Raw genomic sequence first — 72,089 nt, 5'->3', positions numbered from 1 at the left:
TGAGACCACACGGACTCTCCCCCACTATATCAGGTACTCTTGTAAATAATTGGAGAAACAAAATACAAAAAACCCACAAGAAATACAAAAATGCAAATAATAAAATAGAACAGGGATAATCTCCCTTTTTCTTGCAGGGGGGGCCTGCAGAGGGGGAACCCCCATGTGCATCAAAACAACAAGACAATTCCTCTCCTGCAAGAAAACAGACTTTAAGCAAAATAAAAAGAAACACAACCTACCTAAGGTGTGGATAAGGCAATAAAGCAAGGAACTTGTAACTTATCTGGAATGGTACAGGCACAGGATAAATGGAAGGAAAAACTCCAAACCAATTCAGAGACTGAGGATAAATGTGTCGCCCAGGGATAGGGGGTACTCAGAGCTGGGCAAATGGAGTCACTTCTAGAGGTATCACGGTGGCGTGACCGGGTCTGTGATCCCAGGTTCCACAACAAAAGGGGAATATGTAAAGGAGGATTGTCTGTGACGCCACCCGTGGGTTGCGGTGATGAGATGGTGGCACCACTGCTGCCTCTGGGGACCGTGCCTGGGACTGATGGTGTGGGGCAGCAAGGTGGGATCCCCTCCACGGGTAGGGAAGTTGTAGTCCCAAGGCCCAATTGGGAGTTGTGGTGGTGGCAGGAATTGCAGGGAGCAGGAAACAGTTTGGTTGTCTTGGTGTTGGATGAAGCTAGGCTGATGTGTGTGGTCAGAAAACACAGAGTCCTTTTTAAACCAACTTGCCAAATGGCCGATCACCGTTGGTGGGTGTCTTCGGGTCCCACACCCAGATGTACAGCTAGGGGCCCTTCCTTCCACACTCTCTGTCTGTCTCACTCTTGTCTGGGATAGTCCACTTGAACGGCCTCCGGATTGGGTCCCTCTCCCGGCACCGGTGGGCTTCACCCCTCTCCCAGTCGCCTCAGGTTCCCTGCTGCCGGATTTCCGTCACCTGTGGCCCTCACAGCCACCTAGTCCGGTAGTCCAGTGCTCCAACCCTGGCTACCACTTTCTCTGGGGAGCTGCAAGCCTCCCCTGTCAGCTTTCCACTGGCTACAGCACAACTGAACTAAATTCTGCTCTGTCACTTCCTTAATTCCTCTCGCCCCCTCCATTTTCCTGGGGAGAGGGTGAGTAGGGCCTGATTGGCTGCTGTACATCTGTGTGGGGATTGTGTAGCTGCCAAGGAGGATTAACTCTTTCTGTGACTACCTGGATTTTCCAGGGCGTCACATAAACATCTATCACCGGCCCCAGCCAGCAGACACTGCTCTACTATATAGCCCAGGCTGATCTGCCTAGGCCTCCCAAACTCCCAATTAACGCCCTCACCTGTTGAGTCACAGCCAGCTTCACCCCCAGTCCTGACCACCAGGGGGAGCTTCAAACCATCACCCCCTTGGATGACATTCACAACACACATACTTGCGGACTACAAGAACCAGGAGGCCGCCAAGGGAATGGAGGGTAAGGTGAGCATAATATGTATGTTTGTATGTGTTTGTGTGTGTGTTGGCACAATAGGGGACCAGGTTGGTACATTGCACAAGTTGTGGAACAAATTGTTTGAGTTTCCATTATTTCATATTGGAAATTTTGCTGTGCTAGACAAGTAACTTGGTTTACAAGCACACTCCCAGGACGGATTGTTCTCATAAACCAAGGTTCCACTGTATTGTGAATTTTGTATTAATTGTTTAAAGGGAAGGGATCCAGAAAGGCTTTTCCTCTTTCAGCAGAGAGTTTTTTCAACATTCTTTTAAATTACTTGACATTTTTAAGAAGGATTTAATTTGATAGGAAAATTAAAAAAGACAACTATGTAACATGTATTTTTATTAGTAATAAGTCCTCCTATATAAAGATAATGCTGTGACATTATTGCGCTGGAAATTTCAAGATGTCATATTCACCTGCAACCCCCTGTCAGAATAATGACAAAAAAGTCTGAGACAAGTTCAGCAGCTTTCACAAAGGCAATAACAAAGAAAAAGGAAAGGGAAATTAGTAGTTGGAAGATACAGACCTAAGTAGGGGCAAAGTTATTAAAATTGGTTTTCTCACCCAATTTCACAATAGTGAATATAGTACTGAAACAAAACTTACAAACCTGATGAGGCAGTTGTACTTGCACTGACAATCAATGTTAAAATTCCTGTATAATAAGTAGAGATGAGCGAACCGGTCGCAGTTCGGCTCGAGGTCGGTTCGCCGAACGGCAGCTGCAGAACTACAAGGCTCAGCATACTCCATCCAGGACTGTAGGCAGAAGTTTTTTGCCCCCTGAAAAAATTATGTGGGCTTCGCCATATTTTTGTATGCTAGCCAGGTACAGCAGGCAGGTACGGCTGCCCCCAACCCCCAGTTGCCTATTTGTACTCGGCTGGGAACCAAAAATAAAGGGAAGCCCTTTTTTTATTATTTCATGAATTTCATGAAATAATTAGAAAACAAATGACGTAGGCTTCGCCCCATTTTTGTGTCCAGCCAGGTACAACTAGGCAGCTGGGGATTGAAATCCGCAGCACAGGTTGGCCTGAGCTTTCTGGGCCCCACTGCTGTGAATTGCAGACGGCAGCCGCCTCAGAAAATGGCATTTTCATAGAAGCACCATCTTCTGGCGCTGTATCCAACTCTTCCAGCACCTGCCTGCTATACCTGGCTAGCATACAAAAATATGGCGAAGCTCACGTCCTTTTTTTGTAGTTTTTTGGCAAAAAAAATAAAATGCTTCCCTGGATTTTCCATTGCCAGTGAAGGTAACACCAAGCAGTGGGGGTTAGCAGCCAGTAGCTGCTTGGATTACCCTTAGCTAGCAATACAAAAAATGCAGCGGGAGCCCATACATATTTTTTTTAATTATTTATTTAAATAACTACAAACAAAATGGGCTTCCCTGTATTTTGATTGCTGGACATCACAGTGCTGTAAAAATAAATCTTTAAAAAAAATGACGTAGCGCTCCGCGGTATTTTTGATTCTCAGCGCAGATAAAGCAGACAGCTATGGGTTGCCACTAGAGATGAGCGAACCGGTCCCGGTTCGGCTCGAGGTCGGTTCGCCGAACGGAGGTCCCGTTCGAGTTCGGCTCGTCGAACGTTCGACGAACCGAACTCGAACTGCATAGGAAACAATGGCAGGCAATCACAAACACAGTAAAACACCTAGAAAACACCCTCAAAGGTGTCCAAAAGGTGACAAACAACTCAAACACATGGGAAAGTGACAAGGACATATACTCATGCGAAAACAAAACAGCTGGACAAGGAAAAAGAGGAGGACACACAGATATAGGCATGGCACGCCATTCTAAAATCATGTAAAACACCGCAAGGTGACTCCAAGCGTAGTCTCCCTTTTTTTCCAAAAATTGGGCCCCACACACACCCACCCATTCAGTGGCAGCAGTTGGGCCCCAGTTGTACACTTCACAGCTAGATTTGCATCAAGCACATTCAAAAATACGCCATTCTTATCCGTCCCCAGGATGACACCGGGGTAGGTAGATAAAGTCTTTGCTGACCCATGACTTGTTCATCTTGGCTTCTTTTAAAAACAATGTAAGCAAGGGTTACTCCAAGCGGAGTCTCCCTTTTTTCCAAAAATTGGGCCACACAGACACCCACCCCATCAGTGGCAGCACTTGGGCCCTAGTTGCAAACAGGATGTTTTGATTTGCATCAAGCACATTCAAAAACACGCCATAATTAACCGTCCCCAGGATGACACCGGGGTAGGTAGCAAAGTCTTTCCTGATCCCAGCTCTGTTCATCTTGGCTTCTTTTAAAAACAATGTAAGCAAGGGTTACTCCACGCGGAGTCTCCCTTTTTTCCAAAAATTGGGCCACACAGACACCCACCCCATCAGTGGCAGCACTTGGGCCCTAGTTGCAAACAGGATGTTTTGATTTGCATCAAGCACATTCAAAAATACGCCATTCTTATCCGTCCCCAGGATGACACCGGGGTAGGTAGCAAAGTCTTTCCTGATCCCAGCTCTGTTCATCTTGGCTTCTTTTAAAAACAATGTAAGCAAGGGTTACTCCAAGCGGAGTCTCCCTTTTTTCCAAAAATTGGGCCACACAGACACCCACCCCATCAGTGGCAGCACTTGGGCCCTAGTTGCAAACAGGATGTTTTGATTTGCATCAAGCACATTCAAAAATATGCCATTCTTATCCGTCCCCAGGATGACACCGGGGTAGGTAGCAAAGTCTTTCCTGATCCCAGCTCTGTTCATCTTGGCTTCTTTTAAAAACAATGTAAGCAAGGGTTACTCCAAGCGGAGTCTCCCTTTTTTTCCAAAAATTGTGCCCCACACACACCCACCCATTCAGTGGCAGCACTTGTGCCCTAGTTGTACACTTCACAGCTAGATTTGCATCAAGCACATTCAAAAATACGCCATTCTTATCCGTCCCCAGGATGACACCGGGGTAGGTAGCAAAGTCTTTCCTGATCCCAGCTCTGTTCATCTTGGCTTCTTTTAAAAACACAGCAAGCAAGGGTTACTCCAAGCGGAGTCTCCCTTTTTTCCAAAAATTGGGCCACACAGACACCCACCCCATCAGTGGCAGCACTTGGGCCCTAGTTGCAAACAGGATGTTTTGATTTGCATCAAGCACATTCAAAAATACGCCATTCTTATCCGTCCCCAGGATGACACCGGGGTAGGTAGCAAAGTCTTTCCTGATCCCAGCTCTGTTCATCTTGGCTTCTTTTAAAAACAATGTAAGCAAGGGTTACTCCAAGCGGAGTCTCCCTTTTTTTCCAAAAATTGTGCCCCACACACACCCACCCATTCAGTGGCAGCACTTGTGCCCTAGTTGTACACTTCACAGCTAGATTTGCATCAAGCACATTCAAAAATACGCCATTCTTATCCGTCCCCAGGATGACACCGGGGTAGGTAGCAAAGTCTTTCCTGATCCCAGCTCTGTTCATCTTGGCTTCTTTTAAAAACAATGTAAGCAAGGGTTACTCCAAGCGGAGTCTCCCTTTTTTTCCAAAAATTGTGCCCCACACACACCCACCCATTCAGTGGCAGCACTTGTGCCCTAGTTGTACACTTCACAGCTAGATTTGCATCAAGCACATTCAAAATCAACAAGCATTTACTCTCCCCAGGATGACACAGGGGTAGTAAATTCCTTCTGGATCCATGACTTGTTCATTTTGATGAACGTCAGTCTGTCCACATTGTCACTGGACAGACGCGTGCGCTTATCTGTCAGCACACACCCAGCAGCACTGAATACACGTTCAGAGACAACGCTGGCAGCTGGACACGACAAAATCTCCAAGGCGTAAGTTGCGAGCTCTGGCCATTTTTCTAGGTTTGAAGCCCAAAAGGAGCAAGTCTCCAGTTGCAAAGTCATGGCATCGATGTTCATTTGGAGATACTCCTGTATCATCCTCTCCAGCCGTTGAGTATGTGTCAGACTTGTTGTCTCTGGTGGCCTTGCAAAAGAGGGTCTAAAAAAATTATGAAAAGATTCCATAAAATTGCTGTTACCAGCACCAGATACGGTCCTACTGGTACGGGTAGACTGTTGAAGATGACGAGACCGTCCCATGTTTGTCAAGTTACAACTGGGAGATTCCCTCCCTGCACCTGCACGGTTGTTTGGTGGAAAAGCCGAGCTAAGATCGAGTAACAGCTTCTGCTGATACTCCTGCATACGTGCGTCCCTTTCTATGGCTGGAATTATGTCACAAAATTTGGACTTGTACCGGGGATCTAATAGTGTGGCAATCCAGTAGTCATCATCACTTCTAATTTTGACAATACGACTGTCATGTTGGAGGTAGTGCAACAAAAAGGCACTCATGTGTCTTGCGCAGCCATGCGGACCAAGTCCACGCTGTGTTTGTGGCATAGAGGTGCTACCCATTCTTTCTTCCTCTGACATCTCCCCCCAACCTCTTTCAACTGAAATTTGACCAAGGTCTCCCTCATCCGCTGAGTCTTCCATGTCCATGGACAGTTCGTCCTCCATTTCTTCATGTACTCCTGCACCTTGCTCAACATTTCGCCTGCTACTATGCGCCCTTGTCGATCCCTGTTCCCCATGGTCCCATGCCTGCTGCGTTGGTGATGATGAACGTCTGGACCTTGGTGATGTTGTTGTCCCTTGCGCATATGAATCCTCCTGTAGTTCCTCCCCTTCATGTTGTCCCACCCCCTGACTCCGAATAGTGTTTAGCGTGTGCTCCAGCATGTAAATGACTGGAATCGTCATGCTGATAATGGCATTGTCAGCGCTAAACATATTCGTCGCCATGTCGAAACTGTGCAGAAGGGTGCATAGGTCCTTGATCTGAGACCACTCCATCAGGGTGATCTGCCCCACCTCTGCATCTCGTTGGCCGAGGCTATACGTCATGACGTATTGCACCAGGGCTCTGCGGTGCTGCCACAGTCGCTGTAACATGTGGAGAGTTGAATTCCAGCGTGTCGCCACATCGCATTTCAGGCGATGAACCGGCAGGCCGAAAGACTTCTGGAGCGATGCAAGTCGCTCTGCTGCGGCGCTTGAACGGCGGAAGTGAGCAGACAGTTTTCGTGCCCTGTTCAGAAGGCCATCTAGGCCGGGATAGTGTGTTCAAAATTGCTGGACAACAAGGTTCAACACGTGAGCCATACAAGGTACGTGTGTCACCTTGCCCAGGCGAAGGGCCGCACCCAGGTTTGCAGCATTGTCGCACACGGCCTTACCAGGCTGCAGGTTGAGTGGAGACAACCATTTATTAAACTCGGACCGCAGAGCTGACCACAACTCCTCAGCTGTGTGACTCTTATTCCCAAGACATGTCAAGCTAAAGACCGCCTGATGCCGTTGCGCTCTGCTGCCAGAATAGTAATGAGGCGTGCGTGATTCCTTCTGCGCAGTGAGAACGCTGGTGGCCTGACCAGGCAGGCTTGGGGCGGAGGTGGAGGACCCAGATGAGGTGGAGGATGCAGAAGCTGTGGCGGAACTTGGACAGACAGAGGATTGACACACAAGTCATGGGGACGGCAAGACTTGTGCAGCAGACCCTTCACCATCTATCACCATAGTTACCCAGTGCCCAGTCAGCGACATGTAACGTCCCTGTCCATGCTTACTGGTCCAAGTATCGGTGGTGAAATGCACCCGTTCACACACAGAGTTTCTCAAGGAAGCGGTGATGTTGTGTGCGACATGCTGGTGTAGCGCGGGCACACCTTTCTTAGAGAAGTAGTGGCGACTAGGCATCTGGTACTGGGGCACAGCGACAGACATAAGGTCTCTAAAATCCTGTGTGTCCACTAGGCGGAAAGGCAGCATTTCTGTAGCCAACAGCTTACAGAGGGATAGAGTCAACCTCTTAGCTTTGTCATGGGTCGGAGGAAGTGGCCTTTTATTTGACCACATCTGAGGGACAGAGATCTGGCTGCTGTGTGTAGACGGTGTTGAGTAGGGTGTCCCTGGAAAAATGCAGGTTTGTGAGGAAAGTGCAGGCGGAGACATGATGTTGCCTTCATCCAACGTTGGTGCTATCGATGTCTGAGAGAGCTGTACACACTCACTTGTTTCCCCTTCCAAACCAACTGACGACCTACCAAGCAAACTGCCTGTAGCGGCTACAGTGGTGGAAGTTGTGGGTGGAAAAACAGGTGTGACAGCTGTCCCCACAGTCCTAGAAGATGAAGATCACGCGGATGCACTGGAAGGGGTGGGCGGTGGATGGTTCGCTCCGCTAGGCCGCATTGCAGCACAGTGAGCTTCCCACCGGGACCTATGATATTTATTCATGTGACGATTCATGGAAGAAGTTGTCAAACAGCTGAGGTTTTGACCTCTACTAAGAGAATCATGACAAATTTTACATATCACATGATTTGGGCGATCTTTTTCTATGTCAAAAAAGGACCAGGCTAGGCAAGGCTTAGAGGCCATGCGACCTGTTGATCCACCCCGAATAATGCTCATAGGCAGAGTGGTGGCTGAGGATGCAGTTGTAGACGTGCTACCAGTGCTCCGACTCTGTCCAGGAAGGCGCAAGGTAACTTCGTCGTCGGTTGCATCCTCCTCCACCGCCTCTGTTGACCTCCTCGAGTGCCTGACTGGGGGTTGACAGTAGGTGGGATCTAGAACTTCATCATCAATTGTTGTGTTTGCACTCCCCTCCCCCTCAGAACGAGCCTCTTCTTGCCCTGACCAAATATTTAAGTTGTCATCCCAATCGGGTATCTGCGTCTCATCTTCATCAGTATGTTCCTCATTGTCTATAACCACAGGTGTTACAGTTTGTGACAAAGGGTCAACATTATGCTCAGAAACTTGGTCCTCACGGCCTGAATCAGAGTCACAAAGGTTCTGGGCATCACTGCAGACCATTTCCTGTTCTGTACTCACTGTAGCTAGGGAGCAGACCTCTGATTCCCAGGCTATAGTGTGACTGAACAGCTCTGCAGACTCAGCCATCTCAGTTCCACCATACTGTGCAGGGCTGATGGAGACTTCAGAGCTGGGAGAAATCAAGTGTGATTGGGATGACAACTCAGAGGACTGGTGTTTTTTGGATGCGGTAGTTGAAGTGGCTGAGAGGGCACTTGTTGGACCACTTGAGATCCATTCAAGCATTTTCCTTTTTTGCCCATCATCTACCTTTCTTCCTGTTGTTCGTGTCCGTAAAAAAGGGAGCACATCGGATTGTCCACGGTAAGTAGTAGACATCTTACTTTTGCTGGTAGATGGTCTATCTTCAGCAGATGATAATGGAGCTTTGCCACCTTCCCCACAGACAAAACCTTTTTTGCCTTTTCCACCACGCCTCTTCCCCTTTCCACCAGCATCTGTCATTTTGCCACTCATGTTGATTGCGACAAGATTGTGCACTGAAAATGTGGTAGTAAAAATTGAGAGGTGGTGAAGATTGCAGTGGTGGTCTAGCTTTATTAACAGCAGAATAACAAAGAATAAATATCCCTGACAATGCAACTACGGCCCTTAAACTGGCAGCAAAAAATGCTACTATAATGGCTTAGTTATGAGTTGGAGTGTGCAACGCAGGCAGATGCGCTCTGCAAATGTCTTGGCACTAGTGGGACTATAGCAAAGTCCAATAGCCACGTATAGGATGCCACTAGGTACACTGAGTGTTTGCTAGTATAATGGCTTAGTTATGAGTTGGAGTGTGCAACGCAGGCAGATGCGCTCTTCAAATGTCTTTGCACTAGTGGGACTATAGCAAAGTCCAATAGCCACGTATAGGATGCCACTAGGTACACTGAGTGTTTGCTAGTATAATGGCTTAGTTATGAGTTGGAGTGTGCAACGCAGGCAGATGCGCTCTGCAAATGTCTTTGCACTAGTGGGACTATAGCAAAGTCCAATAGCCACGTATAGGATGCCACTAGGTACACTGAGTGTTTGCTAGTATAATGGCTTAGTTATGAGTTGGAGTGTGCAACGCAGGCAGATGCGCTCTGCAAATGTCTTTGCACTAGTGGGACTATAGCAAAGTCCAATAGCCACGTATAGGATGCCACTACGTACACTGAGTGTTTGCTAGTATAATGGCTTAGTTATGAGTTGGAGTGTGCAACGCAGGCAGAGGCGCTCTGAAAATGTCTTTGCACTAGTGGGACTATAGCAAAGTCCAATAGCCACGTATAGGATGCCACTAGGTACACTGAGTGTTTGCTAGTGTAATGGCTTAAATATAATGAGTTGGAGTGTGCAACGCAGGCAGATGCGCTCTGCAAATGTCTTTGCACTAGTGGGACTATAGCAAAGTCCAATAGCCACGTATAGGATGCCACTAGGTACACTGAGTGTTTGCTAGTATAATGGCTTAGTTATGAGTTGGAGTGTGCAACGCAGGCAGATGCGCTCTGCAAATGTCTTGGCACTAGTGGGACTATAGCAAAGTCCAATAGCCACGTATAGGATGCCACTAGTTACACTGAGTGTTTGCTAGTATAATGGCTTAGTTATGAGTTGGAGTGTGCAACGCAGGCAGATGCGCTCTGCAAATGTCTTTGCACTAGTGGGACTATAGCAAAGTCCAATAGCCACGTATAGGATGCCACTAGGTACACTGAGTGTTTGCTAGTGTAATGGCTTAGTTATAATGAGTTGGAGTGTGCAACGCAGGCAGATGCGCTCTGCAAATGTCTTTGCACTAGTGGGACTATAGCAAAGTCCAATAGCCACGTATAGGATGCCACTAGGTACACTGAGTGTTTGCTAGTATAATGGCTTAGTTATGAGTTGGAGTGTGCAACGCAGGCAGATGCGCTCTGCAAATGTCTTGGCACTAGTGGGACTATAGCAAAGTCCAATAGCCACGTATAGGATGCCACTAGGTACACTGAGTGTTTGCTAGTATAATGGCTTAGTTATGAGTTGGAGTGTGCAACGCAGGCAGATGCGCTCTGCAAATGTCTTGGCACTAGTGGGACCATAGCAAAGTCCAATAGCCACGTATAGGATGCCACTAGGTACACTGAGTGTTTGCTAGTATAATGGCTTAGTTATGAGTTGGAGTGTGCAACGCAGGCAGATGCGCTCTGCAAATGTCTTTGCACTAGTGGGACTATAGCAAAGTCCAATAGCCACGTATATGATGCCACTAGGTACACTGAGTGTTTGCTAGTATAATGGCTTAGTTATGAGTTGGAGTGTGCAACGCAGGCAGATGCGCTCTGCAAATGTCTTGGCACTAGTGGGACTATAGCAAAGTCCAATAGCCACGTATAGTATGCCACTAGGTACACTGAGTGTTTGCTAGTATAATGGCTTAGTTATGAGTTGGAGTGTGCAACGCAGGCAGATGCGCTCTGCAAATGTCTTGGCACTAGTGGGACTATAGCAAAGTCCAATAGCCACGTATAGGATGCCACTAGGTACACTGAGTGTTTGCTAGTAAAATTGCTTAGTTTAAAAAAGTTGGAGTGTGCAATGCAGGCAGACGTGCTCTGCAAATGTCTTTGCACTAGTGGGACTATAGCAAAGTCCAATAGCCACGTTTAGGATGCCACTAGGTACACTGAGTGTTTGCTAGTATAATGGCTTAGTTATAATGAGTTGGAGTGTGCAGAGGACAAGAGGGTACAGTGGCAGGATTGTGGTGCTCTGGGTAGAGGAATGGAAGCCTGCCTTTCTATTCCCTCCTAATGGTGAAATGCAGGGAGGAAATCCCTGACCTTGGCTACACAGATGCTGTTGCTGTTTGCAGGACCTGTCACCTATGGCTCTCTGACCCTGCCGGTTTGAGCCCTTAAAAGGACTGCTATAAAGTGCTCTCCCTAAGCTGTCTAACGCTGTGTATGCAGCGCATACAGCTGTATCGGCTATAGGACTCAGGAGGACGGAGCTGCGACAGTGATGTCTGACACCAAAGACGCAGAAGGCAGATAATGGCGTCCTGGAAGAAAATGTCCGGTTTTATAATGCAGGGACATGTGACATGGACATCCTATCACACATGCCGTTGCTTCTCTGGCTCAAAGTCCACTTAGCTGTGTGTGTGTCTGGGATTGGCTGACATGCTGGCCCGCCCCACAAGACGCGCGCGCTTAGGGAAGGAAGACAAGAAAAAAAAAAAAAAAAAAAAATGGCGATCGCCATTATACAAACAGCAGTGATCTGAAGGCGCTGTTCCCGCACACTATACACTGAAATGTCATAATAGTGTGATTCACAGAGTGACTTACACTATTACAGCAGAAACCAAGCTAGGATTTAGCTGTTTTTTTGCTGCTAGAACCGTTCTCGAACGTTTCTAGAACTATCGAGCTTTTGCAAAAAGCTCGAGTTCTAGTTCGATCTAGAACATGCCCCAAAATCACTCGAGCCTAGAACTGGAGAACCACGAACCACGAACCGCGCTCAACTCTAGTTGCCACCCCCATCTGCCTGCCGTTGCCTTGGTTGGCAATCAAAATACAGGGAAGCCCATTAATTTTTTCTATTTAAAAAATAGTTAAAAAAAAATGACGTTGGGTCCCCCCATTTTTGATAGCCACCTAGGGTAAAGCAGACGGCTGTAGCCTGAAAACCACAGCTGGCAGCTTTACCGTGGTTGGGGATCCAATGTTGAGGTCCCCTCAGGCTCTTTTTTATAATTATTTTATAAATATTAATAATTACACAATTAAAAGTAGGGTCCCCCCCCAAATTGGATCACCAGCCAAGGTAAAGCGGACAGCTGTGGTCTGGTATTCTCAGGGTGGGAAGGTCCATAGTTATTGGGCTTTCACAGCCTAAAAATAGCAGGCCGCAGGCACCCCAGACGTGGCGCATCCACTAGATGTGCCAATCCTGGCGCTTCACCCCAGCTCATCCCGTGCCCTGGTGCAGTGGCAAACGAGGTAATAAATCGGGTTGATACTAGCTGTAAAGTCACCTGAGATCAAGCCCAGAAGTTTGTGATGTCATGGCGTCTATTAGATACCCAACATAATAAACTGTCAGTACTAACAAAAAAAAAATCGACAAAAGAAATTTATTTGAAAAAACAGTCCCCAAAACATTTCCTCTTTCACCAATTTATTGTAAGAAAAAAAATAAAGGGGTCCCACGACGACTCTGGACCGTCTAGAATATGGGGGGGAGACACTCAGGGAACGTATCCCCCATTTTCTAGGAGTGCGGACCCTTCATGTGAGGAGTGTGGATGCAATGAATCTGCACTCACTCTCCCCGGGTCCACAGCAGCAGAGTCCATGTCGTAATGGTTGCTACCAAAGCTGCAATGCCCTGCTCATGAGGTAAGGGCATGCCTAATCAGGAGAACTACTGTAGAGGAAGCTCTGCTCACTGGTATATAGGTGCTCAGAGGTAATAATAGATAAAATTAGTGAGTAACCTCGGCACTCTAAATCTCCCAGACTAAGTCAGTAAGTCACAATGGATAGTAATGCAAAATCACTCTTTATTGGTCCGTATTAAGAAAAAAAAAATTTTCATAAGCATATATGTTTTTGTCCAAAACAAGTTACAAATGACGTTTCAGCCTGAGCCTTCATCAGATTAGACTTATCTGCATGTAATCATGAAAAATGACAATAATCAGTATCACATAAGAGTGAGAGAACAATAACATAAACTCGAACAATGTAGAGGTACAATTGGGATGCAGCAAAAAAATTGCAACACAGCAAGAAATGAAACACATGATACAAATGTCATAATACAGTACAAGGACAATATAGTAATGACAAATATGGGGTCAGAGTAGGCTTAGACAGCTCTGGTACGAAAAAATGTAGAAAAAATGTAGAAAAAGTGGAGAAAAAGTGGAGAAAAAGTGGAGAAAAAGTGGAGAAAAAATGGAGAAAAAGTGGAGAAAAAATGGAGAACAAGTGGAGAAAAGGTGGAGAAAAAGTGGAGAAAAAGTGGAGAAAAAGTGGAGAAAAAATGTAGAAAAAGTGGAGAAAAAGTGGAGAAAAAATGTAGAAAAAGTGGAGAAAAAATGGAGAAAAAGTGGAGAAAAAGTGGAGAAAAGGTGGAGAAAAAGTGGAGAAAAAGTGGAGAAAAAGTGGAGAAAAAGTGGAGAAAAAATGGAGAAAAAGTGGAGAAAAAGTGGAGAAAAAGTGGAGAAAAAGTGGAGAAAAAGTGGAGAAAAAATGTAGAAAAAGTGGAGAAAAAAATGGAGAAAAAGTGGAGAAAAAGTGGAGAAAAAGTGGAGAAAAAGTGGAGAAGAAGTGGAGAAGAAGTGTTTGTTCATGCCAGATGGGAGATAAATAATTTTTTACCGGCGCTGTCATTTACTGTAACGTGATCATCGGTGTACGGTGTATACCTGTGATCACGTGAGCGGGGACAGGAAAAACTGTCCTAAATCATGATCTCCAGGGTCTCAGCTAGCCTTGAAACCCCGGAGATTTTCTGACGCCGGGGGGTGCTGTTCACTTATTTCTGCCTGCTGTTTATAAACGGCAGATGAGAATAAGGCTACATTAACACGACCGATCCATTTTTGCGGTCTGCAAAAAACAGTCAGTTTTTTTTCACGGGTGCATCCGTGTGGCATCCGTTTACGTTCCGTAGACGGTCCGTATGTCATCTGTTTGTCATCCGTGTGCCTTCCTTCTGAGGGCACCCCATGCTGTTATTTTAAATTAAATAAATAATTAAAAAAAAAAACACGTAGGGGTCCCCCCAAAATTGGATCACCAGCCAAGGTAAAGCAGACAGCTGGGGTCTGATATTCTCAGACTAGGGAGGTCCATGGTTATTGGACTCTCCCCAGCCTAAAAATAGCAGGCCGCAGCCGCCCCAGAAGTGGCGCATCCATTAGATGCGCCAATCCTGGTGCTTCGCCCCACCTCATCCCGCGCCCTGGTGCGGTGGCAAACGGGGTAATATATGGGGTTAATATCAGATGTGTAATGTCACCTGGCATCAAGCCCTGGGGTTGGTGAGGTCAGGCGTCTTTCAGATACCCGACATCACCAACCCAGTCAGTAATAAAAAAAAATAAACGACAAACACATTTTTATTTGAAAAAACACTCCCCAAAACATTCCCTCTTTAACCAATTTATTAGAAAGAAAAACAAATCCAGGTCTGGTGTAATCCAAGTGGTTGCCATGATGATCCACACTGTCCCAGTCAATGAAGAGCAGGATGTTCCCCATTGGCTGGGAGAGCAATGCAGTGACCTGAGCTAACATCAATGGGTCAGCCCAGGTCACTGCAGGGGATGACAAGTGCTGCTGTCAGCGAGGTACATTACCTGCGCTGATCTCCAGCACACTGACAGCACCTGTCACTGAGTTCAATGACCGCCGCCTTCACAGCCAAGTATCGCGAGAGGCCCGTGACGTCACCGCTAGTCAGTCTCGGGTCGGAAGCGAGAGAAGGTGATGTGACAAACGGCGGCCATGGAGGACAGTGACAGCGCTGAGGTCGGGATGGCGGGACTTCATCACCGCAGGTAAGCCGAGCGGGACCATGTGTGCAGAGTGTGTGTGCAGAGTGTGTGTGTGTGTACATGTGTACATGCCGCGGGCAGGAGGGGCCGGAGCGAGCTGAGCGGGGAAGTGTGGGCTTCCTGCACGTAACTAGGATAAACATCGGGTTACTAACCAAAGCGCTTTGCTTGGATACCCGATGTTTATCTTGGTTACCAGCTTCTGGCAGGCTGCCAGCGATGGCTCCTGCACACTGTATCTGTAAAAAGCTTTGCTTTTTGCTGCTAGAACCGTTCTCGAACGTATCTAGCACTATCGAGCTTTTAGCAAAAAGCTCGAGTTCTAGTTCGATCTAGAACAGCGCCCAAAATCACTCGAACTGCGAACTGGAGAACCGCGAACCGCGCTCAACTCTAATAATAAGTTCAATTAAAGAATGAGACAGCTCATGGCTCCTAGTGAATTGAAAGTCCAACCATGCAGCATGATTAACATTGGATCCTTAAAGACCCTAGTCTGTGTGATGCTAGTCACTACTTATGGGCTAACCTTGATGCTGGGTCATCAAGAGGCATGGGTCAAAGACCAAGAGGATATCTCATCAAAAAAGGGGTGAGACAAAGCCATAGTCAAGTTGCTGTCTAAGGTCAAAATTCCATAAAGGTAGTGTAATACTACAAAGGGTCTATCAGGCCAAGCACAGGAATAACAAGAGGAGCCAGAGTATTAGTGCAAAAAGGGGTACAATTTTATTGAAAAAAAACCTCACAAACAGTGATAAAAAACATTAAAAGCAACTACTTGGAGACATGAGGGATGTCATAAGATTATAAGGAGAATGGCAGGGTCCCCTGTTAGATATGCATAGGAAGTATCCAACCTCTACCAAACACAGCAGTATACCCAGGTTTCTAGATAAGGGGGAGGAGAGAACCTCTATACCATCTATACCATCTATCTATACCATCATACAAAAGGATTGTAGGTGGAGAAGTAGTACCTAAAGTCCTAGTGCAAGGGAACCTCAGTAGAATCCTATTCAGATGGCATGATAGAACACCCAGAAATGGATCTTAGAGCCACCGACGCGCGTTTCGCGAGGATACTCTTTCTTCTTTAAGGAGGGAAGATCCTAGTTAGGAGGTTACAACTGGCAGTGAATCAATCACTGTCAGTAAACTAAATAGCTAGGTATTTACCCAAAAAGGGTGACACCTGGAGCAAACCCTTCAAGCCTGGCCAGATATGGTAACTGGGTTGTTTATAACAAAACTGACACCTACGCCCCTAACTCAGATTGTGGATAACTCACCATACAGACAGTTCAGCAAATCCCAAATCCTATAGTGGCTGAGCTTTCACTCACAGGATCCATAGAACACTGTAGAAAATATTTGGCTCAGGTAAAAATTGCTATTTCAGCATCTAAATAGTGCAAATTCTGTGACCCACCCTAAAAATTGGCATTTAATCATCTAAATAGTGATAATTGTGTGGTTTAGCTAAAAAATGATATTTCATCATGTAAGTAGTGCAAATTCTGTGATCCAGCTAAAAATTGTTAATTCGTCATCTGAATAGTACAAAATGTGTGGCAAAGTTCAAAATTGCTATTGGACCATCTAAATAGTGCAAAATCTGTGATCCAGCCAAAAATTGCCATTTAATCATCCAAGTAGTGGTATTTTTGTGGTCACTGAATTTACTGAAGTCAGATTACCTGTGATCACAGTTGGAGGACAATGGGACCCTCCAGCTGTGACCGCAAGTAACCTGAGTGATGTCACCACTGACTGCGCAGCTCATTCAATTTCTGCATGAAGCTCACAGCAGGTGGTCATGTTCTATAGCCGCCCACTACTCATAGATGCCTCCCATTATTAAATCTAAGGCTTAGTGACAGCTCTGAGCTACCTTTAACCCCCTTATTACTCTGATTACCATTGCAGCAGGGCAATAAGGAAGAATCGGGTAAAGTTCTGGGATTGTCACATCTAACGGATGCGATAATCCTGGGTGGCTGCAGGCTGCTTTTTTTAGGCTGGGGATACCCCAGATGCATGGGCCTCCCCACACTGGGCCTCCCCACACTGAGCTCCCAGCTGTCAGCTTTATCATAACTGGGCATCATAATTGAAGGGCGCAGAACGCCATTATTTAAAATTATTTATTTAAATCATTTTTTAAAAAAAGCCACATGTGCTTCCTCTTACTTATACACAGCCAAGATAAGGCAATGGCTGGGGGCTGCAGTCTGTAGCCATATGCTTTATCTGTGTTGGGTATCTTATTATGGGTTGACCCTATGCCAATTTATTTATTTTTATACATAGTGACATGCAGCCAGGGTCTGTGATCGCAAGCAGTCAGACGCTGTCACACGTGCTAAGGGCACATTGACTACAACCAATCACAGACACCAGGAGTGCCAGTAGCCGGGAAAACAGTGCATATCCATGAAGGTAAATGAGCAGCCATGGAAGAAGAGTGAGCGGCCCAGAAGCAGTAAAAGCTGCGCTGGATACTTGGTAAGTATAGCTTGCTTGTTGAGAACTCTGGACCCAGATTCGGTCCCCGGATACTTTTGAAACCGCGTGGATCCGGACTTTTACAGTCCAGGTCCGCTTATCATTACTTAGAAGGGATAAATACTGCCCCTTTATGACAGGACCAAATATTACCATTATGTGCTGCCCCCTTTGCCAGCAGCCGGCGCTGCTCAGGTCCGAGCCTTCAAGGCCGTATTGAGGTTGTGACGTCACCCACGGTGCATGGTGAGGTAGGACACCACCGCTGCTGTGATGGGGCACCCGGGGGGGATGTTGTGCAGCAAGTTGTTAACCCCTCTGTGGGCAGGGATGGTGGCCCCAGGACCTGGTTTGGTGCATTCAGGGGATGGCGACCGCAGGGGGTGCTGGTGTACTCACAGTTAGAAACACTCACAAGTCTCTGGTAAACCAAGATGGTGGTGGCCGATTGCGTTCTGGTCCCCCACCCGGCTGGTGGTCTCTATCCTGTTCCTGCACCTTGTGAAACATAGGAGTCCGCTCCCGGCTGGATGTGGCCTAAGGAGCCGTGCCCGCAGACGCTTGCCGGTGGGATCTATGGGCCTTGGCGGTGACCTCTTATCCCTAATCGGTGGGCTGTTGTCTTCTATGAGGGACTTTGGGTGGGACAGAACCTCTAGTCCTGGCCTCAATCGGGTAATTAACCAGCTCCAGTCGATTCTGGTTTCTGGCTTCAGGGTCCGAGTACTTCACTTTGATCTATGGTTTCCGGGTCGGTTCCCCGTGTCGGTACCGGCGGGCTACAACCCTGTCCAGGTCCACCTCGGTTCCACCAAGCCGTCTTCCCATCTCCTGCTGATGGAGACCACCGTCTGCCTCCTAGCCAAGGCACCAGGGCTCCTACCCTGGTACCTGTCAGTTTACTTCAGGCCTGACACACAGGCCTGACCTCCACTCTCCTTGAATTCTGAAACTGAACTGAAATACTGTTTCTCCCACCCTGGGCTGTCTAAACCCCTGGGTGGGCATACACCAACCGCCTGGCCACGCCCACTGGTGTGTCTATCTGTCCCTAAGGGGGTGACTAGGGTTTAATGGTTGGCTGTGTGTTTCCTAATGAGGGAACGGTGTTATGCAGGGGCCTATTTGTGACTACCTGATTTTGTCAGGGCATCACAATTACATAGAAACAAAATACTACCGCCATACTAATCATTATAAAAAAACAAAGTATATACATTAATATTACTAGTGACAGTTACACCTAGGAGCACTGTAGATCATTTAAGTGCATATAATAGCAATAAATTCAGTGACTTACCACCAGTAACCCAAAGTAATTAATTTTTGCTTTTCCTCTTCATCCGATGTAGACAGCTATGACTTCTTCCAGTCATCTCTGCAGAAAGTAACACACAGAGATCTACCATTGATTAATAAATATGAGCAAACTTTTTTGGTTGGCATTAACCATTTTAAAATTTAGTTTGAGCATTTCTCTATCCATTTCTAGGTCGTGTGTACCTGAGCATTTTCTGTGACGTTGCAGCGACGTCCCGTCGCTGTCGCTGTGTGTGACATCCAGCAACGACCTGGCCCCTGCTGTGAGGTCGCCGGTCGTTGCTGAATGTCCAGCTTCATTTTTTGGTCGTCACTCTCCCGCTGTGACACACACATCGCTGTGTGTGACAGCGAGAGAGCGACTAAATGAAGCGATCAGGAGCCGGCACTGGCAGCTGCGGTAAGCTGTAACCAGCGTAAACATCGGGTAACCAAGGGAAGACCTTTCCCTAGTTACCCGATGTTTACGCTGGTTACCAGCCTCCGCTCTTGCTGCCAGCGCCGGCTCCTGCACTGTGATATGTGGCTGCAGTATGCATCGGGTAATTAACCCGATGTATACTGTAGCAAGGAGAGCAAGGAGCCAGCGCTAAGCAGTGTGCGCGGCTCCCTGCTCTCTGAACTGTGACATGTAGCTGCAGCACACATCGGGTTAATTAACCCGATGTGTACTGTAGGAGAGCAAGGAGCCAGCGCTAAGCGCGGCTCCCTGCTCTCTGCACATGTAGCACAGCGACGTTATGATCGCTGCTTCTGCTGTGTTTGACAGCTAAGCAGCGATCATAACAGCGACTTACAAGGTCGCTGTTACATCACCGAAAATGGTGACGTAACAGCGACGTCGTTGTCGCTTTCGCTTAGTGTGACACCAGCTTTACTCACATGTCCCTCTGCATATCAAATACAGAAATGCGACATCTGTGCCATTTTGTGATTGTTAAAGCTTAGGGAATGTTCAGTGGATCATTCGTCAGATTGTTCTGAACATCGGGAGCTTGTCAAAGATTGGCAGACCAAGTTTTGAAAGGTTTGCTCATCTCTACTGATCATTAAAATTCTAACCCATCCTCCCAACTTTTTCCCTCCACTCATACAGTGTGTTAGATGAAAAAGATAAGTGCCCTAATGCTGATTTGGTACCCTACACAGTAACAGAACCTCCTGTTTGTTTCTTATTCATTAGCAATATCCCCCAAAACAAAATATATTATAGTAGTGGACAATCTCCCTTTGTGACCCCCTTAAGTTAGAAATGTCCCACTCTGTGGCCCCCAAACAATTTTAAAGCATATTTCTCTTTTTATTATTTTTGTGCAATAGTAAAATTCTTCTTTGTGCCCCCCATTCAATAGCAATTTTGATCTTCGCACACTCGCAAGTGTGACTCCGGCCTTATGGTCAGTAATGTCTTTTCCCACACCTGTAGAGAGTAAATGTTTATGATCAGCAAGATCCTCTCTATCTATAGTCTTTCTTTCCTGTAGAGTATATGTAAAAGGGGGGGGAAACGGGTTTAAACCGCGCTAAAATCCACAATGCAGGATTAATGAAGAAGTTTCTTTTTTATTTCAGCATTCCAACGCGTTTCGGAGACAAGGACCGTCTCCTTCCTCAGGGAAAAAAAAAAATGCATGTAGTAAGTAAGCTCTTATGGTCAGTGGTGTCCTCTCTCTCTCTCTCAACTCCCCAGATGTATAGTTTGAGCAATAGCAAGCTTTCAGTAATGAAATTTGCATAAATTTATTCACTATGCATCTAATTTTTTAGCAACATTTTTCAAATTCAAATTTTAAAAGATTTGTTTGTCTCTAGTATATTGAATCTGATTTAAAGGGAACCTGTCACCAAATTTGTATCTTATAACCTGCGGCCATGACCAGTAACCCCTTATGTACAGCAATCTAGAATGTGCTATATAAATGCCCAGGCGAAGCTGTATAAAATAAAAAACAACTTACATTATACTCGCGGGGCATCGATGGTCTTGGTCCGGTGCCTCCTATTGTTTTGTGATCACTGTCCTCCTTCTTGCTTTGTGTGGATGACGCTTCCTACCTCATCCACACAGAGTCTGCCATTGCACACCTGTGCACGCGCACTTCTCTCTGCCCTGTTTTGGGCAGATCAAAGAATTGTAGCGTGCATGCATGGGTGTTTCTGACAATTCTCTGTGCCTGCACATTAAAGTACTTTTCTCTGTGATTGCAAGAAGATAGAAGGCGCCGGATCGAGACTAGCGATGCTCATTAGACCTGATCACCCCTCAGGTGAGCATAATTAAAGCTGTTTTTTATTTTATACGCAGCAGCCAGGACACTTATATACAGCATTCTAGAGTGCTGTATCTAAGGGCTTTCTGGTGGTCGCAGCAGCTTATAGGGGTTATATCTGGTGACAGGTTCCCTTTATCTCTTTGGAACATTTTGCTAAAATGTCACTAACACATACAGTATATGTTATTTTTACTACCATTAATTATAGGTCGAGATTTATTTTAATTAATACATTATATTGTAATTTATTTCTCAGTTGATACTAAAAGGAAATATAGAAAATAGGCTAAATTCTGTAAATCTGATAAATCTTATACATAAAATCTCTGAAAACATAAGTTCCAATAGTAAAAATGATTTATTACAATAATAAATTATGCTTAAAAATATTCATTGATATGTATGTACCTGTTTAAAGCCTAGAATATGTAAATTCTAATATCCTTTATAATCTAGTAATTAAATATATGGATTATTTTCATTTGTTCCAGCGAAAAAGTATAAAACATGTTTAGATGTGGTGAGAAAAGACATATCTGATTATTTTGTACAATTTCTAGAAGGACATTAAAGGGCACACAGTTTTGAATTGGTTCAATTACAATAGTTTCAGGATTCTCAGGAATACACGAATTGCCCAGAAGCTGCACTTAACATTAAAACTCATTTAAATAATGACGCTCATAAAACTAAACTGAATGGCCATATTTGCATAATTAAAAATGATGCTAGCATGTATATCACTTTACATAAAAATAAAAAAATGCTTGTCTCCTGATGTTGAGGAACATGCCCATTGAGGATACCAGTAATTACAGAGTAAAGCAATTTACTTTCAGGATATTCCTTTGAAAACAGTGAAGTATCTTCAAGTATATGCACGCTTATCTACCATACAAAAGTGTTGTCAAGCTTCATTGTGGAATTCGAGGACCACTATTTATAGAACGTTTTAGAACTTTAAACTTGTGTGATGGTAAAAATGTTATTAAAGGAATAAATACATGAGAAGGGTTATCCCATTATGCATTTTAAGGTTTATGGTTTTCTTATCTAGTTGTGATTGGCATCTTATTTCAGTGAAGACAAAGAACCAATGCAAAATGTAGCTCCAGCTTTGGAGATGTCCAAAAGTAATTTGGCCCACCATTCATTTTATTGGGCACCATTTAATATTACATTTTTACTGAAGAGTATTTAGATGCTCATTGGTTGGGTTCATTTATAAAAAGAGAGATTATCAAAAAGGTACATCACCTTTAAATGGTTCCTTTGGTTTTGTTGCACATAGTCACATGATAGAATAACCTTGCTGATGCCAATTCCAAGGGCAGTATGTTTCAAAATTTACCATTATTAAAGGGAACCTGTCTCTAGATTTGTCGCCTATAAACTTACAGCCACCAACAGTGAGCCCTTATATAGAGAATTCTAGAAAGCTGTATATAAGTGCCTAAGCCGACCTGTATAACATAAAAAAGACCTTTTATTATACTCACTTGTGCTGCGGTTGGGTCCAATGGGCATTGCTGATTTCAGTCCGGTGCCTTATATCTTCCTGTGAACGCCATTTTCCTTCCCGGCTTCTAGTGGATTACGCATCCTACATCATCCGCACAGTGTCCTCCATTGTTCTCCTATGCTTGCACACTTCTCTCTGGCCTGCTGATTAAAGATCAAAGTATTATAGTGCGCATACGTGGGCGTCCTTTGACCTTTCCCAGCACCTATGCATTACAGTACTTTGCCCTCCCTACAGTAGGGCAGAGAGAAGTGCGCTTACACAGAAGTGCAATGGAGGACTCTGTATGTCTGACATAGGCCGCGTCATCCACACGGAGCAGGGAAGGAGGATGGTGAACACCAGAAGAGAGGAGGCGCCAGATCAAGACCAGAGACTCCCATCCAACCTGACCGCCCAGCAGGTGAGTATAATAAAAGGTTTTTTTTATGTTATACAGATCGGATTTTGCCCTTATATACAGCATTCTAGAATGCTGTATATAAGAGCTTACTGGTGAGTGCTACAGATTATATGGGAAGAACCTGGTGACAGGTTCCCTTTAAGCTTACTGGCTCAATGGGTAACACTCTCGTTGATTGTAAAGAAGTAGAAAGTATTGCAGCATAATGCCTGGTTGTGGACGTGGTTTGTGGAGTTGGGAGGGGACACATGACAGGTTCCCTTTAATTGGCTTCCTAATAATCACTTTTTAAAGATAAAGAATATTGGTTTTAAGCTCCATTTGGGATACCGACTGAGGCTAATCATGTCAATCTGTATAAGGTGCTAATTAAAATGTTGGTTCCATGCAAGAAATGGGAAATAAAAAAGAAATAAGAAAGATGCACTTTGTCCATGTAAATAAAAAGATCAAAATGAGCCCCACATTATTGTAAAAAAAAAACAAGTTACAGCTCACTAATCCTCTGCATAGAATTCCATTTGGGTCGGTGTACGGTATCCGCGGTTGGCATCCACAGCTGACAAATCATTAGAAGTAAAAACAGGGAGGGAAACAAATCCAGCACCGTTGTCTTTAAAAATCTTGGAGTTTATTAGGTCACATTAAAAAAAGTTAGTAGATCAACAAAATCTCTCCATATGCCTTTCCACACCTTACGCGTTTCCACGCCTTATGCCTTGCGCGTTGGTATTTGCCTATGATTAAGGAGTTTTTTTCTCTTAAACGCATAAGGCGTGGAAAGGCATATGGAGAGATTTTGTTGATCCACTAACTTTGTTTAATGTGACCTAATAAACTTCAAGGTTTTTAAAAGACAACGGTGCTGGATTTGTTTCCCTCCCCATTTGTCCTTCTAATGATTATACCCACATTATTGTACCAGGTTTTGCTATTGAAGACAACTAAGCCTGTCTTCCTCTATTGCCCCCTTTTCCCCTAACAATACAATATCTTGAAATGGGGTCCTGCGCTGATTCTTGAAACCCAATAGTGAAAGAAAAGAGGCCATCCAGTAATGGCCATTGTGACGCCCCTGACATTATCAGGGTGTCACAGGGAACTGCACTCTTTTATCTTATGGTGCAGAACTCACCCTCCATGGTTCTGGGATCCTAACTATTGGTATTGCTTTCATCAGCATTCAAATCCTAGCCACACCTCACACCACACCCTGTCAAGGCACACCAGTGGGTGGTCTAGCTGGAAAAGGAACACCCGCCTAGGGGTCAAGCAGACTGGTGGGAGGGACATAGTTAAGCAGTAGCTCCCAAAGAGAGAGGAGCTGGGAGTAGCAGATCCCTAGAGTTGAGTGGTAGCCCTCAGAGAGTGAGGAGCTGGGAGAGTTGTAGCTCCCTGGGAGACCTTGGCTAGGTCGCAGACGGTGGTCTGGGACCGGAGGAGTCAGAGACCCGGTCACAGGGTATTGGAGAAGGGTGACCAGACTTAGTTTTGGAGAACTGTCGGCATCGGAAAGTCTAGTAACCGGACCGAGCACGGCAGGGTACTGGACCCTAGATCAGGGAGTAACTTCATGCAACCTGATCATCTAAATACTAGTGCATGGAGGTAGGCTCCAGACCGCCAGCAATACCAATGGTGACGGATTCCCGGATGAGTTCCCCAGAGTGGTAGCGGCACCCAGAGACTTGGTTTACTCCTGTGTCAGAGTCTGCTTAATGGTCGCACCAACATCCACACGGTCTGAGTGAGTACGCTGCTCTCCCCTGAGTTATTCCGCCTGGCCTGCACCACGCTTCCCTACACCTCCACCATCCAGAGTCCCGGGGCCTCCCCTACCCATGGAGGGAACTTCATCTGGCTGCCTCACTCCATCTCTTCCGGGTACTCCCATCGGCAGCAGTGGTACTCTCATTACCACGAACCACGGGTGGCGTCCCGAACACTAATCCCCTGTAAATAGTTCCCTTTTGTGTTAGAGTGGCCGCAAACCCCCTGGTCCAGAGACCCTCGAGTCACAGCAACCCCGGATCCGAGCAGTCAGACTGCTGCAAGGCCATACACCATAATTTCTCCAAAGGTTACATAACAACTTTATGGTCTGTATCAATGGCATGTATAGCATGGAAACCTTTTTAGGTATATTGCCTAAAGTAAAACTATAACCCATGAAACTACATGGAAAAGTATGGATTCTTTGTAATTCGCTCTCAGTAAACTCAGCAAAATAATGGCCAGCTATGGCTGTTATCTTGCTGAATAGCAGAAGGGCAACAAAAAACATAAAAATAACCATACCATATCGAACACTTCAGCCACTCCCACTGCTCTCTGTCTTCTGTCTGGTCTTTTGCATCTCTATTACATTCTATATTCTACCCAGTTGTCACTATATGCTTGGGTATCCAGCCCTAAGCATGCTCTCAAACTCACTGTGCAAGCACAAGAATATACTCACCGCCAGAAATCTTGGCTTAGAGTAAACACTGGGCTGCTACCTCCAGCCACATGTGTACCTAACTCCTGGGCTTGCATGCATCAAAATCTTAGTGAGAGCACCGAGTCAGAGATGTGACACAACAGAGGAAAGGTAAGCATCACGAGTGGCCACAGAGGTAAGCGTGTCCTCTGTGCTTCCTACCTACTATCTGTCATGTTTGGTCTCCAGGCTGGTTTTCATTCTAGTCTGGGGATTTCGGACACAAGCTGATCCTGCAAAGCACTATGCCTGCTCTAGGGCCTACTCACTGGAGATATCTGCTCTTTCTCAGACTCTGGGAATTTTCTGCAGTGTGAATTAATGGTGGCCATTTTTGTTGATTTATGTGACTCAAATTGCAAAATGTTCTATTGGCTCCAGCAATTTGGCCTGAATTCTAAGCGCACATCTGTAGTAGCTTCATGTACATGCTCTTAGGCCACTATCATTACTATATTCCTGTTGGAATAATTGTTCACAGTGTTACTTTGCAATTACTTATGATAATGTGAATACAGTGCTGATGGCTGACCAGTGTGATGTTTAATGGATTGTATATGAAATCAGCTGTGTTCATTAGAATAATCTTAATGCACCATTATGGGATTCATAATGTGTTTATGTGAAGAAAAGCATATTAACCTCAGGTAAGTAGCTTATATTTGGAAAATTATTCAGTAGCTGTGATAAGTGATTGGCTTCCCGCTGATAATATTTTCTTTTTGACCTTGACTTTGATGTTTTTATCTTCGGTCATACAAGACATTTTTCTTCAGTCTTGTGTTCTTTTATAAACTTTGAGCAAACTTTTAATCATGAAAGTGCAATTGTCAATTTTTTTTTAAAGAAGTTTTTACAGCATTTCAGGTATAAGCTATTACTGAAGCGCAGTTGTAGATGAATTTCATGTTAAGTATATTGCTATGAGAAGAATCCGCATCAATTCTATGCTGTATTTCAATTATCTAGTCTTTGGAAAATGTGCACTTTATATTTTTTATTGTCTAATCATAATAAGTCAGATACTTTAATCTTCTTCTCTGCAGGTGTATTACTGGATATGTGGCAAATACATATTTTAAAGAGGTTCTGATGTTCTATCCTTACAAATGTATAATATACAGATTAGAACTTTTTTTTATTCCTCATGTTTAATGCAATATATTAGAACTAAGGAGGCAGAGGCGCAATGAACCAAAATGACACTAGAGAGATTTCCTTTTCAGGATTACTATACGAGTCATCCATTGTACCGTAGCTGAAAATATAAATAAGGTGCTGAAAAAAATAGGATGATTTTTTTGTTTAATGATTATACTTTATTAAGTTTTCTGCTTTCTGTAAGTTATTGAACTAGATATATACTGTATATTACAGAATTCAGCTTTGAGATGCGTTTTCTAAGATGACATTTTTCTACAATGTGGTAAATTCATACCGCTCGTCTTATACATTCATGACAAATATCACATACCCTTTGTCATGCAACAAGCCTGGTGAGTGCATTCAGACCAACAGATGTCTGAAGTACAACAAAAAACACCCAACAACTACCCTACAAACAAGGGGAAACACCAGTAACACAATAACAATGGTGGGCCTTGGAGCTAGTGAGAGGGTAGATGGACACTTCCTGCCTTAACCCCTGCACTCCTAGCCAGTCCCTATACAGGCTCTGCACCTGTCACGGAGCAGGAATACCTGAAGCCCTAAAAATTCCCTACTATAGTCTTAGCTAAGGAGTGGGGTGATATGGCTCACTAGGCCCACCGCTGCACTACTACAACAAGAGGGGAGGTGAGACAAACAGTGGAATGCAACCAAAAATAGAGAAGATCCAACTTCAGGACGAATCCTCAGCAGCTTCTTGTCCAAAGGGGGCCAGCATACAAATGGCTTTGTATAATCAGCATGGCTTGCTGGGAAACCTAGATATTTAAAAAAAAGAGAGCAGCTACAGCTTAAGGGCAGGAGAGCTGCTGGCAGAAAAGCTGACATTAACTACATCAGGACCAAAGGAAATAAAACAATATTTAAATGCAGAATCCCATATGGAGATGAGGGGTTCCAGTCAGAAAGCTGTCATAGTCTTCATAAACAGGGAGACGATCAGGACTCCCATGTAACTCTGTTGTGCCTTTGTCAATCCTACTAGAAATGTATGAATAAATTGACAGCTGGGTGTTGCCAAATGTAACTTTGTTGTCCATACTCAGGACTCTGCACTCAGTACTGGCAGTCAGCCAGTGAAGAGAAACACCACTCTAGAGGTGTATTTACTAAAACTGACATATTAGAAGTGGTGACAGTTATTTTTAAAGGGGTTGTCCATTATCTGTGCTAAAGAAAGTTGTAATTTGTGATTAATGTTCCTTTAAAAAGTAACCATTGTTTTAATTTCTTCTTCATAAATTGGATGTACACTTGAAAATAAGAAACTTTGCCGTATATATCTTAATAGAGAAACCTGCTCCACCTAGAATAATCCTTTATTCTTAATATTTCTCAATTAATAGGTACAAGCTGTCTTCAGTGAATAAAGACTTTCCTATTCTTAGAATAGCAGATAACAGTTGATGCTCTTAAAGTTTTATGGAGACGTGTAACTTTAATTTCAGGGGAACTTGCAGCAGAATGTCTGCAAACCTCTAACTCTCCCCCGTCTTTTTCATGGAATTTTAAACACTACCTGTCCTCTATCTCAGTAATTGGAATACCTATCTACAATGAATACAGATTTTACAGATTTTACTCCTGAATTGCGAGAGGAAGAGGAGTCCAGAAAGAAAAATAAGCAAAAACACATACAGTACAGTATAACAAAGTTGTTATATTTTCATGTGCACTATTTATTTTTAAAAGCAAAATTAAAATGTTACCAACATTTAACTCTTTAACCCCTTACCGTCATATGACGTACAGGTAGTTATCGGAAAATGCAGGCTCCAAGTCCCATAAAAAATATAATAAAACCCCCACAAAGTTCAAATCACCCCCTTTTGTCTCATTGAACATAAAGAATTAACAAAATATACATTTTTGGAATTGCTGCATTTGAAAAAGTCCAAAATATAAAAATATAAAATAAATTATTCTAATCGGTCAAGGGGCATAATGACAAAAAAATTCAAAATACCAGAACTGAGGTTTTTCACACGCTACAACAACACAAAAAAATGTAACCACAGGCGATCACCACATTGTACTCATCCATAATGGTATCATTAAAAACATATGGCTTTTGGAACAAAAATCAAGCCCTGAAACATCCCCTTATACCGAAAATTGATACCATTAAAACTCTCGGAAACAAACATTTTTTTATAAACTTCAGATTTTTGTTTGGAGCACTTAAATAAAGCAAAACAAAAACGATTTATGCTAGGTATCTGTGTAATAGTACAGACCTGGAGAATCATATTGCAAGGTCACTTTTATTATAAAATAAATGCTGTAAAAACATTTGTGGTATTGCGATTTGTTTGGTAGTTTGCCGCACTTTCAATTTTTTTCACGCTTTCCAGTAAATCACATGATAACATGGATGGTGCTTTTCAAAAACTCGGCTCCCAAAAAAGAAGCCCTCACATGAATGTCAAATGAAAAATGAAAAAGTTATGGCTCTTTCAATAAGGGAAAAAACCAAAAGCACAAAAATGGAAAATCGCCTAGTAGAAAAAGATGTTGCACTTTCCTGAACTTGGCTACAAAATGGGCATTTATTTTTTTAAACATGTCCCTAATAATAATAGTAATAATAATAATGCCTATAGCATTGTTTTTGGACTACATTTTTTAAAGGAAATTCCATTTTACAAAAAAAGATCTAGTAGTTAGAGGAAATCTGTCACCACATTGAACCTATCTAAACAATTAATATGTACATACAGGTTATAGAAAATTGAAAAATGTCATACATGTCTGTGTCATATCAGATGCCTTGTTGTGGATAAATCATCTTTTATAACTTTATATATATGTGCTCTTCCAGGCTATGGGGCCGATGTTGCCTGGAAGATAGTTCTCCTCCACAGGTTATTTTAAATAATGAGGACATTACCAGTGTGATGTGTAATGGCTGCTCTACGCTCTCCCTACAGAGCTGTGTGTGACTATAACTAACACATCTTCAGGTTCCTCTCAGCTTCAGATCCTATATCACAGGCAGACATTGTTGCAATGAGGAAGAGTGCAGAGAGCTGCAAAAAATGTGTTTACAAGAAGACAAATTTAATTTCTCCTATTCTATATCAGTTACTTGTCTCACACTGGTAATGCTTCCTTCTATTTAAAATAAGATATGAAGGCGGAGTCATCTTCCAGGCAGCATCTGTCCCATAACCTGGAAAAGGTAATTTATATAAAGTGATAACATATGATTTATCCACAACAAAGTATCTGATATAAAAAATACAGGTATGACTTTTTTCAGCATTTAACAACCTGTATGCCCATATTAATAGGTTAGATAGGTCCAATGTGGTGGCAGATTCCCTTTAAACAATATAAAGGTTTTGTCTTCATTTTTCATATTGATGGTAGTATTTGGAGGGATTATCTCATTTGGACCACATTGAAAGGAGTGGTTCATAAGTTAAAGAAATGGTCAGAAAAATAAACCTTCTTAAGACGTCTATATAGACATGAAGGTCATAGATAGTTCATAAAATTATACCGTGATTTCAGCAATCCAATGTCTTATTCTAGAGCAATCCACAATTGTCTTAATATGATAATTATCAATTAGGAACTATGGGCCTGGCACATATCTTTTAACATTCAATCTCCAGATCCTTTTTTAAAAGAAATGGTGAATTACCAGTTTGAGACATGTAATGCCAGACAGTTATAATTATACTTATCAGAACTAATATATAGGGATAAACAAAAGGGTAACAAAGATTTGAATTTTTGACTTTCAGGCTCCATATTTTAACATCTACTACATCTTTGAATGTGAGGCTATCTCATGCATAAAGTTGACTTGCAACTTTTTAGCATATGATTGGTTATGCAGATTCTTGTCATGTCACTACATTGATACTGTTTTGCTCGTCATTAAATCTAAATTTTAGTTAGCATTTTGTAAATCCATTTTTGGCTTTCAACACTTCCTGAATCCTTCTGGGCATGCTCTTTATCAGATACAAGCATGTCTTGACCAAAATCTGTTACCTGATCTCTTCTACACATTTCCAATGTTGGTGCATACTGGTCGACTCACTTGGGTATATATTTTTTTTTCTTCAACTCTACCTACAAATTTTCAATTAGGTTGAGGTTTGGAGACTGTGCGGACCAATCCAGCACCTCTAAATCATTGTCATTGAACAATTTCTTCATCAACCTCTATGTATGCATCTGGTCATTGTCCTACTGGAAAACAATGTTGTCCTTTTTTTTACCCATAGTACTTCATTGTATGAAATAACTCGTCTTATAGGATACTCACATATACCTAAGCATTGAGACAATCATTGATTCTGGTCAAGCATCCAATGTCTTTGGCATTGCAACACCATATCATCAGGCTTAGTCCACAAAGCTTGATAGTTCCTTCAATTTCTTGATCCATTAGCCTCTTTTTCTCTTGTTTCTTCTAGATGCATTTAGACTCATCGATCCAAATCCCCCATTTCTAATCTTCTACTGTTCACTTTTTGTACTTTTTTGCAGACTTGAGCCAACGCTTTTTATAATGATATTATAATATCACAAAGTCTGCTCTCCTGATTTCAGTACAGAACTAACAGTTATTATATGTCTCACTATTAACACGCCCTTAAACACCGTCCCAACATTGGACATACCTTTACATCCATTTTGCGGTGTGTTCCCATAAATGGAAGTAACAGTATGTCCTGGTGATCATGTAGGCACTGGAGCTATGCCAGCCCAATCATGACCAGGAGCTTGGCTTACATGTCAGCTGACACCCGGCTGTCACAGCAAAGGCTGGTGTCTGCATCACTTCTGGCTTTTTATCCCACTAAATGCTTCAATCAATAGTGAAGGGGCTGGAAGAGAAACTGCACTCCCTTTACCACCCGATCTGGACACCTATGAAATGATCACAGAGTACCAATCATTGCCATGGAAACCTGAAGTCAAATGATGACCTCTGGCTTACCTGGCTATATGGGGCTCTAAAGCCTGCTTTACATGTTGCAATTTCGCATATGATATCGTATGCGATTTGCGACGCCCCCATAGTATGTGCAGCACGTTCAATTTGTTGAATGTGCCGCACATACGATTAACCCCCGTCACACATACTTACCTTCCATACGACCTCGATGTGGGCGGCGAACGTCCACCTCCTGGAGTGGGAGAGACGTTCAGCGTCACATCGACGTCACGTGGCAACCGGCCAATAGAAGCGGAGGGACGGAGCTGAGCGGGATGTAAACATCCCGCCCACCTCCTTCCTTCTGCTACCGGCTGGGAGCCGCAGGACGTAGGTAAGATCTGTTCATCGTTCCCGGGCTGTCACACACTGCGATGTGTGTTGCCCCGGGTACGATGAACAATCTAACGTACAATTCATGAGGAATGTACGACATGCATGCGATGAATGTTTTACCGTTCAATCGCAATCGCACGTAACAGTTACACACTGCAATGTAACTTACAATGCCGGATGTGCGGCACTTACGACTAGAGTTGAGCGCGGTTCGCGGTTCGAGGTTCTCCAGTTCGCGGCTCGAGTGATTTTGGGGGCTGTTCTAGATCGAACTAGAACTCGAGGTTTTTTGCTAAAGCTCGATAGTTCTAGATACGTTCGAGAACGGTTCTAGCAGCAAAAAAAACAGCTAATTCCTAGCTGGCTTTCCGCTGTAATAGTGTAAGTCACTCTGTGACTCACACTATTATGACATTTCAGTGTATAGTGTGCGGGAACAGCGCATTCAGATCACTGCTGTTTGTATATTTTTTTTCCTTGTCTTCCTTCCCTAAGCGCGCGCGTGTAGTGGGGCAGGCCAGCATGTCAGCCAATCCCAGACACACACACAGCTAAGTGGACTTTTAGCCAGAGAAGCAATGGCATGTGTGATAGGATGTCCATGTCACATGTCCCTGCATTATAAAACCGGACATTTTCCTCCAGCACACCATTATCTGCTTTCTGCGTCCTTGGTGTCAGACATCACTGGCGCAGCTCCTATCGCCGATACTGCTGTATACGCACCATACACAGCGCTGTACAGCTTAGGGATAGCACTTTCTATCAGTCCTTTTAAGGGCTCATACCAGCAGGGTCAGAGCCATAGGTGACAGGTCCTGAAAACAGAGTTTAACAGCTACACAAGATGACATCGTCTGTGTAGCTAAGGTCAGGGATTTCCTCGCTGCATTTCCCCATTAGGAGGGATAGAAAGGCAGGCTTCCTTTCCTCTACCCAGAGACCCACAACCCTGCCACTGTACCCTCCTGCCCTTTGCACACTCAAACTCATTGTTACTAAACCATTATACTAGCAAACACTGAGTGAACTTAGTGGCATCCTAAACGTGGCTGTTGGACTTCTGTATCGTCCCACTAGTGCAAAGATATTTGCAGCACGTCTGCCTGCATTGCACACTCCAACTCATTGTTGCTAAGCCATTATACTAGCAAACACTGAGTGAACTTAGTGGCATCCTAAACGTGGCTGTTGGACTTCTGTATCGTCCCACTAGTGCAAAGATATTTGCAGCACGTCTGCCTGCATTGCACACTCCAACTCATTGTTACTAAGCCATTATACCAGCAAACACTGAGTGAACTTAGTGGCATCCTAAACGTGGCTGTTGGACTTCTGTATTGCCCCAGTAGTGCAAAGATATTTGCAGCACGTCTGCCTGCATTGCACACTAAAACTCATTGTTACTAAGCCATTATACTAGCAAGCACTGAGTAAACTTAGTGGCATCCTAAACGTGGCTGTTGGACTGCTGTATTGCCCCAGTAGTGCAAAGATATTTGCAGCACGTCTGCCTGCATTGCACACTAAAACTCATTGTTACTAAGCCATTATACTAGCAAACACTGAGTGAACTTAGTGGCATCCTAAACGTGGCTGTTAGACTGCTGTATTGCACCAGTAGTGCAAAGATATTTGCAGCATGTCTGCCTGCATTGCACACTAAAACTCATTGTTACTAAGCCATTATACTAGCAAGCACTGAGTAAACTTAGTGGCATCCTAAACGTGGCTGTTGGACTGCTGTATTGCCCCAGTAGTGCAAAGATATTTGCAGCAAGTCTGCCTGCATTGCACACTAAAACTCATTGTTACTAAGCCATTATACTAGCAAACACTGAGTGAACTTAGTGGCATCCTAAACGTGGCTGTTGGACTGCTGTATTGCACCAGTAGTGCAAATATATTTGCAGCACGTCTGCCTGCATTGCACACTAAAACTCATTGTTACTAAGCCATTATACTAGCAAACACTGAGTGAACTTAGTGGCATCCTAAACGTGGCTGTTGGACTGCTGTATTGCCCCAGTAGTGCAAAGATATTTGCAGCACGTCTGCCTGCATTGCACACTAAAACTCATTGTTACTAAGCCATTATACTAGCAAGCACTGAGTAAACTTAGTGGCATCCTAAACGTGGCTGTTGGACTGCTGTATTGCCCCAGTAGTGCAAAGATATTTGCAGCACGTCTGCCTGCATTGCACACTAAAACTCATTGTTACTAAGCCATTATACTAGCAAACACTGAGTGAACTTAGTGGCATCCTAAACGTGGCTGTTAGACTGCTGTATTGCACCAGTAGTGCAAAGATATTTGCAGCATGTCTGCCTGCATTGCACACTAAAACTCATTGTTACTAAGCCATTATACTAGCAAGCACTGAGTAAACTTAGTGGCATCCTAAACGTGGCTGTTGGACTGCTGTATTGCCCCAGTAGTGCAAAGATATTTGCAGCAAGTCTGCCTGCATTGCACACTAAAACTCATTGTTACTAAGCCATTATACTAGCAAACACTGAGTGAACTTAGTGGCATCCTAAACGTGGCTGTTGGACTGCTGTATTGCACCAGTAGTGCAAATATATTTGCAGCACGTCTGCCTGCATTGCACACTAAAACTCATTGTTACTAAGCCATTATACTAGCAAACACTGAGTGAACTTAGTGGCATCCTAAACGTGGCTGTTGGACTGCTGTATTGCACCAGTAGTGCAAAGATATTTGCAGCACGTCTGCCTGCATTGCACACTCAAACCCATTGTTACTAAGCCATTATACTAGCAAACACTGAGTGAACTTAGGGGCTTCCTAAACGTGGCTGTTGGACTGCTGTATTACCCCACTAGTGCACAGATATTTGCAGCACGTCTGCCTGCATTGCCCACTAAAACTCATTGTTACTAAGCCATTATACTAGCAAACACTGAGTGAACTTAGTGGCATCCTAAACGTGGCTGTTGGACTGCTGTATTGCCCCAGTAGTGCAAAGATATTTGGAGCACGTCTGCCTGCATTGCACACTAAAACTCATTGTTACTAAGCCATTATACTAGCAATTTATGCTGCCAGTTTAAGGGCCGTAGTTGCATTGTCAGGGATAATTATTCTTTATTATTCTGTTGTTAATAAAGCTAGACCACCGCTGCAATCTACACCACCTCTCAATTTTTACTTCCACATTTTAAGTTTACAATCTTGTCGCAATCAACATGAGTGGCAAAATGACAGATGCTGGTGGAAAGGGGAAGAGGCGTGTTGGAAAAGGAAAAAAAGGGTTTGTCCGTGGGGAAGGTGGCAAAGCTCCATTAACATCTGCTGAAGATAGACCATCTACCAGCAAAAGTAAGATGTCTACTACTTACCGTGGACAATCCGATGTGCTCCTTTTTTTACAGACACGAACAACAGGAACAAAGGTAGATGATGGCCAAAAAAGGAAAATGCTTGAATGGATCTCAAGTGGTCCAACAAGTGCCCTCTCAGCCACCTTAACTACCGCATCCAAAAAACACCAGTCCTCTGAGTTCTCATCCCAATCAAACTTGCTTTCTCCCAGCTCTGAAGTCTCCATCAGCCCTGCACAGTATGGTGGAACTGAGATGGCTGAGTCTGCAGAGCTGTTCAGTCACACTATAGCCTGAGAATCAGAGTTCTGCTCCCAAGCTACAGTGAGTACAGACCAGGAAATGGTCTGCAGTGATGCCCAGAACCTTTGTGACTCTGCTTCAGGCCGTGAGGACCAAGTTTCTGAGCATAATGTTGACCCTTTGTCACAAACTGTAACACCTGTGGTTATAGACAATGAGGAACATACTGATGACGATGAGACGCAGATACCAGATTGGGATGACAACTTAAATATTCAGTCAGGGCAAGAAGAGGCTTGGTCTGAGGGTGAGGGGAGTGCAAACACAACAATTGATATGGAAGTTCTAGATCCCACCTACTGTCAACCCACAGTCAGGCACTCGAGGAGGTCAACAGAGGCGGTGGAGGAGGATGCAACCGACGATGAAGTTACCTTGCGCCTTCCTGGACAGAGTCGGCGCACTGTTAGCACATCTACAACTGCATCATCAGCCACCACTCTGACTCTGAGCACTAGTCGGGAGGGCTCAGCAGGTCGCATGCCCTCTAAGCCTTGCCTAGCCTGGTCCTTTTTTGACATAGAAAAAGATCGCCCAAATTATATGATGTGTAAAATTTGTCGTAATTCTGTTAGTAGAGGTCAAAACCTCAGCAGTTTGACAACTTCTTCCATGAATCGTCACATGAATAAATATCATAGTTCCCAGTGGGAAGCTCACCGTGCTGCAATGCGGCCTAGCGGAGCGAACCATCCATGGCCTGCCCCTTCCAGTGCATCCGCGCGCTCTTCATCTTCCAGGACTGTGGGGACAGCTGTCACACCTGGTTTTCCACGCACAACTTCCACCACTGTAACCGCAACAGGCAGTTTGCTTGGTAGGTCGTCAGTTGGTTTGGAAGGGGAAACAAGTGCGTGTGTACAGCTCACTCAGACATCGATAGCACCAACGTTGGATGAAAGCAACATCATGTCTCCGACTGCACTTTCCTCACAAACCTGCATTTTTCCAGGGACACCCTACTCAACACCGTCTACACACAGCAGCCAGATCTCTGTCCCTCAGATGTGGACAAATAAAAGGCCTTTTCCTGCGACCCATGACAAAGCTAAAAGGTTGACTTTATCCCTCTGTAAGCTCTTGGCTACCGAAATGCTACCTTTCCGCCTGGTGGACACACAGGATTTTAGAGACCTTATGTCTGTCGCTGTGCCCCAGTACCAGATGCCCAGTCGCCACTACTTCTCTAAGAAAGGTGTGCACGCGCTACACCAGCATGTCGCACACAACATCACCGCTTCCTTGAGAAACTCTGTGTGTTAACGGGTGCATTTTACCACCGATACTTGGACCAGTAAGCATGGACAGGGACGTTACATGTCGCTGACTGGGCACTGGGTAACTATGGTGATAGATGGTGAAGGGTCTGCTGCACAAGTCTTGCCGTCCCTATGACTTGTGTGTCAATCCTCTCTCTGTCCAAGTTCCACCACTGCTTCTGCCTCCTCCACCTCATCTGTGTCCTCCACCTCCGCCCCAAGCCTGCCTGGTCAGGCCACCAGCGTTCTCACTGTGCAGAAGGAATCACGCACCCCTCATTACTATGCTGGCAGCAGAGCGCAACGTCATCAGGCGGTCTTTAGCTTGACATGTCTTGGGAATAAGAGTCACACAGCTGAGGAGTTGTGGTCAGGTCTGCGGTCCGAGTTTAATAAATGGTTGTCTCCACTCAACCTGCAGCCTGGTAAGGCCGTGTGAGACAATGCTGCAAACCTGGGTGCGGCCCTTCGCCTGGGCAAGGTGACACACGTACCTTGTATGGCTCACGTGTTGAACCTTGTTGTCCAGCAATTTGTAACACACTATCCCGGCCTAGATGGCCTTCTGACCAGGGCACGAAAACTGTCTGCTCACTTCCGCCGTTCAAGCGCCGCAGCTGAGCGACTTGCATCGCTCCAGAAGTCTTTCAGCCTGCTGGTTCATCGCCTGAAATGCGATGTGCCGACACGCTGGAATTCGACTCTCCACATGTTACAGCGACTGTGGCAGCACCGCCGAGCCCTGGTGCAATACGTCATGATGTATAGCCTGGGCCAACGAGATGCAGAGGTGGGGCAGATCACCCTGATGGAGTGGTTTCAGATCAAGGACCTATGCACCCTTCTGCACAGTTTCGACATGGCGACGAATATGTTTAGCGCTGACAATGCCATTATCAGCATGACAATTCCAGTCATTTACATGCTGGAGCACACGCTAAACACTATTCGGAGTCAGGGGGTGGGACAACAGGAAGGGGAGGAACTACAGGAGGATTCATATACGCAAAACATAACAACATCTCCAAGGTCCAGACGTTCATCATCACCAACGTGGCAGGCATGGGACCATGGGGGACAGGGATCAACAAGGGCGCATGGTAGCAGGCGAAATGTTGAGGAAGGTGCAGGAGAACATGAAGAAATGGAGGACGAACTGTCCACGGACATGGAAGACTAAGCGGATGAGGGAGACCTTGGTCAAATTTCAGTTGAAAGAGGTTGGGGGGAGATGTCAGAGGAAGAAAGAATGGTTAGCACCTCTATGCCACAAACACAGCGTGGACTTGGTCTGCATGGCTGCGCAAGACACATGAGCGCGTTGTTGCTGCACTACCTCCAACATGACCCTTGTATTGTCAAAATTAGAAGTGATGATAACTACTGGCTTGCCACACTATTAGATCCCTGGAACAAGTCCAAATTTTGTGACATAATTCCAGCCATAGAAAGGGACGCACGTATGCAGGAGTATCAGCAGAAGCTGTTACTCGATCTTAGCTCGGCTTTTCCACCAAACAACCATGCAGGGGCAGGGAGTGAATCTCCCAGTTGTAACTTGACAAACATGGGACGGTCTCGTCATCTTCAACAGTCTACCCGTACCAGTAGGACTGTATCTGCTGCTGGTAACAGCAATTTTATGGAATCTTTTCATAAATTTTTTAGACCCTCCTTTGCAAGGCCAACAGAGACAACAAGTCTAACACATAGTCAACGGCTGGAGAGGATGATACAGCAGTATCTCCAAATGAACATCGATGCCATGACTTTGCAAATGGAGCCTTGCTAATTTTGGGCTTCAAATCTTGAAAAATGGCAAGAGCTCTCCACTTACGCCTTGGAGATTTTGTCGTGTCCAGCTGCCAGCGTTGTCTCTGAACGTGTCTTCAGTGCTGCTGGGTGTGTGCTGACAGATAAGCGCACGCGTCTGTCCAGTGACAATGTGGACAGACTAACGTTCATCAAAATGAACAAGTCATGGATCCACAAGGAATTTACTACCCCTGTGTCATCCTGGGGAGAGTAAATGCTTGTGGATTTGGAATGTGCTTGATGCAAATCAAAACATCCTGTTTGCAACTAGGGCACAAGTGCTGCCACTGATGGGGTGTCTGTGTGGCCCAATTTTTTGAAAAAAGGGAGACTCCTCTTGGAGTAACCCTTGCTTGCTGTGTTTTTTAAAAATGATCCAAGATGAACAGAGCTGGGATCAAGAAAGACTTTGCTACCTACCCCGGAGTCATCCTGGGGACGGTTAAGTATGGCGTATTTTTGAATGTCCTTGATGCAAATCTAGCTGTGAAGTGTACAACTAGGGCACAAGTGCTGCCACTGAATGGGTGGGTGTGTGTGGGGCACAATTTTTAAAAAAAAAAGGGAGACTCCGCTTGGAGTAACCCTTGCTTGCTGTGTTTTTTAAAAATGATCCAAGATGAACAGAGCTGGGATCAGGAAAGACTTTGATACCTACCCCGGTGTCATCCTGGGGACAGTTAATTATGGCGTATTTTTGAATGTGCTTGATGCAAATCAAAACATCCTGTTTGCAACTAGGGCACAAGTGCTGCCACTGATGGGGTATCTGTGTGGCCCAATTTTTTGAAAAAAGGTAGACTCCGCTTGGAATAACCCTTGCTTACATTGTTTTTAAAAGGAGCCAAGATAAACAAGGCATGGTTCAGCAAAGACTTTGCTACCTACCCCAGTATCATCCTGGGGACGATTAAGTATGGCGTATTTTTGAATGTGCTTTATGCAAATCTACTGGGACCCTATATAACAAGAAAAAACAGCATAAAAACAACCTCCACTCAAAAATATTATGTATTGCAAAGTGTGCACAGTACCAACATTCCAAACTGTACTATTGAAAAAATGAGATTTTTGGCAAAAAATTGCAATTTTTCGAGCCACCCCGCCAACGTCACGGCAAATCTCCTGGGGCAGTCCTAACACTAAAATATTTTTATTTAAAGTGTGCCATGTGGCCTCACATATGCAAAATTAGGACTGCACAGCACGTACCTTGTGCTTTTCAGTCACCGTCTCCATGACTGATTCATGGTTGTGGGCGGGACAGGCCCGAGCACATGCTGCTTAGAATAAATAGCCAGTGGACGGGGTTGGATGGCAAGTGTGAACAGCCACCAACCGCCAAAAATCAGGACAGATGGAAAAATAAACATGAGGTGCACTGCAAGATGAGAACCAACTGGGACCCTATATAACAAGAAAAAACAGCATAAAAACAACCTCCACTCAAAAATATTATGTATTGCAAAGTGTGCACAGTACCAACATTCCAAACTGTACTATTGAAAAAATGAGATTTTTGGCAAAAAATTGCAATTTTTCGAGCCACCCCGCCAACGTCACGGCAAATCTCCTGGGGCAGTCCTAACACTAAAATATTTTTATTTAAAGTGTGCCATGTGGCCTCACATATGCAAAATTAGGACTGCACAGCACGTACCTTGTGCTTTTCAGTCACCGTCTCCATGACTGATTCATGGTTGTGGGCGGGACAGGCCCGAGCACATGCTGCTTAGAATAAATAGCCAGTGGACGGGGTTGGATGGCAAGTGTGAACAGCCACCAACCGCCAAAAATCAGGACAGATGGAAAAATAAACATGAGGTGCACTGCAAGATGAGAACCAACTGGGACCCTATATAACAAGAAAAAACAGCATAAAAACAACCTCCACTCAAAAATATTATGTATTGCAAAGTGTGCACAGTACCAACATTCCAAACTGTACTATTGAAAAAATGAGATTTTTGGCAAAAAATTGCAATTTTTCGAGCCACCCCGCCAACGTCACGGCAAATCTCCTGGGGCAGTCCTAACACTAAAATATTTTTATTTAAAGTGTGCCATGTGGCCTCACATATGCAAAATTAGGACTGCACAGCACGTACCTTGTGCTTTTCAGTCACCGTCTCCATGACTGATTCATGGTTGTGGGCGGGACAGGCCCGAGCACATGCTGCTTAGAATAAATAGCCAGTGGACGGGGTTGGATGGCAAGTGTGAACAGCCACCAACCGCCAAAAATCAGGACAGATGGAAAAATAAACATGAGGTGCACTGCAAGATGAGAACCAACTGGGACCCTATATAACAAGAAAAAACAGCATAAAAACAACCTCCACTCAAAAATATTATGTATTGCAAAGTGTGCACAGTACCAACATTCCAAACTGTACTATTGAAAAAATGAGATTTTTGGCAAAAAATTGCAATTTTTCGAGCCACCCCGCCAACGTCACGGCAAATCTCCTGGGGCAGTCCTAACACTAAAATATTTTTATTTAAAGTGTGCCATGTGGCCTCACATATGCAAAATTAGGACTGCACAGCACGTACCTTGTGCTTTTCAGTCACCGTCTCCATGACTGATTCATGGTTGTGGGCGGGACAGGCCCGAGCACATGCTGCTTAGAATAAATAGCCAGTGGACGGGGTTGGATGGCAAGTGTGAACAGCCACCAACCGCCAAAAATCAGGACAGATGGAAAAATAAACATGAGGTGCACTGCAAGATGAGAACCAACTGGGACCCTATATAACAAGAAAAAACAGCATAAAAACAACCTCCACTCAAAAATATTATGTATTGCAAAGTGTGCACAGTACCAACATTCCAAACTGTACTATTGAAAAAATGAGATTTTTGGCAAAAAATTGCAATTTTTCGAGCCACCCCGCCAACGTCACGGCAAATCTCCTGGGGCAGTCCTAACACTAAAATATTTTTATTTAAAGTGTGCCATGTGGCCTCACATATGCAAAATTAGGACTGCACAGCACGTACCTTGTGCTTTTCAGTCACCGTCTCCATGACTGATTCATGGTTGTGGGCGGGACAGGCCCGAGCACATGCTGCTTAGAATAAATAGCCAGTGGACGGGGTTGGATGGCAAGTGTGAACAGCCACCAACCGCCAAAAATCAGGACAGATGGAAAAATAAACATGAGGTGCACTGCAAGATGAGAACCAACTGGGACCCTATATAACAAGAAAAAACAGCATAAAAACAACCTCCACTCAAAAATATTATGTATTGCAAAGTGTGCACAGTACCAACATTCCAAACTGTACTATTGAAAAAATGAGATTTTTGGCAAAAAATTGCAATTTTTCGAGCCACCCCGCCAACGTCACGGCAAATCTCCTGGGGCAGTCCTAACACTAAAATATTTTTATTTAAAGTGTGCCATGTGGCCTCACATATGCAAAATTAGGACTGCACAGCACGTACCTTGTGCTTTTCAGTCACCGTCTCCATGACTGATTCATGGTTGTGGGCGGGACAGGCCCGAGCACATGCTGCTTAGAATAAATAGCCAGTGGACGGGGTTGGATGGCAAGTGTGAACAGCCACCAACCGCCAAAAATCAGGACAGATGGAAAAATAAACATGAGGTGCACTGCAAGATGAGAACCAACTGGGACCCTATATAACAAGAAAAAACAGCATAAAAACAACCTCCACTCAAAAATATTATGTATTGCAAAGTGTGCACAGTACCAACATTCCAAACTGTACTATTGAAAAAATGAGATTTTTGGCAAAAAATTGCAATTTTTCGAGCCACCCCGCCAACGTCACGGCAAATCTCCTGGGGCAGTCCTAACACTAAAATATTTTTATTTAAAGTGTGCCATGTGGCCTCACATATGCAAAATTAGGACTGCACAGCACGTACCTTGTGCTTTTCAGTCACCGTCTCCATGACTGATTCATGGTTGTGGGCGGGACAGGCCCGAGCACATGCTGCTTAGAATAAATAGCCAGTGGACGGGGTTGGATGGCAAGTGTGAACAGCCACCAACCGCCAAAAATCAGGACAGATGGAAAAATAAACATGAGGTGCACTGCAAGATGAGAACCAACTGGGACCCTATATAACAAGAAAAAACAGCATAAAAACAACCTCCACTCAAAAATATTATGTATTGCAAAGTGTGCACAGTACCAACATTCCAAACTGTACTATTGAAAAAATGAGATTTTTGGCAAAAAATTGCAATTTTTCGAGCCACCCCGCCAACGTCACGGCAAATCTCCTGGGGCAGTCCTAACACTAAAATATTTTTATTTAAAGTGTGCCATGTGGCCTCACATATGCAAAATTAGGACTGCACAGCACGTACCTTGTGCTTTTCAGTCACCGTCTCCATGACTGATTCATGGTTGTGGGCGGGACAGGCCCGAGCACATGCTGCTTAGAATAAATAGCCAGTGGACGGGGTTGGATGGCAAGTGTGAACAGCCACCAACCGCCAAAAATCAGGACAGATGGAAAAATAAACATGAGGTGCACTGCAAGATGAGAACCAACTGGGACCCTATATAACAAGAAAAAACAGCATAAAAACAACCTCCACTCAAAAATATTATGTATTGCAAAGTGTGCACAGTACCAACATTCCAAACTGTACTATTGAAAAAATGAGATTTTTGGCAAAAAATTGCAATTTTTCGAGCCACCCCGCCAACGTCACGGCAAATCTCCTGGGGCAGTCCTAACACTAAAATATTTTTATTTAAAGTGTGCCATGTGGCCTCACATATGCAAAATTAGGACTGCACAGCACGTACCTTGTGCTTTTCAGTCACCGTCTCCATGACTGATTCATGGTTGTGGGCGGGACAGGCCCGAGCACATGCTGCTTAGAATAAATAGCCAGTGGACGGGGTTGGATGGCAAGTGTGAACAGCCACCAACCGCCAAAAATCAGGACAGATGGAAAAATAAACATGAGGTGCACTGCAAGATGAGAACCAACTGGGACCCTATATAACAAGAAAAAACAGCATAAAAACAACCTCCACTCAAAAATATTATGTATTGCAAAGTGTGCACAGTACCAACATTCCAAACTGTACTATTGAAAAAATGAGATTTTTGGCAAAAAATTGCAATTTTTCGAGCCACCCCGCCAACGTCACGGCAAATCTCCTGGGGCAGTCCTAACACTAAAATATTTTTATTTAAAGTGTGCCATGTGGCCTCACATATGCAAAATTAGGACTGCACAGCACGTACCTTGTGCTTTTCAGTCACCGTCTCCATGACTGATTCATGGTTGTGGGCGGGACAGGCCCGAGCACATGCTGCTTAGAATAAATAGCCAGTGGACGGGGTTGGATGGCAAGTGTGAACAGCCACCAACCGCCAAAAATCAGGACAGATGGAAAAATAAACATGAGGTGCACTGCAAGATGAGAACCAACTGGGACCCTATATAACAAGAAAAAACAGCATAAAAACAACCTCCACTCAAAAATATTATGTATTGCAAAGTGTGCACAGTACCAACATTCCAAACTGTACTATTGAAAAAATGAGATTTTTGGCAAAAAATTGCAATTTTTCGAGCCACCCCGCCAACGTCACGGCAAATCTCCTGGGGCAGTCCTAACACTAAAATATTTTTATTTAAAGTGTGCCATGTGGCCTCACATATGCAAAATTAGGACTGCACAGCACGTACCTTGTGCTTTTCAGTCACCGTCTCCATGACTGATTCATGGTTGTGGGCGGGACAGGCCCGAGCACATGCTGCTTAGAATAAATAGCCAGTGGACGGGGTTGGATGGCAAGTGTGAACAGCCACCAACCGCCAAAAATCAGGACAGATGGAAAAATAAACATGAGGTGCACTGCAAGATGAGAACCAACTGGGACCCTATATAACAAGAAAAAACAGCATAAAAACAACCTCCACTCAAAAATATTATGTATTGCAAAGTGTGCACAGTACCAACATTCCAAACTGTACTATTGAAAAAATGAGATTTTTGGCAAAAAATTGCAATTTTTCGAGCCACCCCGCCAACGTCACGGCAAATCTCCTGGGGCAGTCCTAACACTAAAATATTTTTATTTAAAGTGTGCCATGTGGCCTCACATATGCAAAATTAGGACTGCACAGCACGTACCTTGTGCTTTTCAGTCACCGTCTCCATGACTGATTCATGGTTGTGGGCGGGACAGGCCCGAGCACATGCTGCTTAGAATAAATAGCCAGTGGACGGGGTTGGATGGCAAGTGTGAACAGCCACCAACCGCCAAAAATCAGGACAGATGGAAAAATAAACATGAGGTGCACTGCAAGATGAGAACCAACTGGGACCCTATATAACAAGAAAAAACAGCATAAAAACAACCTCCACTCAAAAATATTATGTATTGCAAAGTGTGCACAGTACCAACATTCCAAACTGTACTATTGAAAAAATGAGATTTTTGGCAAAAAATTGCAATTTTTCGAGCCACCCCGCCAACGTCACGGCAAATCTCCTGGGGCAGTCCTAACACTAAAATATTTTTATTTAAAGTGTGCCATGTGGCCTCACATATGCAAAATTAGGACTGCACAGCACGTACCTTGTGCTTTTCAGTCACCGTCTCCATGACTGATTCATGGTTGTGGGCGGGACAGGCCCGAGCACATGCTGCTTAGAATAAATAGCCAGTGGACGGGGTTGGATGGCAAGTGTGAACAGCCACCAACCGCCAAAAATCAGGACAGATGGAAAAATAAACATGAGGTGCACTGCAAGATGAGAACCAACTGGGACCCTATATAACAAGAAAAAACAGCATAAAAACAACCTCCACTCAAAAATATTATGTATTGCAAAGTGTGCACAGTACCAACATTCCAAACTGTACTATTGAAAAAATGAGATTTTTGGCAAAAAATTGCAATTTTTCGAGCCACCCCGCCAACGTCACGGCAAATCTCCTGGGGCAGTCCTAACACTAAAATATTTTTATTTAAAGTGTGCCATGTGGCCTCACATATGCAAAATTAGGACTGCACAGCACGTACCTTGTGCTTTTCAGTCACCGTCTCCATGACTGATTCATGGTTGTGGGCGGGACAGGCCCGAGCACATGCTGCTTAGAATAAATAGCCAGTGGACGGGGTTGGATGGCAAGTGTGAACAGCCACCAACCGCCAAAAATCAGGACAGATGGAAAAATAAACATGAGGTGCACTGCAAGATGAGAACCAACTGGGACCCTATATAACAAGAAAAAACAGCATAAAAACAACCTCCACTCAAAAATATTATGTATTGCAAAGTGTGCACAGTACCAACATTCCAAACTGTACTATTGAAAAAATGAGATTTTTGGCAAAAAATTGCAATTTTTCGAGCCACCCCGCCAACGTCACGGCAAATCTCCTGGGGCAGTCCTAACACTAAAATATTTTTATTTAAAGTGTGCCATGTGGCCTCACATATGCAAAATTAGGACTGCACAGCACGTACCTTGTGCTTTTCAGTCACCGTCTCCATGACTGATTCATGGTTGTGGGCGGGACAGGCCCGAGCACATGCTGCTTAGAATAAATAGCCAGTGGACGGGGTTGGATGGCAAGTGTGAACAGCCACCAACCGCCAAAAATCAGGACAGATGGAAAAATAAACATGAGGTGCACTGCAAGATGAGAACCAACTGGGACCCTATATAACAAGAAAAAACAGCATAAAAACAACCTCCACTCAAAAATATTATGTATTGCAAAGTGTGCACAGTACCAACATTCCAAACTGTACTATTGAAAAAATGAGATTTTTGGCAAAAAATTGCAATTTTTCGAGCCACCCCGCCAACGTCACGGCAAATCTCCTGGGGCAGTCCTAACACTAAAATATTTTTATTTAAAGTGTGCCATGTGGCCTCACATATGCAAAATTAGGACTGCACAGCACGTACCTTGTGCTTTTCAGTCACCGTCTCCATGACTGATTCATGGTTGTGGGCGGGACAGGCCCGAGCACATGCTGCTTAGAATAAATAGCCAGTGGACGGGGTTGGATGGCAAGTGTGAACAGCCACCAACCGCCAAAAATCAGGACAGATGGAAAAATAAACATGAGGTGCACTGCAAGATGAGAACCAACTGGGACCCTATATAACAAGAAAAAACAGCATAAAAACAACCTCCACTCAAAAATATTATGTATTGCAAAGTGTGCACAGTACCAACATTCCAAACTGTACTATTGAAAAAATGAGATTTTTGGCAAAAAATTGCAATTTTTCGAGCCACCCCGCCAACGTCACGGCAAATCTCCTGGGGCAGTCCTAACACTAAAATATTTTTATTTAAAGTGTGCCATGTGGCCTCACATATGCAAAATTAGGACTGCACAGCACGTACCTTGTGCTTTTCAGTCACCGTCTCCATGACTGATTCATGGTTGTGGGCGGGACAGGCCCGAGCACATGCTGCTTAGAATAAATAGCCAGTGGACGGGGTTGGATGGCAAGTGTGAACAGCCACCAACCGCCAAAAATCAGGACAGATGGAAAAATAAACATGAGGTGCACTGCAAGATGAGAACCAACTGGGACCCTATATAACAAGAAAAAACAGCATAAAAACAACCTCCACTCAAAAATATTATGTATTGCAAAGTGTGCACAGTACCAACATTCCAAACTGTACTATTGAAAAAATGAGATTTTTGGCAAAAAATTGCAATTTTTCGAGCCACCCCGCCAACGTCACGGCAAATCTCCTGGGGCAGTCCTAACACTAAAATATTTTTATTTAAAGTGTGCCATGTGGCCTCACATATGCAAAATTAGGACTGCACAGCACGTACCTTGTGCTTTTCAGTCACCGTCTCCATGACTGATTCATGGTTGTGGGCGGGACAGGCCCGAGCACATGCTGCTTAGAATAAATAGCCAGTGGACGGGGTTGGATGGCAAGTGTGAACAGCCACCAACCGCCAAAAATCAGGACAGATGGAAAAATAAACATGAGGTGCACTGCAAGATGAGAACCAACTGGGACCCTATATAACAAGAAAAAACAGCATAAAAACAACCTCCACTCAAAAATATTATGTATTGCAAAGTGTGCACAGTACCAACATTCCAAACTGTACTATTGAAAAAATGAGATTTTTGGCAAAAAATTGCAATTTTTCGAGCCACCCCGCCAACGTCACGGCAAATCTCCTGGGGCAGTCCTAACACTAAAATATTTTTATTTAAAGTGTGCCATGTGGCCTCACATATGCAAAATTAGGACTGCACAGCACGTACCTTGTGCTTTTCAGTCACCGTCTCCATGACTGATTCATGGTTGTGGGCGGGACAGGCCCGAGCACATGCTGCTTAGAATAAATAGCCAGTGGACGGGGTTGGATGGCAAGTGTGAACAGCCACCAACCGCCAAAAATCAGGACAGATGGAAAAATAAACATGAGGTGCACTGCAAGATGAGAACCAACTGGGACCCTATATAACAAGAAAAAACAGCATAAAAACAACCTCCACTCAAAAATATTATGTATTGCAAAGTGTGCACAGTACCAACATTCCAAACTGTACTATTGAAAAAATGAGATTTTTGGCAAAAAATTGCAATTTTTCGAGCCACCCCGCCAACGTCACGGCAAATCTCCTGGGGCAGTCCTAACACTAAAATATTTTTATTTAAAGTGTGCCATGTGGCCTCACATATGCAAAATTAGGACTGCACAGCACGTACCTTGTGCTTTTCAGTCACCGTCTCCATGACTGATTCATGGTTGTGGGCGGGACAGGCCCGAGCACATGCTGCTTAGAATAAATAGCCAGTGGACGGGGTTGGATGGCAAGTGTGAACAGCCACCAACCGCCAAAAATCAGGACAGATGGAAAAATAAACATGAGGTGCACTGCAAGATGAGAACCAACTGGGACCCTATATAACAAGAAAAAACAGCATAAAAACAACCTCCACTCAAAAATATTATGTATTGCAAAGTGTGCACAGTACCAACATTCCAAACTGTACTATTGAAAAAATGAGATTTTTGGCAAAAAATTGCAATTTTTCGAGCCACCCCGCCAACGTCACGGCAAATCTCCTGGGGCAGTCCTAACACTAAAATATTTTTATTTAAAGTGTGCCATGTGGCCTCACATATGCAAAATTAGGACTGCACAGCACGTACCTTGTGCTTTTCAGTCACCGTCTCCATGACTGATTCATGGTTGTGGGCGGGACAGGCCCGAGCACATGCTGCTTAGAATAAATAGCCAGTGGACGGGGTTGGATGGCAAGTGTGAACAGCCACCAACCGCCAAAAATCAGGACAGATGGAAAAATAAACATGAGGTGCACTGCAAGATGAGAACCAACTGGGACCCTATATAACAAGAAAAAACAGCATAAAAACAACCTCCACTCAAAAATATTATGTATTGCAAAGTGTGCACAGTACCAACATTCCAAACTGTACTATTGAAAAAATGAGATTTTTGGCAAAAAATTGCAATTTTTCGAGCCACCCCGCCAACGTCACGGCAAATCTCCTGGGGCAGTCCTAACACTAAAATATTTTTATTTAAAGTGTGCCATGTGGCCTCACATATGCAAAATTAGGACTGCACAGCACGTACCTTGTGCTTTTCAGTCACCGTCTCCATGACTGATTCATGGTTGTGGGCGGGACAGGCCCGAGCACATGCTGCTTAGAATAAATAGCCAGTGGACGGGGTTGGATGGCAAGTGTGAACAGCCACCAACCGCCAAAAATCAGGACAGATGGAAAAATAAACATGAGGTGCACTGCAAGATGAGAACCAACTGGGACCCTATATAACAAGAAAAAACAGCATAAAAACAACCTCCACTCAAAAATATTATGTATTGCAAAGTGTGCACAGTACCAACATTCCAAACTGTACTATTGAAAAAATGAGATTTTTGGCAAAAAATTGCAATTTTTCGAGCCACCCCGCCAACGTCACGGCAAATCTCCTGGGGCAGTCCTAACACTAAAATATTTTTATTTAAAGTGTGCCATGTGGCCTCACATATGCAAAATTAGGACTGCACAGCACGTACCTTGTGCTTTTCAGTCACCGTCTCCATGACTGATTCATGGTTGTGGGCGGGACAGGCCCGAGCACATGCTGCTTAGAATAAATAGCCAGTGGACGGGGTTGGATGGCAAGTGTGAACAGCCACCAACCGCCAAAAATCAGGACAGATGGAAAAATAAACATGAGGTGCACTGCAAGATGAGAACCAACTGGGACCCTATATAACAAGAAAAAACAGCATAAAAACAACCTCCACTCAAAAATATTATGTATTGCAAAGTGTGCACAGTACCAACATTCCAAACTGTACTATTGAAAAAATGAGATTTTTGGCAAAAAATTGCAATTTTTCGAGCCACCCCGCCAACGTCACGGCAAATCTCCTGGGGCAGTCCTAACACTAAAATATTTTTATTTAAAGTGTGCCATGTGGCCTCACATATGCAAAATTAGGACTGCACAGCACGTACCTTGTGCTTTTCAGTCACCGTCTCCATGACTGATTCATGGTTGTGGGCGGGACAGGCCCGAGCACATGCTGCTTAGAATAAATAGCCAGTGGACGGGGTTGGATGGCAAGTGTGAACAGCCACCAACCGCCAAAAATCAGGACAGATGGAAAAATAAACATGAGGTGCACTGCAAGATGAGAACCAACTGGGACCCTATATAACAAGAAAAAACAGCATAAAAACAACCTCCACTCAAAAATATTATGTATTGCAAAGTGTGCACAGTACCAACATTCCAAACTGTACTATTGAAAAAATGAGATTTTTGGCAAAAAATTGCAATTTTTCGAGCCACCCCGCCAACGTCACGGCAAATCTCCTGGGGCAGTCCTAACACTAAAATATTTTTATTTAAAGTGTGCCATGTGGCCTCACATATGCAAAATTAGGACTGCACAGCACGTACCTTGTGCTTTTCAGTCACCGTCTCCATGACTGATTCATGGTTGTGGGCGGGACAGGCCCGAGCACATGCTGCTTAGAATAAATAGCCAGTGGACGGGGTTGGATGGCAAGTGTGAACAGCCACCAACCGCCAAAAATCAGGACAGATGGAAAAATAAACATGAGGTGCACTGCAAGATGAGAACCAACTGGGACCCTATATAACAAGAAAAAACAGCATAAAAACAACCTCCACTCAAAAATATTATGTATTGCAAAGTGTACACAGTACCAACATTCCAAACTGTACTATTGAAAAAATGAGATTTTTGGCAAAAAATTGCAATTTTTCGAGCCACCCCGCCAACGTCACGGCAAATCTCCTGGGGCAGTCCTAAAACTAAAATATTTTTATTTAAAGTGTGCCATGTGGCCTCACATATGCAAAATTAGGACTGCACAGCACGTACCTTGTGCTTTTCAGTCACCGTCTCCATGACTGATTCATGGTTGTGGGCGGGACAGGCCCGAGCACATGCTGCTTAGAATAAATAGCCAGTGGACGGGGTTGGATGGCAAGTGTGAACAGCCACCAACCGCCAAAAATCAGGACAGATGGAAAAATAAACATGAGGTGCACTGCAAGATGAGAACCAACTGGGACCCTATATAACAAGAAAAAACAGCATAAAAACAACCTCCACTCAAAAATATTATGTATTGCAAAGTGTGCACAGTACCAACATTCCAAACTGTACTAATGAAAAAATGAGATTTTTGGCAAAAAATTGCAATTTTTCGAGCCACCCCGCCAACGTCACGGCAAATCTCCTGGGGCAGATTATGCAAATCTAGCTGTGAAGTGTACAACTGGGGCACAACTGCTGCCACTGAAGGGGTGGGTGTGTGTGGGGACCAATTTTTGGAAAAAAGGGAGACTCCGCTTGGAGTAACCCTTGCTTGCTGTGTTTTTTAAAAATGATCCAAGATGAACAGAGCTGGGATCAGGAAAGACTTTGCTACCTACCCCGGAGTCATCCTGGGGACGGTTAAGTATGGCGTATTTTTGAATGTGCTTGAAGCAAATCTAGCTGTGAAGTGTACAACTAGGGCACAAGTGCTGCCACTGAATGGGTGTGTGTGTGTGTGGCACAATTTTTGGAAAAAAAAGGGAGACTCCACTTGGAGTAACCCTTGCTTGCTGTGTTTTTTAAAAATGATACAAGATGAACAGAGCTGGGATCAGGAAAGACTTTGCTACCTACCCCGGTGTCATCCTGGGGACAGTTAATTATGGCGTATTTTTGAATGTGCTTGATGCAAATCTAGCTGTGAAATGTACAACTAGGGCACAAGTGCTGCCACTGAATGGGTGGGTGTGTGTGGGGCACAATTTTTGGAAAAAAAAGGTAGACTCCACTTGGAGTAACCCTTGCTTGCTGTGTTTTTTAAAAATGATCCAAGATGAACAGAGCTGGGATCAGGAAAGACTTTGCTACCTACCCCGGTGTCATCCTGGGGACAGTTAATTATGGCGTATTTTTGAATGTGCTTGATGCAAATCTAGCTGTGAAATGTACAACTAGGGCACAAGTGCTGCCACTGAATGGGTGGGTGTGTGTGGGGCACAATTTTTGGAAAAAAAGGGAGACTCCGCTTGGAGTAACCCTTGCTTGCTGTGTTTTTTAAAAATGATCCAAGATGAACAGAGCTGGGATCAGGAAAGGCTTTGCTACCTACCCCGGAGACATCCTGGGGACGGTTAAGTATGGCGTATTTTTGAATGTGCTTGATGCAAATCTAGCTGTGAAGTGTACAACTAGGGCACAAGTGCTGCCACTGAATGGGTGTGTGTGTGTGGGGCACAATTTTTGGAAAAAAAAGGGAGACTCCGCTTGGAGTAACCCTTGCTTGCTGTGTTTTTTAAAAATGATCCAAGATGAACAGAGCTGGGATCAGGAAAGACTTTGCTACCTACTCCGGTGTCATCCTGGGGACGGTTAATTATGGTGTATTTTTGAATGTGCTTGATGCAAATCAAAACATCCTGTTTGCAACTAGGGCACAAGTGCTGCCAATGATGGGGTGTCTGTGTGGCCCAATTTTTTGAAAAAAGGGAGACTCCGCTTGGAGTAACCCTTGCTTGCCGTGTTTTTTAAAAGGAGTCAAGATGAACAGAGCTGGGATCAGGAAAGACTTTGCTACCTACCCCGGTGTCATTCTGGGGACGGTTAAGAATGGCGTATTTTTGAATGTGCTTGATGCAAATCTAGCTGTGAAGTGTACAACTGGGGCACAAGTGCTGCCACTGAAGGGGTGGGTGTCTGTGGGGCCCAATTTTTGGAAAAAAGGGAGACTCCACTTGGAGTAACCCTTGCTTGCCGTGTTTTTTAAAAGGAGTCAAGATGAACAGAGCTGGGATCAGGAAAGACTTTGCTACCTTCCCCGGTGTCATTCTGGGGACGGTTAAGAATGGCGTATTTTTGAATGTGCTTGATGCAAATCTAGCTGTGAAGTGTACAACTGGGGCACAAGTGCTGCCACTGAAGGGGTGGGTGTGTCTGTGGGGCCCAATTTTTGGAAAAAAGGGTGACTCCGCTTGGAGTCACCTTGCGGTGTTTTACATGATTTTAGAAGGGCGTGCCATGCCTATATCTGTGTCTCGTCCTCTTTTTCCTCATTATGCTTTTTTGTTTTCGCATGAGAATTTGTTCTTGTCAATTTCCCATGTGTTTGTGTTGTGTTGTGAGTTGTTTGTCACCTTTTGGACACCTTTGAGGGTGTTTTCTAGGTGTTTTTATGTGTTTGTGAATGCCTGCCATTGTTTCCTATGCGGTTCGAGTTCGGTTCGTCAAACGTTCGACGAACCGAACTCGAACGGGAGCTCCGTTCGGCGAACCGACCTCGAGCCGGTTCGCTTATCTCTACTTACGATGTGACCCCGCTGACACATTGTAAGATACATTGCAGCGTGTAAAGCGGGCTTAAGACTATACCTTGAGCATTGTCTAAGAAGTGAGTACTAATGCATTGCAATATATTATACCTGCAATTATACTAATTAAAGGTAATGTCCCATACACCGTTATTAGGCAAGTAGTATTTTACAGGATTTTTTTCATTATTGATCAACAACTATGTTCTCAATCAACTCAAAAGACTCATAAATATCAATCTTAATATTTTTGGAAATTGGAGTGGTTTTTTTTGAATTTGGCTGTCTTAGGAGGAGATCTGTTTTTGCAGTTAACTATTACTGTGTAGAATTATTAGGCAACTTTATAAAACCCAAATATATTCCCATCTCACTCATTTTCACCAGGTAAACCAATATAACTACACAAAATTTAGAAATAAACATTTCTGACATGCAAAATCAAAACCCCAAATATTAGTGACCAATATAGCCACCTTTACTTTATGATGACACTCAACAGCCTACCATCCATAGATTCTGTCTGTTGCTTGATGTGTTAACGATCAACATTGCATGTAGCAGCCACCACAGCCTCCCAGATACTGTTCCGAGAGGTGTACTGTTTTTCCTCCCTGTAGATCTTACATTTTATGAGGGACCACAGGTTCTCTATGGGGTTCAGATCAGGTGAACTTTACTGGCCAGCCACGCTGTGGAGTAGTTGGATGCATATGATGGAGCATTGTCCTGCATGAAAATCATGTTTTTCTTGAACAATACTGACTTCTTCCTGTACCACTGCTTGAAGAAGTTGTCTTCCAGAATCTGGCAGTAGGTCTGGGAGGTGAGCTTCACTCCATTCTCAACCCAAAAAGGTCCCACAAGTTCATCTTTGATGATACCAGCCCATACCAGTACCCCACCTCCACCTTGCTGGCGTCTGAGTTGGAGTGGAGCTCTTTGCTCTTCACTGTTCCAGCCTCTGGCCCATCCATCTGGCCCATCAAGAGTCACTCTCATTTCATCAGTCGATAAAATCTTTGTAAAATCAGTCTTATGATATTTCTTGGCCCAGTCTTCACGTTTTATCTTGTGTTTCTTGTTCAAAGGTGTTTGTTTTTCAGCCTTCCTTACCTTGGCCATGTCCCTGAGTATGGCACACCTTGTGATTTTTGATTCTCCAGTATTGTTGCAGCTCTCAAATATTTCCAAACTGGTGGCAAATGATCTGCACATCACTTGATTTACTTAATTGGTAGTTGGCACTCAAGCCCGTACAGCTTGGAGTAGGACAACATGTATAAAATTTATCATGTGATCAAAATACTCATTTGCCTAATAATTCTGCACACAGTGTAAGTTAAAAGTGAAAAAATGTGATAAATATTGTAAAAATATAAGAAAAAGAATAAAAAATTAAAAAATGTAAAACATATTATACTAATAAATATGTATATTTATGTAAAATGAGAAGAAAAAATACAAATATTTGGTATCATCGCATCCGGAACAGCCTTATCTATAAAACTGTCATGCTAGTTATCCCTTCCAGATAACACAATAAAAAAATATATATTTAAAAAAAAAAGCTAGCAAAAAACTTTGTCTTTTGATCATACAGCTGATAAACAAGTGGAATAAAATGTGATAAAAGTCATATGTAAATAAAAATGGTATCACTGAAAATGACATCTTGTCCCCCAAAAATAAGCCCCTATTCAACTCGCTCAGCAAAAAAAGCAATAATTGAGACTGCACATGTGCAAAAACATTTTTTTTTCAAAACATAAAAAAATATACATGTGGTATCATTGTAATCATACTGACTCGAAGAATAAATCTTTCTTATCACTTTTATAACATAGTGAACAACATTGTTTACCTATCACTTTCCCCCAGGATGAAGCGGTAAGCGACAGGCTGTTTACCACGAAACGTACGTCGGGCCTCTCTTCACCACTGGACTCAGGTAATTATGTTCCCCTTATGGGCAACTTTGCCCAGCTCCTCCGCTGACAAATGATTTTGTTCAAATACGTGTCCTTAATATTTTTCTGGATAACCTATGCCTGAACTATTCCCAGCATTACCCCTTATTGCTAATTAGTGCATACTAGATGACTGTAATTTCAGTGTCTCTACACACCTTGCACTTGCATGTATTTCAGCCCCTCAACAGGGTTATCAACATTTACGATCCCCAAAAAAACACCTCCCCCTCCCCTTCCTTGGCCCCGTGGTTTTCCTGACAACCTTGTATTTATCATACATATTGTTCCACCTTCCTGGTGGAGCAATCTCATACAGAGCCACCTCCTATACGACTTCAGGCCTCTTTATCCAGTTTATATATTAACTTCCTTTCTCCACTCATACTACCCAGTGCATGTCAAGGATATAGGAGCCTTTACCTTTTTCTTTGGGAACATTCTGTTCCTGTTTGTCTGTACCAGGCCACTGTTCTGCTCTTATCATCTGCCTCCCATCCTCCCTTTTATCAACATATCATTATTTATGTTACCTGTGCATTGCACTTTGCAGTTTGAAGTTCTGTATAATAAACTTGTGATATTTCTTCAGCAAATTTTGCTCATGTTCTGCTTTTTTTTCAATATGTGCTCTGAGCTGCTGTGAACCCGTTGTGGCTCCTCCACTGGGTTCATTCTCTTTCTGAGTTTGTGTTTCCAATGGAATGTAAAAGTCTCATAAAGAAAAACCCATTCAACTCAACCCCAAAAAACAAGTATGTTCAGGTTTATTTATATATTAACGGAGATAGTGGGGGTTTTCATGTTACTGGTAGCACAAAGGCTCTGGAAAGCGCTATCGCTCCACTCAAACAGAAATCCAGCAAAATCTGTGCTCTACAATTCAAATCCCCCCTTCCTTCGCCGCACCACAATGTGCCTAAACCATATTTAGGATCCACATATTTGGCATTGTTATAATGAGGAGTGCCCGCTTAATTTACTTGGCATGTGTCTGTAGAAGCACAAGTTTGGAACAATTTATGGGCACCACAAGGGTTTATTTCCAATTTTTAATCCTGCAACATTCACTGTGTTTGATTTTCTGGGTGCTGTCCAGACACAAAACCGTCACTACATGCATCAATGAATTCCCAGAGGGATGTAATTTCCAAAATATGGTCACTTGAGGGGGGTTCTGCTGTTCTGGCGTTTAGGGGTTCTGCAAATGGAGTCCGCAAATTGTTCTAGGAAAATTTGTGTTCCTAAAGTCAAATGGTGCTCCTTCCCTCTCGAGCTCTGCTGTGTGGCCAAACAGTACTGTATAGTCACATAGGGGGTATTATGGGGTATTGCCACATTCAGGAGAAATTATGTAACATACAGTCATATGAAAAAGTTTGGGCACCCCTATCAATGTTAACCTTTTTTCTTTATAACAATTTGTTTTTTTTCAACAGCTATTTCAGTTTCATATAGCTAATAACTGATGGACTGAGTAATATTTCTGGATTCAAATAAGGTTTCTTGTATTAACAGAAAATGTGCAATCCGCATTTAAACAAAATTTGACCTGTGCAAAAGTAAGGGCACCTCAACATAAAAGTGACATTATTATTTTGTAGATCCTCCTTTTGCAAAAATGACAGCCTCTAGTCACTGCCTGTAGCTTTTAATGAGTTCCTGGATCCTGGATGAAGGTATATTTCACCATTCCTGTTTACAAAACAATTCCAGTTCAGTTAAGTTTGATGGTCGCCGAGCATGGACAGCACGCTTCAAATCATCCCACAGATGTTCAATGATATTCAGGTCTGGGGACTGGGATGGCCATTCCAGAACATTGTAATTGTTCCTCTGCATTAATGCCTGAGTAGATTTGGAGCGGTGTTTTGGATCATTGTCTTGCTGAAATATCCATCCCCTGCATAACTTCAACTTCGTCACTGATTCTTGCACATCATTGTCAAGAATCTGCTGATAATGTGTTGAATCCATGCGACCCTCAACTTTAACAACATTCCCGGTGCCGGCATTGGCCACACAGCCCCAAAGCATGATGGAACTTCCACCAAATTTTACTATGGGTAGCAAGTGCTTTTCTTGGAATGCCGTGTTTTTTTGCCTCCATGCATAACGCCTTTTTGTATGACCAAACAACTCAATCTTTGTTTCATCAGTCCACAGAACCTTCTTCCAAAATGTAACTGGCTTGTCCAAATATGCTTTTGCATACCTCAGGCAACTCTGTTTGTGGCGTGCTTGCAGAATCGGCTTCTTTCGAATCACTCTCCCATACAGCTTCTCCTTGTATAACGTGTGCTGTATTGTTGACCGATGCACAGTGACACCATCTGCAGCAAGATGATGCTGCAGGTCTTTGGAGGTGGTCTGTGGATTGTCCTTGACTGTTCTCACCATTCTTCTTCTCTGCCTTTCTGATATTTTTCTTGGCCTGCCACTTCTGGGTTTAACAAGAACTATACCTGTGTTCTTCCATTTCCTTACTGTGTTCCTCACAGTGGAAACTGACAGTTTAAATCTCTGAGACAACTTTTTGTATCCTTCCCCTGAACAACTATGTTGAATAATCTTTGTTTTCAGATCATTTGAGAGTTGTTTTGAGGAGCCCATGATGCCACTCTTCATAGGAGATTCAAATAGGAGAACAACTTGCAAGTGGCCACCTTAATTACCTTTTCTCATGATTAGATACACCTGTCTATGACGTTCAAAGCTCAATGAGGTTACAAAACCAATTTAGTGCTTTAGTAAGTTAGTAAAAAGTAGTTAGGAGTGTTCAAATCAAGAAATTGATAAGGGTGTCCATACTTTTGCACCGGTCAAATTTTGTTAAGGCCCCCTTCACACGTCCGTGAAACACGTGCGTGTTTGTTCCGTTTCCGTATATACCGGAGACACGGACAAACATGCACCAATGTTAATCTATGATTGTGGTCACACGTGCGTTATTTCATTATGTCCGTGTGTGCGTGTCCGTGATCCGTATGTGTTTGCGTTTTACATGGATGCATGTCCATTATCTGCATGGAGCACGCACATGTGGACACAATGAAAGTCTATGGGTATGTGCACACACGTTAGTAAACACGTATGCATCTACCTATAGTCTGTGTCCGTTTGGTGTTTTTATTTCTAGTGATGTCAGCCATTCTTTCTATTCCTGTGTATGTCGGTCAATCTCCCTGAGTCCGTCGATTGGTCTATCTGTCTCTCTGTCGGTCTCTCTGTCTGTCTGTCCCTCTCTCACAGTCTGTCAGTCAGTTTCCCCCCCTCTCTCGTAAGTTCCCCGATCACCGGCGCGATGCTGCACGGCATTCACACTGCTGCGGCGGCTTTTACTATTTTGAAAAAGCCGGCCGCTCATTGAACAATCTCGTATTCCCTGCTTTCCCCGCCCACCGGCGCCTATGATTGGTTGCAGTGAGACACGCCCCCACGCTGAGTGACAGGTGTCTCACTCACCCAATCACAGCAGCCGGTGGGCGAGTCTATACTGTGCAGTAAAATAAATAAATAAATAATTAAAAAAACAGGCGTGCGGTCCCCCCCAATTTTAATGCCAGCCAGATAAAGCCATACGGCTGAAGGCTGGTATTCTCAGGATGGGGAGCTCCACGTTATGGGGAGCCCCCCACCCTAACAATATCAGTCAGCAGCCGCCCAGAATTGCCGCAGATGCGCGATCAGCTGAGCTGTCACTGAGGTTACCCGCTGTCACTGGATCCAGCGTTGACAGCGGGTAACCTCAGTGACAGCTCAGCTGATCGCGCGGCACTCTTCATTTGCCGCATGGAGCTGTCAGGAGCGGCGGTGTCTTCTGCAGCTCCTGTCACCTCCATGCAGCAGAGCTGGAAGCGACGCTGGACCATCCTGGATGACGCCGGACATGGAGGGCTTTTTCGGGCTGATTAAATTGTTGAACCAGGGTATATGTTTGTGTTTTTTATTTCTAATAAAGGATTTTTTCTGCTGTGTGTGTTTATTTACTGTAACTTACAGATTAATCATGAAAGGAATCTCGGGGAGACGCCTGACATGATTAATCTAGGATTTAGTGGCAGCTATGGGCTGCCGTTAACTCCTTATTACCCCGATTTGCCAAAGCACCAGGGCAAATCAGGAAGAGCCGGGTACAGTTCCAGAACTGTCGCATCTAATGTATGCGGCAATTCTGGGCGGCTGCTGACTGATATTGTTAGGGTGGGGGGCTCCCCATAACGTGGAGCTCCCCATCCTGAGAATAGCAGCCTTCAGCCGTATGGCTTTATCTGGCTGGCATTAAAATTGGGGGGACCGCACGCCGTTTTTTTTTATTTATTTTACTGCACAGTATAGACACACCCACCGGCTGCTGTGATTGGGTGCAGTGAGACACCTGTCACTCAGCGTGGGGGCGTGTCTCACTGCAACCAATCATAGGCGCCGGTGGGCGGGGAAAACCAGGGAATACAAGATTGTTTGACTTTTTCAAAATAGTAAAAGCCGCCACAGCAGTGTGAATGTCGTGCAGCGCCGGGGATCGGGGAACGGTGAGTATGAGAGAGGGGGGGAAACTTCAGTCACTCGGGGGATTAGCAGTCACCGGTGAATCCTTCACAGGTGACCGCTAATCAGTACTCGACACAGACAGAGCCGCGGTATGAGGATGAAGTCGGGTGAAGTTCACGCGAGTTCATTCTCATCGCGCAACTCTGTCGGCTGTCAGCCGACATTTATAAACGACATTGGGCATCACACACACGGACATTCCACGTACATATACACGTTCATTCCACACGCACACACGGACATTCTACACAAAACACGGCTAGCATACGCAATTCACACAGATGCCACACGACCATAAAAACGGACACAAAAACGGGACACGGACCCGAAAAACGGCCCGTAACACACGTGCGTGTTTTTCACGGATGTGTGAAGGGGGCCTTAAATGCGGATTGCACATTTTCTGTTAGTACAATAAACCTCATTTCAATCCAGAAATATTACTGAGTCCATCAGTTATTAGATATATGAAACTGAAATAACTGTTGCAAAAACCCAAATTGTTATAAAGTAAAAAGGTTAACATTAATAGTGGTGCGCAAACTTTTTCATATGACTGTATTATGTGGATGTTTTTAACTATTCTTCATGTGAAAATTGGAAATTGGGGGCAGTAACAACATTTTAGTGATAAGATTGAATTAGTTTTCCTTTTCACCGCCCAATAGTATAAAATTTTGTGACACACTTGTGGTGTCCATATGCTCACTGCACCCCTAGATGAATTAATTGAGGGGTATAGTTTGTAAAATGGGGTCAATTATGGAAAGGTTTGCTTTTTTGGCATGTCAGGGGCACTGAAATTGTGACATGGCACCCCCAAACCATTCTAACTAAATATGAACTGCAATATGGTGCTCTTCATCTTCTGACCTTTGCACTGTGCTTCAAAAGTAGTATTTGATAATCTATGGAATATTGTGAATTCAAGAGGAATTGTTTAATAAATTCAATGGTGGATTTTCTCCTAGTAAACTTTTTTAAAATGAAAACTTTGGGGTCAAAGCAACGTTATAGTGGAAAAAAATATGTTTTTATTTTCCCATTCCAATGTTATATTCCGAGAACATATGAGGGTTAAAATTGCTCATTACAGCACAAGATGTTTGAAAATACTGATTGGCGTCTGAGGTTTGGTTCATTTGCTGAGAGGAAACCGAACCTATACAGGTTTGCTCATCTTTAGTTAATACCACATAAATTGACACTTTTAAGAATTGTAAAAGATGGCTCTCTCAGGAAAGTGAAAACAGGTTTTGGCGGTAAGGGGTTAAAATAAGCTGTGGAGACACATTTTCAAGGAGGCACATTTTTAAGATCTGTTTCTGGCCTATTTATCTTAGCAGCTCATTTAAATTAGGAATAGTGTGGATCTCTCTTGAATAAGTCATTGGATCACAGACATCAAGGTATAATTTTATTAATCTTTCTATGACCTGAATGTCCAAATAGATTGCTCAGGAGAGTTGATCCTATTGACAGATATCCTGTTATATTTTCATTTTTAGAGGAACCTTCTTACAAAAGGGAATGTAAACATTTGAATTGCCCTTTAAGTTCAAAACTTTAATTTAGACTTTTATTATTTCAAATAAAAGATATGCATTACTTATTGTAAAATATGTTCACAAAATTTTAAAATCAATAAATTGGAATAACTATGTCAACAAATAAAATATATGTACAAGAATGTTCTCTGTAACATCTCGCTGTATAAGAAGATGCAGCTTCATTTATTTTAAATCGTATCTAATATAAATAGCGTTGGAAAATAGGGCAATGATCTAACACTGAAAAATAAACCGTGGAGATGCTGATGCAGCAGACATATTGTAGGGCAATTTATTTATAGCACATGATAAGCATTATCTGACAAATTTTAAAAAATATTTGAATTCTCAAAGTAATACCACTATGTAGAGATGTATTCTTAAAACATATTTATAAAGCTATTAATACTTGAATTTGTTAATTTGGTTGACTGTTAGTAAATATACCAAAATGGCAAAATCACATAATATCTAATATACATTTTATGGGTCAAAGTACTGTACAATAAAACACATTTTCTAGTAGTGCAGATGAGCAAATTATTAAAAGTGATCTTGCCTACTAAATCTGGGATATGATGCACATCTTGAACTCTATCAGTAATTTCTACTATATAAAATTATAACCTACTAAATAACAGTTACAACTATAGATGAGAAAATTATGCAAACTGCCCTGGTCCGGCATTTAGTTTGATCCTCTGTAGTTGCCGTACCAGAGCCGTGTTCACTTCTGCCCGGAAATTCTCTACCAAGCAAGCTAGTTGTCTCCGCTGCTTAATAGTCCATTGAAATGTCCGGAGTTTGATGTGTTTTGCACCACTACGTCATGATATTGTGGAGGCCTCATAAGCAGCAGAGGTGCCCATACGCCAGACAAAGAATTGCTGGTGCAGAAGGGAAAAATGTCCTTTACTGGATACCACAGAAGTGAACTAGACGCTGGAACAGGGCGGTGGAAATATTTTTCTATAGCTCAAATATGTTATATTTTCAGCATGGCCTTCATGTACCTGCCTGTATTAAACCGGTCAGCAATATTTTGCTATGTAATCTGAGAGCAGCATGATGTAGGGTCTGAGATCCTGATTCCAGCAATGTATTGTCCCGCTTTCAAGCATGGCAAGTGCGTTCAGACCAAAAGGAGTCTGATGTACAACGAAAAAAAACACCAAAACAAAACCACAAACAAGGGGGGGAACACCAGGGACACAGTAACAGTGGTGGACCCTGGTGCTTGTGAGAGGGTGATGGACACCTCCTATCCTCACCTTTAGCTGTCCCTACTCTCCTAGCCAGTCACTATACAGCCTCTGCAACTGTTGACGAACAGCACCCTGAGACCCAGAGAAACCCTATAGATGCCCTGACTAGTGAGAGGCCAGTGCGGTACACTACAACCACCGCTGCACTAATAAGACAAAAGAGTAGGGGAGACAAACAGAGGAAAAACTGCAACACAAAAGGATAAAGGTCGACTTCTTGGAACAGTCTAGCACAGCTCCTTCCACCAAGGACACAAATGTGCTTGTATCTACAACAAGGATTGCTGGGTAACACCTCTATTTAAACCTGAAGGGTGTGACTACAAAGCTACTGCAGCTAAAGCACTCAGCTAGGGACTGCTGAAGAAGCTGCCAGCAGCAAAACTGATATTAACCATTTAAGTACTAAAGGAAGCAAAACCCCATTTAAATGTGGATAGTCAGATGGATATGAGAGGCTTCAGTCTGAAAGCTTTCACTAGACTCCAAAAACAGGGAGACGACCATGACACATATGACTTACTGGACTACTTTGGGCAGTTTTGATAGAATCCCTGTTTTTTCTGCTGTAGATTTGTCAGTGGTCAAAATGCTGAGTTGTGTATAATCCCAGCCATACTCTATACTGGAAGATTGCTGTGTATACTGTTTATTGTCAGAAATCCGTGGTGGGGGAGGGGTTACACAGATTAGCTTGGCTGCCATGCACATAACTCTTAGGGTCCCGACACACGTAGCGAAGCACCAACGATCCCACCACCGATCCAACCTGGCAGAGATCATTGGTGCGTTGCTACATGGTCTCTGGTGAGCTGTCAATCAGGTAGAGGTCACCAGCGACCAGTGACCAGGCACCAGCCACCAGCGACTCGTGTATCGATGCTGCGCTTGATAACCAGGGTAAATATCGGGTAACTAAGCAAAGCGCTTTGCTTGGTTACCCGATATTTACCCTGGTTACCAGTGTACACCGCTTACAGGCTGCCAGCGCTGGCTCCCTGTACACATAGCTAGGGTATGCATTGGGTTACTAAGCAAAGCGCTTTGCTTAGTTACCTGATATTAACCCTGGCTACATGTGCAGGGAGCCAGTGCTGCAGCCTGTAAGCGGTGTATGCTGGTAACCAGGGTAAATATCAGGTAACCAAGCAAAGCGCTTTGCTTAGTTACCCGATATTTACCATTGTTACCAGCGTACGCTGCTTACACAGAGTCGGTGCTCATTGGTCTCCCACAGTCAAATACACCGATGCGTGTGTGGCGCCCCTGATCCTGTCAGGCAACACTGAGTACTGCATCCATGCTGGGACAGTATTTCCAGGTAATCCTAAGGGCCAGAATGAGGTGTGTACGCACAGACACATAGCAACCAGGTCTCCCACACTTTTAGAGGGGACCCTTGGGTAGTCTTCAGTGGGGGGCTAGCTTTCAAATCTCATCAAGAGGTGTAGTGGAGGGGCTGGGAGCTAAAGTGTAGAGGTTGTCAGGAAAGTAGGGGAGTGAGCCAGTCTGGTAGTGGTGAGTGGCAGTCGCTATAGGATACGCGCGGCCACTAGTCAGACCCTGTGCAGTGTAGTGACAGTTTGAAGGGGAGAACAAGGAGTCAGAGTAAAGAGGTGCTCCTGGTGACTAGGCACGTACGGGGACAGGTCCCCAGAGCAGACTCCAGTTTAACTATCTGCTAAACCTGACAGTGAGGGGAACTACAAGTACCTCACCAACCACACAGAGTCTGAGTCTCAGCAGCAACGCAGGGACCCAAAAGGAGACAGAGCTTGAAGTCATCCCACCTGGTCCACGCTGCCAGCAAACGGGCCAAACACAGGGGAGAAAAGGCAGTTGCGACTCCCTGGATAGACCCCCATGGTACTTCACGTCAGGGGGTTATCCAAACACAGAAGTGCTAGAAAGGTGAGCTAACTGGTTACTCTCAGACTGGCCCGAAGGAGCCCCTGGTCCTACCTGGTTCATCACAGCAACGCCTGGGTCAGCTCACAGCAACATCAAAGTGAGTAAAAAACAGTTAAAAGACTTTTGGACTCAGTCTGTGTTATTACGGGACCCTGCTCACCCGAGCCCCTGGGGCCTGCCTCACTCACGGGAGGCTGAAACATCTGACTGCAGACCTCATCAGCCCCAGACGCTCGTAAAATCTGCAGTGGCGGTCATCCACATCCCTAACCGCAAGCCATGAGTGGCGTCACGACATATTCAAAACTAACAATACCTGTTGCTATACTGAAGAAGCCCTGTGGCATCCCTGAAGAGGAGCAGCATCCCTGGGGTGACACACGTGCTTCACAGCAGGAGACCAAAGAGCAAAAAAAGGTCCTGATCGTTTTGTAACAATCAGCGACCTCGCAGCAGGAGCCCCTCTCGCTGCTACATTTCACACACAGTGTCATCGCTAGCGAGGTCGCTGATACGTCACAAAACCTGTGACGTTTCAGTGATCTCGCTAGCGATATCTCTATGTGTGACGGGGGCTTTAGTTCTCTAGGGATAATCTCTTTCTGATAAAACACTGATTGTATTGAAACTACAGCAGGCTGCTGAGTTACACAACCATGGAATCTGACTCTCTATCCCTAGAGTGTGCTGCTTTCAGTTTAAAAAACTGCTAACAGATTCCCTTTAAAGGACACTCGTATATTTAAAGGCCCTACAGATGATAGCACTGCCTGATCTTTTGTTCTCAACTCCCAATCCAACTTTGAGTGTTTTATCTAGGTTTTATCAAGGGCATTACCAGACCTATATTGATTAATAAAAGGGTAACTATGTTTTGACGTTTTGACATTCAGGCTCCATACCTCACCCTCCACTACAGCTTTCAGTACGAGACTATCTTCATTTTATATACAATCATCTTGGCTATCTCATACATAAATTTGACTAGCACCTACAGTATTTAGCATATGATTAGTTAGGCAAAGTTTTGTCATGTTACTGTTTTGCTTGTTTTTTTCGGTAGTTTTTCCTTTTTTTCTTCCCGTATGATACAAATTAGTAAGCGTTGGCTCGAGTTTGCAAAAAAGGTAATTGATCAGAGACCTGGGATCAGATTTTGGTCAAGACATGCTTAAATCTGATGGAGAGCATGCCCAAAAGGCTTCAGGCAGTGTTGAAGCCAAATGTGGATTTACAAAATACTAACAAAGTAATGACAATCAAAATGTAGAGTTTTAGAAGCAAAAGAGTAAAGGGTGCTTTACACGCTGCGACATCGCTAGCGATTGCTAGCGATGTCGAGAGTGTCAGCACCCGCCCCCGTCGTTGGTGCGATATGTGGTGATCGCTACTTCAAGGTTGAGGTGCGTTCGGCGTCACAGCGACATCACAACATGGCCGTCCAATAGCAGAGGAAGGGCGGAGATGAGCGTCCGGAACATGCCAACCAACTCCTTCCTTCCTCATTGCCGGTGGACGGAGGTAAGGAGATGATCGTCGCTCCTGCGGTGTCACACACAGCGATGTGTGCTGCCGCAGGAACGAGGAACAACTTCGCTACGTACGAGACAACGATTTTTTGCTAAATGAACGACCTCTCATATACCAATAATTTTTGTCTCTTTTGCGATCGTTTAAGGTCCTGTCACAAACTGCGATGTCGCTAACGGCGCCGGATGTGCGTCACAAACACCGTGACCCCGACGATATATCGTTAGTAATGTCGCAGCGTGTAAATGGCCCTTAACAATGCAATAACATAACAAGAAACTGTATAACGACAACCCCTGGCAAAAATTATGGAGTCACCCGGCTTTGAGGATGTTCATTCAGTTGTTTATTTTTTGTTTAAAAAAAGCAGATCACAGACATGGCACAAAACTAAAGTCATTTCAAATGTCAACTTTCTGGCTTTAAGAAACACTAAAAAAAAAAATCATGAAAACATAATGTGCTAGCCAGTAACGGTTACTTTTCAAGACCAAACAGGGGAAAAAATTATGGAATCACTCAATTATAAGGAAAAAATTATGGAATCACTCAATTCTGAGGGAAATATTATTGAATCACCAAAACGAACACCTGCATCAAATAAGATCTGCTCGTTAGTCTGCATCTAAAAAAGAGTGATCATACCTTGGAGAGCTGTTGCACCAAGTGGACTGACATGAATCATGGCTCCAACACGAGAGATGTCAATTGAAACAAAGGAGAGGATTATCAAACTCTTAAAAGAGAGTAAATCATTACGCAATGTGGCAAAATATGTTGGTTGTTCACAGTCAGCTGTGTATAAAATCTGGACCAAATATAAACAACATGGGAAGTTGGTTATAGGCAAACATACTGGTAGACCAAGGAAGACATGAAAGCATCAAGACATGATACTTAAAGCAATATGTTTCCAAAACAGGACAACAAAACAAATGAGAAACGAATGGGAGGAAACTGGAGTCAATGTTTGTGACCGAATTGTAGGAAACTGCCTAAAGGAAATGGGAGTTACATAAAGTAAAGCTAAACAATATAAAGATGACTGCCTGAAGAGAACATGTAAATTTCCACAGTCATTGATGATATAGAGCTGCATGTCAGGTAAAGGCAATAGGGGGATGGTTGTCATTACACCTTCAATAAATGCCCAAGTTTGCATTGAAATTTTGGACGATTTCTTATCTCATCAATTGAAAGGATGTTTGGGAACGATGAAATCATTTATCAAGATGATAATGCATCCTGCCATAGAGCAAAAACTGTGAAAACATTCCTTGAAAGAAGACACATAAGGTCAATGTCATGGCCTGCAAATAGTCCGGATCTCAATCAAATTGAAAATCTTTGGAAGTTGAAGAAAATAGTCCATGACAAGGCTCCAACCTGCAAAACTGATCTGGCAACAGCAATCAGAGAAAGTTGGAGCCAAATTGATGAAGAGTACTGTTTAGCACTCATTGAGCCCATGCCTCAGAGACTGCAAGGTGGTATAAAAGCAAGAGGTGGTGCAACAAAAAAGTATTGATGTATTGGAGAGGTTTTTTGTTTGTTTGTTTTTCATGATTCCATAATTTTTACCTCATAATTGAGTGATCCCATAATCTTTCTCCTTGTTTGGTCTTGAAAAGTAACCGTTACTGACTAGCACATTATTTTTTCAAGATTTTTTTAGTATTTCTTAAAGCCGGAAAGTGGCCATTTGAAATGACTTTAGTTTTGTGCCATGTCTGTGATCTGCTTTTTTAAACAAAAGTAAACAACTGAATGAACATCCTCAGAGCCAGGTGAGTCCATAATTTTTGTCATGGGTTGTAATCATATAGTTGCAAGTTAAACTTATATATGAGATAGCTAAGATGATTGTCTATAAAGTGAAGGTAGCATCACGTTTGAAGCTGTAGTGGATGGTGAGATATGGAGCCTGAAAGGCAAAGGTTCAAAACATTGTTACCTTTTTGCTCATCAGAGTATATATTTTAAGTCAGTAAGGCTCCTGGCTTGAAGTTCATAATTCTGGTAATCTCATCATTTTCAAACTAGGGATGGAATAAAAAATTGTAGCTTCAATGCTTTCTTATGGTGGCGCCTAAAATATTCTTATGGATCAACCCTTACTAAGAAAAATGTTTGGACACTTTTACATTTGGAAGTGAAATTAGTTTGGACATGTTATACATACGTATATTTAGAAGATGGGGGAGAAAGAAAGGTCTAGTGTATCCTAGAAATACAATTTAAATGCAAATTCATTTTATATTATTTCTTTGTGTTTAATGAGATTTTGGCGAGAGAAATGATAATTACAGTGTAAAGTTATTTATTGCTTTTCATCTCTACTGAGGCTTTGTATTATTCAAACTTACAATATATGTTGCATTTTATTGTCAAAACAAAGGGGAACAGAAATGGACAATTACAGTTAAAACAAAAAAAGCTATGCATACATTTATCATTTTAAAACCCTTTATAATTTATAGCATCAATCACATCTTTTTGAATGAATAATCACAAACATTCAGTATATAAAGAGATATCCAAAGAGCTCTAGAAGGGGCAATTTGACTGTAGTCAAGGCCCCATAAAGAAAATTAGTAGAGTTTCATTTACATTCAATAGAATTGAGGCATACCTATTTTTATCTGCTTGAAAAAATCTAAACTTTGCTATATGAATAGAATTACACAGGATAGAAAGTACAGTTGCACACTTCTTTCAATGTCTATTATATAAATAAGTCTATCATAGCATGTGTGGCACCCCTGAGGCTCCAGTCGCCACAGAGTATTTTACTTTATTTAAGGTGCGATATTCACCTAGGGTAAGGGGGGGGGTAATCACCGGTGTTCCACATTCACACTTCACATATAGCTTAGGAGCCTTCTCACAGGGTAGGTTAGCTCAGGGTAAGCAGAGGGGTGGCCATCACGAGACATGGGACTTCCCTGGTCACTGAAGCCAGCCACCTGGGGGGTGGGTTCCACTTGGGGTGGAAGTAGGAGTGTCTGACACAAACTTCAGTTAGTCTACCCAGGACGCCAGCTCTGGGACACGACACCATCACCTTTTACTTCTCTTCTTTTCATGGGGCCTAGGGCTTGGAACAGAGCTCAGGCCAGGTGCCTCACGGTTGGAAGGGCAACTCTGATAAAGGACTTTCTGCTCTCAAACACCGGTGACTGCTTCTAACTTATCCGAGGTCGATGGGGCACATTACAGCAGGTGACCAGTACTACCTGGGAGAGAGGCACAAAGAGTGAGTAAAGACATCTCGAACCGCAGTATCTGACTCGGACTCTTATTACCAGCACCACAGCCCCACGCCTCGGTGCTAAAGGCCATCACCATAACTACTCCCCTCAAAATCCTTCCCGGGGCCTGCTCTGCCTGTGGGGACTGATACCATCTTCGGCTGCTATTACCATCTGCCCCGGAGAACAGCGTCAGCAGCGGCGGCTATTCTCTGGCCATGTACCACAGGTAGCGTTACGACAATCTTCCTTATTGGTGTACACTTCAGGGCACAAAGCCAGGCAGGCCACTGCGACATCCCAGACCACCACACCGGCCCAGTGACGAATTACTCAGGTACAAGGCACCGTGCCTGATTCCCCCTGCCCCCTGGGTGCTACACATGCACACTTTTTCTCTCTGTTAACTTAAAGAACATGTTTTTAGGAACCAATCAGCAACCACAAAGCCTATAATTGATGGTGCGCTCAACCTAATATTTATCAGACATGTTTCTCCTGAGTGAAAGGCCTACAAATTCTAAGGGCAAGTAGAATGCAGCACTCCTATCAAATAAAGGTACGCCTTGTCCTGGCTGTTGGGCTTACATGAATTGGCCAATTTATTAGCAAAGTATCTTCATTTTATAAGAGAATTCAATACAGAAGTAATGCAGCCCAAATTTCATATAGTCCACTGTTTGTATACATCTTAGAGTGCTTCTATGGTTTTTTGTATATTATGTAGTCATAGCAGCTTACACATCTTAAGCCTTGCTTTATTCTGTTTGGAGGTACTTTTATATGTAATTTAAAGAGCATGTTTTGCTGTCTCTTTAAATGTTTGTCTGTCTCTTCTCTTTATTGGTATACAATTTACTAAAACATACTTATAACAAAGTATCTGTCACGGTCGTCTCCCTGCTGTTTTGAGACTAGTGACAGCCTTAAGACTGGAGCCTCCCATCTCCATCTGGTCTCCTCATTTAAACAAAATTTCCTTCCCTTTGACATCTTATGAGTTAATTTCAGTTTTGTTGCCAGAAGCTATGATCAGGGCAGGTCTGCTGTTGATGCTTTGTCCCCAACGCCATTTACATTAAATACTGGAGCTTTCCCAGCAGATCTTGCTGCTGTTAGAATCCATTTCGACATTGGCCAGCCAGGTGGAAGGAACTGCTGAGGTTTTGTACTGTGCCCAATCACCTACTACTGTTGAGTCTCTCTGCTACGGTTAAGTTTGGTGTTTTGTATCCTTCTGTTTATTCCCCCATCTTTCTTTCCTTTCCCTCCATGTTTATTAGTTGAGTGGCGAGTCTAGTGTACTCATCGGCCTACTCACTGAACAGGGTAAGTTTATGGCCAGCTGAGGGACCCAGGTATCCTGATTGCCGATAATAGGTTTAAAGAACCTGTTTAGAAACATTAGGGAGTTCAGGTATTAGCTTGAGGAGAGCGCAAGAGATGCCCCCTCACCTCTCTCTCTAGCGGCAGGGACCTCCATTGTATCGTGACCCCAGTGTTTCCCCCTTTTTGTGGTGCTTTTTGGTAGTGTGTCAGATGCCCGATGGTCTGATCGCGTGTGTCATGCGTTATATACGGACATATAATACTCCGCGCTTGACAGTATCTTTATGTTTAGATCTTTCTACTGCTAACCTTCTGGTACATATGTGGCCTGAACATTTGTGGTATATGCTAGAAACTGTAATATTGAACAGTCACTAATAGGAAATGTACAACAATGTCTCATAAAAACAATTACCATATTTTCAGACTATAAGATGCACCTAGATTGAACAACATAAAAAAGGAAAAAAAAATGTTAATATTTAAACTACTCTGGTGATATAAAGATGTGGATGGCGCAATGTTAGTGGTCCAATATTGTGCTCATTTCTTGGTGCTTTAGGGTAGAAGAAGGGGTAAATGATTTATTCTACAGTGGTAAAAATATGTTTGGAGAGTTATGCCCAAAAATAAAGGGTATTATATACTGTCCCCAACAGTGACATAATAAAGTCCCAAAACACTTTACTTTGATTGTTTTGTACTAAACATCATAAAAAGCACAAGTCCGTCAATTGTGGAATCAGCGATGTGCCTGGTATCTTACAAGTGTAATGTCTTTCATTTATGTTACTTAAACTCCTTATGCACACTATAGCCAGCAGCTGTGCACTTTAATAAAAGTTATTCTAATTTCCTCACTATTAAGGGTGCCTATTGTAGATTTTATATCAAGCAGTCCTGTGCTAAACTGATTGCCTGTGCCCTTCATGACCACACATAAGCATGAGCAAATAAGGACGGTATCACATATGTATCCTATATGGTGCACAGACACAGAATGGAGATGCAGGATATTGGCTTTTGTCTGGAAAACTGAGACTCTACTGCTGAGTATAAATCAACTTGCTATCTACACATGACAGGTCTTTTTTTCTTCAGCCGTAGCACCAAAGAGTAATTCTAGTAGCTTTCCCTAACCTGCTAGTAAGATCAGCTCTGTCTCTCCTGCTCAGCGTTAAAGCTACATTTCTGAGGATCTGGGGCTGTATGAGGGCTTAGCTTTTGAGTCTTGAGTTGATGTTTTTATTT

This window comes from Anomaloglossus baeobatrachus, chromosome 1 (genome assembly GCF_048569485.1).
Source record: "Anomaloglossus baeobatrachus isolate aAnoBae1 chromosome 1, aAnoBae1.hap1, whole genome shotgun sequence".
Lineage (NCBI taxonomy): Eukaryota > Metazoa > Chordata > Amphibia > Anura > Aromobatidae > Anomaloglossus > Anomaloglossus baeobatrachus.
The sequence above is the reverse complement of the archived record's forward strand: the minus strand, read 5'-3'. Positions refer to the sequence as shown.